The sequence below is a fragment of the Salmo salar genome, chromosome ssa18, assembly GCF_905237065.1.
Source record: "Salmo salar chromosome ssa18, Ssal_v3.1, whole genome shotgun sequence".
NCBI lineage: Eukaryota > Metazoa > Chordata > Actinopteri > Salmoniformes > Salmonidae > Salmo > Salmo salar.
The window spans coordinates 523,935-589,519 of record NC_059459.1 but is presented as its reverse complement, the minus strand read 5'-3'; the positions used below and the strand labels follow the sequence as shown (position 1 = coordinate 589,519).

Here is a 65,585-nt window from a genome sequence, read left to right as displayed (position 1 = left end):
CCCACCTCTATACACACCACCTCTATACACACCACCTCTATACACGCCACCTCTATACACACCACCTCTATACACACCACCTCTATATACACCACCTCTATATACACCACACCTCTATATACACCACACCTCTATATACACCACACCTCTATACACACCACCTCTATATACACCACCTCTATAACACCACCTCTATACACACCACCTCTATATACACCACCTCTATATACACACCACACCTCTATACACACCACACCTCTATATACACCACCTCTATATACACCACCTCTATACACACACACCTCTATATACACCACCTCTATATACACCAACTCTATATACACTACCTCTATATACACCACACCTCTATACACACCACACCTCTATACACACCATCTCTATATACACCACCTCTATATACACCACACCTCTATATACACCACCTCTATATACACCACCTCTATATACACACCACCTCTATATACACCACACCTCTATACACACACCACCTCTATATACACCACCTCTATATACACCACCTCTATATACACCACCTCTATATACACCACCTCTATATACACCACCTCTATATACACCACACCTCTATATACACCACCACCTCTATATACACCACCTCTATATACACCACACCTCTATATACACACCACCTCTATACACACTATACACACCACACCTCTATATACACACCACCTCTATATACACCACCTCTATACACACTATATACACCACACCTCTATATACACACCACCTCTATATACACCACCTCTATACACACCACACCTCTATATACACCACACCTCTATACACACACCACCTCTATATACACTATACACACCACACCTCTATACACACCACACCTCTATATACACCACCTCTATACACACCACCTCTATATACACCACACCTCTATATACACCACACCTCTATACACACCACCTCTATATACACCACCTCTATATACACCACACCTCTATATACACCACACCTCTATACACACCACACCTCTATACACACCACCTCTATATACACCACACCTCTATACACTCTATACACACCACACCTCTATACACACTATACACACACCACACCTCTATACACACCACACCTCTATACACACTATACACACACCACACCTCTATATACACCACCTCTATACACACCACACCTCTATACACACTATACACACACCACACCTCTATATACACCACCTCTATACACACTATACACACACCACACCTCTATATACACCACCTCTATACACACCACACCTCTATACACACTATACACACCACACCTCTATACACACTATACACACACCACACCTCTATATACACACCACACCTCTATACACACTATACACACACCACACCCCTCTATACACACACCACACCTCTATACACACCACACCTCTATACACACCACACCTCTATACACACCACACCTCTATACACACCACACCTCTCTATACACCACCTCTATACACCACCTCTATACACACACCACCTCTATACACCACCTCTATACACACACCACCTCTATACACCACCACCTCTATACACCACCTCTATACACACACCACCTCTATACACCACCTCTATACACACACCACCTCTATACACCACCTCTATACACACACCACCTCTATACACACTATACACACCACCTCTATACACACACCACCTCTATACACACACCACCTCTATACACACACCACCTCTCTATACACACACCACACCTCTATACACACTATACACACACCATACCTCTATATATACCACCTCTATACACACCATCTCTATACACACTATACACACACCACACCTCTATATACACACCACCTCTATACACCACCTCTATACACACACCACACATCTATATACACACCACCACTATACACACCACCTCTATACACACTATCTCTATACACACTATACACACACCACACCTCTATACACACTATACACACACCACACCTCTATATACACCACCTCTATACACACCACACCTCTATACACACCACCTCTATACAAACTATACACACCACCTCTATACACACCTATACACACCACCTCTATACACACTATACACACACCACACCTCTATATACACCACCTCTATACACCACCTCTATATACACCACCTCTATACACACTATACACACATCACACCTCTATACACACCACACCTCTATACACACTATACACACACCACACCTCTATACACACTATACACACCACCTCTATACACACATCACACCTCTATACACACCACACCTCTATACACACTATACACACCACACCTCTATACACACCACCTCTATACACCCACCTCTATACACACCACACCTCTATATACACCACACCTCTATACACACCACCTCTATACACACTATACACACCACACCTCTATACACACTATACACACCACACCTCTATATACACACCACCTCTATATACACCACCTCTATTCACACTATACACACCACACCTCTATATACACACGACCTCTATATACACCACCTCTATACACACCACACCTCTATATACACCACACCTCTATTCACACACCACCTCTATATACACTATACACACCACACCTCTATACACACCACACCTCTATATACACCACCTCTATACACACCACCTCTATATACACCACACCTCTATATACACCACACCTCTATACACACCACACCTCTATACACACCACCTCTATATACACCACACCTCTATACACTCTATACACACCACACCTCTATACACACCACACCTCTATATACACCACACCTCTATACACACCACACCTCTATACACACCACCTCTATACACACCACACCTCTATCAAATCAAATCAAATGTATTTATATAGCCCTTCGTACATCAGCTGATATCTCAAAGTGCTGTACAGAAACCCAGCCTAAAACCCCAAACAGCAAGCAATGCATGTGAAAGAAGCACGGTGGCTAGGAAAAACTCCCCTAGGAAAAACTCCCTAGAAAGGACAAAAACCTAGGAAGAAACCTAGAGAGGAACCAGGCTATGAGGGTGGCCAGTCCTCTTCTGGCTGTGCAGGGTGGATATTATAACAGAACATGGTCAAGATGTTAAAATGTTCATAAATGACCAGCATGGTCAAATAATAATAATCATAGTAGTTGTCGAGGGTGCAACAAGCACGTCTGGTGAACAGGTCAGGGTTCCATAGCCGCAGGCAGAACAGTTGAAACTGGAGCAGCAGCACGGCCAGGTGGACTGGGGACAGCAAGGAGCAATCCTGCCAGGTAGTCCTGAGGCATGGTCCTAGGGCTCAGGTCCTCCGAGAGAAAGACAGAAAGAGAGAATTAGAGAGAGCATATTTAAATTCACACAGGACATCGGATAAGACAAGAGAAATACTCCAGATGTAACAGACTGACCCTAGCCCCCCGACACATAAACTACTGCAGCATAAATACTGGAGGCTGAGACAGGAGGGACCACACCTCTATCTATATACACCACCTCTATACACACTATACACACACCACACCTCTATACACACCACCTCTATACACACCACACCTCTATAACACCACCTCTATACACCACCTCTATACACACACCACACCTCTATACACACCACACCTCTATACACACTATATACACACCGCACCTCTATATACACCACCTCTATACACCACCTCTATACACACCACACCCTCTATACACACCACACCTCTATACACACTATATACACACCGCACCTCTATATACACTATAACACCACACCTCTATATACACCACCTCTATACACACCACACCTCTATACACACCACACCTCTATACACACACTATATACACACGCACCTCTATATACACTATACACACCACACCTTTATATACACCACCTCTATACACACTATACACACCACACCCTCTATACACACCACCTCTATACACACCACACCTCTATACACCACACCTCTATATACACCACACACCTCTATACACACTATACACACCACACCTCTATATACACCACCTCTATACACACCACACCTCTATACACACCACACCTCTATACACACCCACCTCTATATACACCACACCACTATACACACCACACCTCTATATACACCACCTCTATACACACCACACCTCTATATACACCACACCTCTATACACACCACACCTCTATACACACTATACACACCACACCTCTATATACACCACCTCTATACACACCACACCTCTATATACACCACACCTCTATATACACCACACCTCTACACACCACACCTCTATATACACCACACCTCAATACACACTATACACACCACACCTCTATATACACCACCTCTATACACACCACACCTCTATATACACCACACCTCTATACACACTATACACACCACACCTCTATATACACCACCTCTATACACACCACACCTCTATACACACCACACCTCTATACACACTATACACACCACACCTCTATATACACCACCTCTATATACACCACACCTCTATACACACCACACCTCTATACACACTATACACACCACACCTCTATACACCACACCTCTATACACACCACACCTCTATACACACCTTAGACACCACACCTCTATATACACCACACCTCTATATACACCACACCTCTATACACACCACACCTCTATACAAACTATACACACCACACCCTCTATACACCACACCTCTATACACACCACACCTCTATACACACTATACACACCACACCTCTATATACACCACACCTCTATATACACCACACCTCTATACACACCACACCTCTATACACACTATACACACCACACCTCTATATACACCACCTCTATACACACCACACCTCTATATACACCACACCTCTACATACACCACACCTCTATACACACCACACCTCTATATACACCACCTCTATACACACCACACCTCTATACACACCTCTATATACACCACATCTCTATATACACCACACCTCTATACACACCACACCTCTATACACACTATACACACCACACCTCTATATACACCACCTCTATACACACCACACCTCTATATACACCACACCTCTACATACACCACACCTCTATACACACCACACCTCTATACACACTATACAGACCACACCTCTATATACACCACCTCTATACACACCACACCTCTATACACACCACCTCTATACACACACCACACCTCTATATACACACCACCTCTATACACACCACACCTCTGTACACACCTCTATATACACACTCACATTGGCTCTTTTAATTCATCTTAATTCCTTGCATCCTTTCTTGCCTGAGGGAAGGGACCTTGAACAGTTGATAAGGCGGCGAGGAAAGGATGGAAGGATTCAAGGAAAGATGCATTGAGATAAACCCATGATTAAAATATGTTCTAAAACTTGATAGACACATTGAAATGTCGCTGGTTTTGAATCCCGAGCCAACTAGGTGAACAATCTGTCTGCACCTTTGAGGAAGGCACTTAACCCTAATCGGCTCCTGTCGTCGTTCTGGATAAGAGCATCTGCTAAATGACAAATAGAAATTTGATGATCGACCAGACAGACCTTAGTTTGAAATGGAATACTTTATCTGCGATTGTTTGAGCTTGCCTGGCTTAATAAACCAATATAGGTCCCAAAAAACGTCAAACCATCGCAATAGCCTCGCTGTTATTCTGATGACAGACAGCGCCATCTTGTGGTAATACAACTGCAGTTATTCAGATTTTTATTTAACCTTTATTTAACTAGGCAAGTCAACTATGAACAAATTCTTATTCACAATGACGGCCTACCCCCGGCCAAACCCTAACCCGGATGACGCTGGGCCAATTGTGTGCCGCCCTATGGGGCTCCCAATCACGGCCGGTTGTGATACAGGCTGGAATCGAACCAGGGTTTGTGGTGCCGCCTTAGCACTAAGATGCAGTGCCTTAGGCGCCCCTTCAGATACTGTATGCGCATACCGTTCCGCAACATGTATTACATGATGCTGTTGATTATTCATGATCTAAAATACGAAAGCAGGCCATCCATCCATCTCAACAACAATCCATCAATACATTCCAGTAATGAACGGAGCTGGGGCATTCAAAGGGCGTTTCGCTTAGGACTTTGACTTCTTTCTGTTTGTCCCATCCACCGACCCGTCTGCTTGCCTTCACATGTAGAACTGTGCAGAGACGCAGCTAGCTATCTTGCTTGTTTTGAAATTAGTTGGCGAGGTAATTTAGCCGGCGTGGTAACTTAGCCAGCTAGCTAATAAACACGTTTAGCCAGCTAGCTAATAAACACGTTTAGCCAGCTAGCTAATAAACACGTTTACCCAGCTAGCTAATTAAAGCGATTATCTAGGAACTTTGAAACTACTTAACAAACCAGGTTGTCCTGAGGTTCGCTACTCTGAAGAAGACTGATCGAAGCTGAGATGAACCAATTTGAACAGTAAGTTGTCTGCCCGTCTGTGCTAGCCATGGTTCCCATTCTGTAATGTAGTTTATCATTAAGATGCTATGGTTGATTTAGTAAGCTAAGTGGTGAATGTGGGTAGTTATCAGCAACCCACAGTCACCACTTAGCTAACAGCTACCCACAGTCACCACTTAGCTAACGTTAGTTAGCAGCTACCCACAGTCACCACTTAGCTAACGTTAGCTAGCAGCTACCCACAGTCACCACTTAGCTAACGTTAACTAGCAGCTACCCACAGTCACCACTTAGCTAACGTTAGCTAGCAGCTACCCACAGTCACCACTTAGCTAACGTTAGCTAGCCAGCTACCCACAGTCACCACTTAGCTAACGTTAGCTAGCAGCTACCCACAGTCACCACTTAGCTAACGTTAACTAGCAGCTACCCACAGTCACCACTTAGCTAACGTTAGCTAGCAGCTACCCACAGTCACCACTTAGCTAACGTTAGCTAGCAGCTACCCACAGTCACCACTTCAGCTAACGTTAGCTAGCAGCTACCCACAGTCACCACTAGCTAACGTTAGCTAGCAGCTACCCACAGTCACCACTTAGCTAACGTTAGCTGGCAGCTACCCACAGTCACCACTAGCTAACGTTAGCTAGCAGCTACCCACAGTCACCACTTAGCTAACGTTAGCTAGCAGCTACCCACAGTCACCACTTAGCTAACGTTAGCTAGCAGCTACCCACAGTCACCACTTAGCTAACGTTAGCTGCTACCCACAGTCACCACTTAGCTAACGTTAGCTAGCAGCTACCCACAGTCACCACTTAGCTAACGTTCAAGCTCGCGCTACCTCACAGTCACCACTTAGCTAACGTTAGCTAGCAGCTACCCAGACACCACAGTCACCGAATGTTGGAACATTGCTGCTATAACAGCCTCCACTCTTCTGGGAAGGCTTTCCACTAGATGTAGGAACATTGCTGCTATAACAGCCTCCACTCTTCTGGGAAGGCTTTCCACTAGATGTTGGAACATTGCTGCTATAACAGCCTCCTCTCTTCTGGGAAGGCTTTCCACTAGATGTTGGAACATTGCTGCTATAACAGCCTCCTCTCTTCTGGGAAGGCTTTCCACTAGATGTTGGTACATTGCTGTGGGGACTTGCTTCCATTCAGCTCGCAATCAGCGTTCCAATTAATCCCAAAAGTATTCGATGGGTTTGAGGTCAGGTCTCTATCCAGCTAACTAGCTGTCCGTGTGTGTACACATACACACATTATAGATGACGACCCAGGGTATCAGCAGTGTTAGGGTGTATAATGGGTGTATATTCTCTCCCCCCAGTCTGAAAGGTGACGACCCAGGGGACCAGCAGTGTTAGGGTGTATAATGGGTGTATATTCTCTCCCCCCAGTCTGAAAGGTGACGACCCAGGGTATCAGCAGTGTTTGGGTGTATAATGGGTGTATATTCTCTCCCCCAGTCTGAAAGATGACGACCCAGGGTATCAGCAGTGTTAGGGTGTATAATGGGTGTATATTCTCTCCCCCAGTCTGAAAGATGACGACCCAGGGTATCAGCAGTGTTTGGGTGTATAATGGGTGTATATTCTCTCCCCCCAGTCTGAAAGATGACGACCCAGGGTATCAGCAGTGTTAGGGTGTATAATGGGTGTATATTCTCTCCCCCCAGTCTGAAAGATGACGACCCAGGGTATCAGCAGTGTTAGGGTGTATAATGGGTGTATATTCTCTCCCCCAGTCTGAAAGATGACGACCCAGGGTATCAGCAGTGTTAGGGTGTATAATGGGTGTATATTCTCTCCCCCAGTCTGAAAGATGACGACCCAGGGTATCAGCAGTGTTAGGGTGTATAATGGGTGTATATTCTCTCCCCCAGTCTGAAAGATGACGACCCAGGGTATCAGCAGTGTTTGGGTGTATAATGGGTGTATAATGGGTGTATATTCTCTCCCCAGTCTGAAAGATGACGACCCAGAGGACCAGGATGAGACGGTCTGTAATCGGGAGAAGACGGCTCCATCAACAACAACAGACGCAAGGTACGCAGAACCACCAGACACATACGCAGTGAACCCCCTCCCAAAACCCTGACCTCTGCACCTCCCAAAACCCTGACCTCTGCCCCTCCCAAAACCCTGACCTCTGACCCTCCAAAACCCCCCCCTGTACCACCCCAGACCCTGCTTTAATTAGCTTTAAAACTGCACATTTTCCTCTGCCCTATTGCAAAATGTGTATAATGGCTGAAAATGTGCTATAAAACAGCTGAATTCGCTCAGCCTCATGGCAAAATTGCAAAATGTGTACAATGGCATATTTTCTGTAGAATTGCAGGAAGTTATTTAAATATTTTGGCCTACCCAGCATTCTGCAGGTCCACCAACACATCTCTGGCTACGCTACTGCAGTGCTTGTTTTTGCAGGATATTGGGAGCCATTCTGAGTTTCAGCAGACAGCATAGCACTAGTCTCCTCGCTTCCATCTGTGTGTAGGATCGTCTCACCATTCACACTGACTTTTACTACAAAACTACAAATCAAAACTTTCAGAGAATACATTTTTCCAGGATAAATGAAGGGTTAGTCTCCAACTCATTGTATGTATTTTTGCTAATCCAACTTCCAAAATATGCTCATCGCCAACAGTAATATACCACATCCTTAAATACGGCCATATCCAGAACTAGACTGGCATCACTGACAGACTTGTTCTGTTGTTTACGAATTGTTGATCACGTGAACAGGAGATTAAAAACGCAAGTGACACACTACCGGACGCAAAACGTTGGGTACAAATCAAATCAAATCAAATGTATTTATAAAGCCCTTCTTACATCAGCTCATATCTCAAAGTGCTGTACAGAAACCCAGCCTAAAACCCCCAAACAGCAAGCAATGCAGGTGTAGAAGCACGGTGGCTAGGAAAAACTCCCCTAGGAAAAACTCCCCTAGGAAAAACTCCCTAGGAAAAACTCCCTAGAAAGGCCAGAACCTAGGAAGAAACCTAGAGAGGAACCAGGCTCTGAGGGGTGACCAGTCCTCTACTGGCTGTACTGGGTAGACCAGAGGAACCAGGCTCTGAGGGGTGACCAGTCCTCTACTGGCTGTACTGGGTAGACCAGAGGAACCAGGCTCTGAGGGGTGACCAGTCCTCTACTGGCTGTACTGGGTAGAGAGGAACCAGGCTATGAGGGGTGACCAGTCCTCTACTGGCTGTACTGGGTAGAGAGGAACCAGGCTCTGAGGGGTGACCAGTCCTCTTCTGGCTGTACTGGGTAGAGAGGAACCAGGCTATGAGGGGTGACCAGTCCTCTACTGGCTGTACTGGGTAGAGAGGAACCAGGCTATGAGGGGTGGCCAGTCCTCTACTGGCTGTACTGGGTAGACCAGAGGAACCAGGCTATGAGGGGTGACCAGTCCTCTACTGGCTGTACTGGGTAGAGAGGAACCAGGCTCTGAGGGGTGACCAGTCCTCTTCTGGCTGTACTGGGTAGAGAGGAACCAGGCTATGAGGGGTGACCAGTCCTCTTCTGGCTGCACTGGGTAGACCAGAGGAACCAGGCTCTGAGGGGTGACCAGTCCTCTACTGGCTGTACTGGGTAGACCAGAGGAACCAGGCTCTGAGGGGTGGCCAGTCCTCTTCTGGCTGTACTGGGTAGACCAGAGGAACCAGGCTCTGAGGGGTGACCAGTCCTCTACTGGCTGTACTGGGTAGAGAGGAACCAGGCTCTGAGGGGTGGCCAGTCCTCTTCTGGCTGTGCCGGGTAGAGAGGAACCAGGCTCTGAGGGGTGGCCAGTCCTCTACTGGCTGTACTGGGTAGACCAGAGGAACCAGGCTCTGAGGGGTGACCAGTCCTCTACTGGCTGTACTGGGTAGACCAGAGGAACCAGGCTCTGAGGGGTGACCAGTCCTCTTCTGGCTGTACTGGGTAGAGAGGAACCAGGCTCTGAGGGGTGACCAGTCCTCTACTGGCTGTACTGGGTAGAGAGGAACCAGGCTCTGAGGGGTGGCCAGTCCTCTACTGGCTGTACTGGGTAGAGAGGAACCAGGCTCTGAGGGGTGACCAGTCCTCTTCTGGCTGTACTGGGTAGACCAGAGGAACCAGGCTCTGAGGGGTGACCAGTCCTCTTCTGGCTGTACTGGGTAGAGAGGAACCAGGCTCTGAGGGGTGACCAGTCCTCTACTGGCTGTACTGGGTAGACCAGAGGAACCAGGCTCTGAGGGGTGACCAGTCCTCTACTGGCTGTACTGGGTAGACCAGAGGAACCAGGCTCTGAGGGGTGACCAGTCCTCTACTGGCTGTACTGCGTAGAGAGGAACCAGGCTATGAGGGGTGACCAGTCCTCTACTGGCTGTACTGGGTAGACCAGAGGAACCAGACTCTGAGGGGTGACCAGTCCTCTACTGGCTGTACTGGGTAGAGAGGAACCAGGCTCTGAGGGGTGACCAGTCCTCTACTGGCTGTACTGGGTAGAGAGGAACCAGGCTATGAGGGGTGACCAGTCCTCTACTGGCTGTACTGGGTAGAGAGGAACCAGGCTCTGAGGGGTGACCAGTCCTCTACTGGCTGTACTGGGTAGACCAGAGGAACCAGGCTATGAGGGGTGACCAGTCCTCTACTGGCTGTACTGGGTAGACCAGAGGAACCAGGCTCTGAGGGGTGACCAGTCCTCTTCTGGCTGTACTGGGTAGAGAGGTACCAGGCTCTGAGGGGTGACCAGTCCTCCTACTGGCTGTACTGGGTAGACCAGAGGAACCAGGCTCTGAGGGGTGACCAGTCCTCTACTGGCTGTACTGGGTAGAGAGGAACCAGGCTCTGAGGGGTGACCAGTCCTCTACTGGCTGTACTGGGTAGACCAGAGGAACCAGGCTCTGAGGGGTGACCAGTCCTCTACTGGCTGTACTGGGTAGAGAGGAACCAGGCTCTGAGGGGTGGCCAGTCCTCTACTGGCTGTACTGGGTAGACTAGAGGAACCAGGCTCTGAGGGGTGACCAGTCCTCTACTGGCTGTACTGGGTAGACCAGAGGATCCAGGCTATGAGGGGTGGCCAGTCCTCTACTGGCTGTACTGGGTGAGAGGAACCAGGCTATGAGGGTGACCAGTCCTCTACTGGCTGTACTGGGTAGAGAGGAACCAGGCTCTGAGGGGTGACCAGTCCTCTTCTGGCTGTACTGGGTAGAGAGGAACCAGGCTCTGAGGGGTGGCCAGTCCTCTACTGGCTGTACTGGGTAGAGAGGAACCAGGCTCTGAGGGGTGGCCAGTCCTCTACTGGCTGTACTGGGTAGAGAGGAACCAGGCTATGAGGGGTGACCAGTCCTCTACTGGCTGTACTGGGTAGACCAGAGGAACCAGGCTCTGAGGGGTGGCCAGTCCTCTACTGGCTGTACTGGGTAGAGAGGAACCAGGCTCTGAGGGGTGGCCAGTCCTCTTCTGGCTGTACTGGGTAGAGAGGAACCAGGCTATGAGGGGAGGCCAGTCCTCTACTGGCTGTACTGGGTAGACCAGAGGAACCAGGCTATGAGGGGAGGCCAGTCCTCTTCTGGCTGTGCCGGGTGGAGATTATAACAGCACATGGCCAAGATGTTCAAATGTTCATAAATGACCAGCAGGGTCAAATAATAATAATCACAGTGGTTGTAGAGGGTGCAACAGGTCAGCACCTCAGGAGTAAATGTCAGTTGGCTTTTCATAGCCGATCATTCAGAGGATCTCTACCGCTCCTCATATAATGTCTCTGTTGAATCTAATGCCTCATATACTGTGTGTGTGTGTGTGTGTGTGTGTGTGTGTGTGTGTGTGTGTGTGTGTGTGTGTGTGTGTGTGTGTGTGTGTGTCAGACGGTGAGTCCTGCAGCAGGGGAACATCCTCTCCAGTATAATTATACCTTGTGGTATTCCCGGAGGACTCCGTCCCGACCCGCCAACACACAGAGTTATGAACAGAACATCAGACAGATCGGCACGGTGGCCTCGGTCAGTACACACACACACCACTAACACACACACACACACACACCACTAACACACACACACACCACACACACACCACTAACACACACACACACACACACACCACTAACACACACACACACACACACACACACACACACACACACACACACACACACACACACACACACACACACCACTAACACACACACCACTAACACACACACACACACACACACACACACACACACACACACACACACACACACACACACACACACACTACAACACACACACACACACCACTAACACACACACACACACCACTAACACACACACACACACACCACTAACACACACACACACACCACTAACACACACACACACACACCACTAACACACACACACACACACCACTAACACACACACACACACACCACTAACACACACACACACACCACTAACACACACCACTAACACACACACACACACACACACACACACACCACTAACACACACACACACCACTAACACACACACACACACCACTAACACACACACACACACACACACCACTAACACACACACACACACACACACACACACACACACACACACACACACACACACACACACCACTAACACGCATCATGTAGTTGATGTTATCCTCTTGTCCTGTGATTGGTTGATATTGTAATCCTGTGATTGGTTGATATTGTAATCCTGTGATTGGTTGATATTGTAATCCTGTGATTGGTTGATATATTGTAATCCTGTGATTGGTTGGCAGGTGGAGCAGTTCTGGAAGTTCTACAGTCACCTGGTTCGACCGGGAGATCTGACTGGACACTCTGACTTCCACCTGTTTAAAGAGGGAATCAAGCCCATGTGGGAGGTAATTCAGTGCTTTCAGAAAGTATTCAGACCCCTGACTTTTTCCACATTTTGTTACAGCCTTATTCTAGAATGGATTCAATATTTATTTTTTTCTATCTACACACAGTACCCCATAATGACAAAGCGAAAACAGGTTTTTAACACCTACCCTTTGCTATGAGACTCGAAATTGAGCTCAGGTGCATCCTGTTTCCATTGATCATCCTTGAGATGTTTCTACAACCTGATTGGTGTCCACCTGTGGTAAATTCAATTGATTGGACATGATTTGGAAAGGCACACACCTGTCTATATAAGGTCCCACAGTTGACAATGTATGTCAGAGCAAAAAACAGGCAATGATGTCGAAGGAATTGTCCATAGAGCTCCGAGACAGGATTTTGTTGAGGCACAGACCTGGGGAAGTGAACCGAAAAGATTCTGTAGCATTGAAGGTCCCCAAGAACACAGTGGCCTCCATCATTCTTAAATGGAAGAAGTTTGGAACCAGCAAGACTCTTCCTAAGAGCTGGCCGCCCGGCCAAACTGAGCAATCGGGGAGAAGGGCCTTGGTCAGGGAGGTGACCAAGAACCCGATGGTCACTCTAACAGAGCTCCAGAGTTCCTCTGTGGAGATGGGAGAACCTTCCAGAAGGACAACCATCTCTGCAGCACTCCACCAATCAGGCCTTTATGGTAGAGTGGCCAGACGGAAGCCACTCCTCAGTAAAAGGAACATGACAGCCCGCTTGGAGTTTGCCAAAAGGCATCTAGAGGACTCTGACCATCAGAAACAAGATTCTCTGGTCTGATGAAACCAAGATTTAACTCTTTGGCCTGAATGCCAAGCGTCACGTCTGGAGGAAACCTGGCACCATCCCTACGGTGAAGCATGGTGGTGGCAGCATCATACTGTGGGAATGGTTTTCAGCGGCAGGGACTGGGAGACTTGTCAGGATCGAGGGGAAAGATGAACAGAGCAAAGTAAAGAGATACTTGATGAAAACCTGCTCCAGAGCCCTCAGGACCTCGGACTGGGGCGAGGTTCACCTTCCAACAGGACAACGACCCAAAGCACACAGCCAAGACAACTCAGGAGTGGCTTCGGGACAAGTCTTTGAATGTCCTTGAGTGGCCCGGCCAGAGCCCGGACTTGAACCCAATCAAACATCTCTGGAGAGACCTGAAAATAGCTGTGCAGCGACACTCCCCGTCCAACCTGACAGAGCTTGAGAGGATCTGCAGAGAAGAATGGGAGAAACTCCCCAAATACAGGTGTGCTTGTAGCTTTATACCAAAGACTCAAGGCCGTAATCGCTGCCAAAGGTGCTTCAAAGTGCTGAGTAAAGGGTCTGAATATTTATGTAAATGGAGTATTTCAGTTTAATAAATTAGGGGAAATGGCTTTGTTGTTGTTTTATATTCTGTGTAGATTTGAGGGGGAAACAATTTAATCCATTTTAGAATACAGCTGTAACCTACACACTACCCCATAATGACAAAGGGCAAAAACCAGGTTAGGGTTAGGGCAAAACCAGGTTAGGGTTAGGGCAAAAACCAGGTTAGGGTTGGGGCAAAAACCAGGTTAGGGTTGGGGCAAAAACCAGGTTAGGGTTGGGGCAAAAACCAGGTTAGGGTTGGGGCAAAAACCAGGTTAGGGTTGGGGCAAAAACCAGGTTAGGGTTGGGGCAAAACCAGGTTAGGGTTAGGGCAAAAACCAGGTTAGGGTTAGGGCAAAACCAGGTTAGGGTTGGGGCGAAAACCAGGTTAGGGTTGGGGCAAAAACCAGGTTAGGGGTTGGCAAAACCGGGTTGGGGCAAAAACCAGGTTAGGGGTTGGGGCAAAAAACAGGTTAGGGTTGGGGCAAAAACGGGTTGGGGAAAAAACCAGGTTAGGGTTGGGGCAAAAAACAGGTTAGGGTTGGGGCAAAAAACAGGTTAGGTTGGGGCAAAAAACAGGTTAGGGTTGGGGCAAAACCAGGTTAGGGTTGGGGCAAAAACCAGGTTTTTACACATTCTTGTAATGAATAAAAATAAAAACAAATGTAACATTTACATTAGTATTCAGACCCGTTACTCAGTACTTTGTTGAAGAACCTTTGGCAGCGATTACAGCCTCAAGTCTTCCTGGGTATGATCAGTGGTTTAAATTACCCCAAAAAACTACTTAAGTAGTACTTTAAAGTACTACTTATCAGACTACAAACCATTACAGACAACAAGGGAAGCACAGCCGAGATCCGCCCAGTGACACGAGCCTACCAAGCGAGCTAAACTACTTTTATGCTCGGCCGAGGCAAATAACACTGAAACATGCATGAGAGCACCAGCTGTACCGGAAGACTGTGTGATCACGCTCTCCGTAGCCGATGTGAATGACGACCTATTTACAAGGCCTCAGGGCCAGACAGATTACCAGGACGTGTACTCCGAGCGTGCGCTGACCTACTGGCAAGTGTCTTCACTGACATTTTCAACCTCTCCCTGTCTGAGTCTGTAATACCAACATGTTTCAAGCAGACCACCATAGTCCCTGTGTCCAGGAACACAAAGGCAACCTGCCTAAATGACTACAGACCCGTAGCACTCACGTCCGTAGCCATGAAGTGCTTTGAAAGCTGGTCATGGCTCACATCAACACCATTATCCTAGAAACCCTAGACCCACTCCAATTTGCATACCGCCCAAACAGATCCACAGATGAATCAATCTCTATTGCACTCCACACTGCCCTTTCCCACCTGGACAAAAGGAACACCTACGTGAGAATGCTGTTCATTGACTACAGCTCAGCGTTCAACACCATAGTGCCCTCAAAGCTCATCACTAAGCTAAGGACCCTGGGACTAAACACCTCCCTCTGCAACTGGATCCTGGACTTCCTGATGGGCCGCCCCAGGTGGTAAGATTAGGTAACAACACATCCGCCACGCTGAGCCTCAACACGGGGGTCCCTCAGGGGTGCGTGCTCAGTCCCCTCCTGTACTCCCTGTTCACCCATGACTGCACGGCCAGGCACGACTCCAACACCATTAAGTTTGCTGACGACACAACAGTGTTCAGCCTGATCACCGACAACGATGAGACGGCCTATAGGGAGGAGGTCAGAGACCTGGCCGTGTGGTGCCAGGACAACAACCTATCCTTCAACGTGATCAAGACAAAGGAGATGATTGTGGACTACAGGAAAAGGAGGACCGAGCACGCCCCCGTTCTAATCGACGGGGCTGTAGTGGAGCAGGTTGAGAGCTTCAAGTTCCTTGGTGTCCACATCACTAACAAACTAACATGGTCCAAGCACACCAAGACAGTCATGAAGAGGGCACGACAAAACCTATTCCCCTCAGGAGACTGAAAAGATTTGCCATGGGTCCTCAGATCCTCAAACGTTTCTACAGCTGCACCATCGAGAGCATCCTGACTGGTTGCATCACCGCCTGGTACGGCAACTGCTCGGCCTCCGACCGCAAGGCACTACAGAGGGTAGTGCGTACGGCCCAGTACATCACCGGGGCCAAGCTCCCTGCCATCCAGGACCTCTATACCAGGCGGTGTCAGAGGAAGGCCCTAAAAATTGTCAAAGACCCCAGCCAATTCATAGACTGTTCTCTCTGCTACCACACGGGACTGGAGAGCCAAGTCTAGGACCAAAAGGCTTCTGAACAGCTTCTACCCCCAAGCCATAAGACTTGCTTCACCGTAGGGTTGGTGTAAGTAAGCATTTCACTGTAAGGTCTACTACACCTGTTGTATTCAGCATTTCACGGTAAGGTCTACTACACCTGTTGTATTCAGCATTTCACGGTAAGGTCTACTACACCTGTTGTATTCAGCATTTCACTGTGAGGTCTACTACACCTGTTGTATTCAGCATTTCACTGTGAGGTCTACTACACCTGTTGTATTCAGCATTTCACTGTGAGGTCTACTACACCTGTTGTATTCAGCATCTCACTGTGAGGTCTACTACACCTGTTGTATTCAGCATTTCACTGTGAGGTCTACTACACCTGTTGTATTCAGCATTTCACTGTGAGGTCTACTACACCTGTTGTATTCAGCATTTCACTGTGAGGTCTACTACACCTGTTGTATTCAGCATATCACTGTGAGGTCTACTACACCTGTTGTATTCAGCATTTCACTGTGAGGTCTACTACACCTGTTGTATTCAGCATTTCACTGTGAGGTCTACTACACCTGTTGTATTCAGCATTTCACTGTGAGGTCTACTACACCTGTTGTATTCAGCATTTCACTGTGAGGTCTACTACACCTGTTGTATTCAGCATTTCACTGTAAGGTCTACTATGTGACTAATAAAATTAGATTTAAAATTAGATTTACTTTGCTGTTTATATTTTTGAAAACTTTTACTCCACTACATTCCTAAAGAAAATAATGTACTTTTTACTCCATACATGGATGCACCTGAGCTCAATTTCGAGTGTCATAGCAAAGGGTCTGAATTCATGTAAATCAGGTATTTCTGTTAGGTTTTTATTATTTAGCAAAAATGGCTCAACCTGTTTTTGCTTTGTCATTATGGGGCATTGTGGTGTCATTATGGGGGTATTGTGGTGTCATTATGGGGTATTGTGGTGTCATTATGGGGTATTGTGGTGTCATTATGGGGTATTGTGATGTCATTATGGGGTATTGTGTGTAGATTGAGGATTTCTTTATTTAATCAATTTTCGAATAAGGCTGTAACGTATCAAAATGTGGAGAAGGGGTCTGAATACTTTCCGAAGGCGCCATGTAAACTAAACAAGTACAGATATAAGATGGATTGTAATTACTGTTCTACAACACTCTCTCTCTAGACAAATGCCTTCTATTCAACCTTTATCGTTCTTGTCCTCAGAGACAGGCCCCCCTTCCCCTCTGCCCAAATACAATCCATCAGGGCCTTAGACCGCTGAACCAGGGTCCATCCAACCCATAACACAATAATTACTACCGCTAGGCTACTTATAAACATATTAAAACTGGCTAAGTATCTATATCCACAGTAAAACGCAGTCCTATATCGACATAACCTGAAAGACCGCTCAGCAAGGAAGAAGCCACTGCTCCAAAACCGCCATAAAAAAGCCAGACTATGGTTTGCAACTGCACATGGGGACAAGGAATGTACTTTTTGGAGAAATGTCCTCTGGTCTGATGAAACAAAAATAGAACTGTTTGGCCATAATGACCATCGTTATTTTCAGAGAAAAAGGGGGAGGCTTTCAAGCCGAAGAACACCATCCCAACCGTGAAGCACGGGGTGGCAGCATCATGTTGTGGGGGGTGCTTTGCTGCAGGAGGGACTGGTGCACTTCACAAAATAGATGGCATCATGAGGCAGGAAAATGATGTGGATAAATTGAAGCAACATCTCAAGACATCAGTCAGGAAGTTAAAGCTTGGTCGCAAATGGGTCTTCCAAATGGACAATGACCCCAAGCATACTTCTAAAGTTGTGGCAAAATGGCTTAAGGACAACAAAGTCAAGGTATTGGAGTGGCCATCACAAAGCCCTGACCTCAATCCCATAGAACATTAGTGGGCAGAACTGAAAAAGTGTGTGCGAGCAAGGAGGCCTACAAACCTGACTCCAGTTACACCAGCTCTGTCGGGAGGAATGGGCCAAAATTCACCCAACTTATTGTGAAAAGCTTGTGGAAGGCTACCAGAAACGTTTGACCCAAGTTAAACAATTTAAAGGCAATGACACTCAATTAGTATTTAGTATATCTAAACTTCTGACCCACTGGGAATGTGATGAAAGAAATAAAAGCTGAAAGAAATAATTCTCTACTATTATTCTGACATTTCACATTCTTAAAATAAAGTGGTGATCCTAACTGACCTAAGACAGAGAATTTTTACTAGGATTAAATGTCAGAATTGTGAAAAGTGAGTTTAAATGTATTGGCTAAGGTGTATGTAAACTTCCGACTTCAACTGTATCTTTGTGTGTAACCCTCCAGGATGAAGCTAACAAGAACGGGGGAAGTGGATCATCAGGCTGCGAAAAGGTCTGTAGTTTTTATTATTATTATTATTTATTATTATTAGGCTGAGGCTGCGCAACCTGTTTGTTTTTTTCCCTCTAAACCTCCCTTTTTAAATGTCGACTTTGGGCAAAAATGCCAAAATAACAACTTCTATGGGCTATGTGGGACGCTACCGTCCCACCTGCGGGACACACTATTCAACAGCCAGTGAAACAGCAGGGCGGCAAATACAAAACAGCAAAAATCTCATAATTTCATTTTCTCAAACAATCAACTATTTTACACCATTTTAAAGATAAACTTCTCGTTAATCTAACCACATTGTCCGATTTCAGAAAGGCTTTACTGGCAAAGCATAAAATTAGATTATGTTAGGACATAAACTTCACAAGAAAAACCACACAGCCATTTTCCAAGCAAGGACATGCATCACAACAACCAAAAATAGAGCTAAAATATTCACTAACCTTTGATGATCTTCATCAGATGACATTCATAGGACTCAATGTTACACAATACATGTATGTTTTGCTCGATAAAGTTCATATTTATATCCAAAAACCCCATTTTACATTGGCGCGTGATGTTCAGAAAATGTATTCCCACCAAAACTCCCGGTGAATGAGCGCATCAATTTACAAAAATAATCATCATAAACGTTGATAAAATTTACAACAGTTATTGAAAGAATTATAGATATACTTCTTAATGCAACCGCTGTGTCAGATTTTAAAATAGCTTTATGGAGAAAGCACATTGTTCAATATTCTGAGTACATAGCTCAGCCATCAAAGGAAGCTATACAGATACCCGCCAAGTTCTGGAGTCGACTAGTTCCATTACCGAAAATCCAGACACGAAAAGTCATAGTTCCATTACCGTTCTGTAAAAACATGTCAAACGTTGTTTACAATCAATCCTTAGGGTCTTTTTAGCATAAAACGTCGATAATATTCCAACCGGACAATAGCGTATTCATTGCAGAGGAAAAAGAAGGAACGGGCGCGACCAAACGTGCCCCGCGCAGTAAACAACTCACTGGTCCCAGGCAGTCCACTCATTGACTGAGCTCCTATTTTCTGCCCAGTAACAGGAGAAGGATGAAACACGTTTCTAAAGGCTGTTGACAGCCAATGGAAGCCTTAGGAAGTGCAACGTGACCCCACAGACACTGTAGTTTCGATAAGGATTCAAAAGAAGAACTACAATTTTTTGAATCCCTATCGGTCATCAATACAGTCAGAACAATATTAACAGGCAGGTTTAAATTAGAGCTCAGAACGCTAATAGGATGTTTGGGCTCCTGAGTGACGCAGCGGTCTAAGAACATTATTCTGGCCATGTTGTTAATATTGTTGTTGTTGACAGGTCTGGCCAGCAGGTTCTGGGAGAACATTATTCTGGCCATGTTGTTAATATTGTTGTTGTTGACAGGTCTGGCCATGTTGTTAATATTGTTGTTGTTGACAGGTCTGGCCAGCAGGTTCTGGGGAGAACATTATTCTGGCCATGTTGTTAATATTGTTGTTGTTGACAGGTCTGGCCAGCAGGTTCTGGGAGAACATTATTCTGGCCATGTTGTTAATATTGTTGTTGTTGACAGGTCTGGCCATGTTGTTAATATTGTTGTTGTTGACAGGTCTGGCCAGCAGGTTCTGGGAGAACATTATTCTGGCCATGTTGTTAATATTGTTGTTGTTGACAGGTCTGGCCATGTTGTTAATATTGTTGTTGATGACAGGTCTGGCCAGCAGGTTCTGGGAGAACATTATTCTGGCCATGTTGTTAATATTGTTGTTGTTGACAGGTCTGGCCAGCGGTTCTGGGAGAACATTATTCTGGCCATGTTGTTAATATTGTTGTTGTTGACAGGTCTGGCCAGCAGGTTCTGGGAGAACATTATTCTGGCCATGTTGGGAGAACAGTTCATGGTGGGAGAGGAGATCTGTGGGGTGGTAGTCTCTATACGCTTCCAGGTACACACACACACACACACACACACACACACACACACACACACACACACACACACACACACACACACACACACACACACACACACACACACTCGCACACACACACACACACTCGCACACACACACACACACTACACACTACACACTACACACACACACACACACACACACAGGCTGAATCTCTTGGGCCCTAAGTCCTTTATCGATTGGCCACTTGCTGATAGTGATCACTACGTTTTTTGGGACCAAAATGAGCATTGAGACGATGACCACTTGACGTCCCACTTGTCATTGTAAAAAAATTCTAAATTAATTTGCGAGCATTATCTCCTGTGACTCGTTATGAAACACGGACACTTGGGACCTGGGGCAAAGACGGAGGCATAGGCTCCTCCGATAGACAGTGAGCAAGTTGTACAAAATATGTGCAACTACAGTACCAGTCAAAAGTTTGGACACACCTTCTCATTCCAGGGTTTTTCTTTATTTTTACTATTTTCTACATTGTAGAATAATAGCGAAGACATCAACACTATGAAATAACACATATGGAATCATGTAGTAACCAAAGAAGTGTTAAACAAATCAAAATATATTTGAGATTCTTCAAAGTAGACACCCTTTGCCTTGATGACAGCTTTGCACACTCTTGGCATTCTCTCAACCAGCTTCATGAGGTAGTCACCTGGAATGCTTTTCAATTAACAGGTGTGCCTTGTTACTTTGTTGAATTTCTTTCCTTAATGTGTTTGAGCCAATCAGTTGTTTTGTGACAGAACATTGCCTTATTTGGTAAAAGACCAAGTCCATATTATGGCAAGAACAGCTCAAATAAGCAAAGAGAAATGACAGTCTATCATTACCTTAAGACATGAAGGTCAGTCAATACGGAAAATTTCAAGAACTTTGAAAGTTTCTTCAAGTGCAGTCGCAAAAACCATCAAGCTCTATGATGAAACTGGCTCTCATGAGGACCGCCACAGGAAAGGAAGACCCAGAGTTACCTCTGCTGCAGAGGATAAGTTCATTAGAGTTACCAGCCTCAGAAATTGCAGCCCAAATAAATGCTTCTCAGAGTTCAAGTAACAGACACATCTCAACATCAACTGTTCAGAGGAGACTGCGTGAATCAGGCCTTCATGGTCGAATTGCTGCAAAGAAACCACTGCTAAATCTGTTGACTTATTTTACTATTTTTGAGGGTAAAGTAGTTGTGACTAAATGAGGTGCTGAAATTGTTGGGATGAACTTGCTGCCAAGGGTACGATGTTGGCAAAGGATTCCCAGTCGATGAAGAGGCTTCCAAAGGATTCCCAGTCGATGAAGAGGCTTCCAAAGGATTCCCAGTCGATGAAGAGGCTTCCAAAGGATTCCCAGTCGATGAAGCGGCTTCCAAAGGATTCCCAGTCGATGAAGAGGCTTCCAAAGGATTCCCAGTCGATGAAGAGGCTTCCAAAGGATTCCCAGTCGATGAAGAGGCTTCCAAAGGATTCCCAGTCGATGAAGAGGCTTCCAAAGGATTCCCAGTCGATGAAGAGGCTTCCAAAGGATTCCCAGTCGATGAAGAGGCTTCCAAAGGATTCCCAGTCGATGAAGAGGCTTCCAAAGGATTCCCAGTCGATGAAGAGGCTTCAAAGGTTACAGTGGAGCCCTCGATGAGTCGACGACTAGCATTTCAGATTGACTGAACGCGCATATCGAGTGTTCGGTTAGAGATTCAGCCCCACTCACTCGTGTGTGTGTGTGTGTGTGTGTGTGTGTGTGTGTGTGTGTGTGTGTGTGTGTGTGTGTGTGTGTTAGGAAGACATCCTGTCTATATGGAATAAGACGGCCAGCGATCAGGTGACGACATCTAGAATCCGAGACACTCTTCGCCGCGTCCTGAACCTTCCTCCCAACACCATCATGGAGTACAAGACACACAACGACAGCCTCAAGTACGATTCACACTCCCACCATCGTGTACACACGACCACTCACTGTGTTATCTCTATAGACAATGAAACCTTTTTTTATATTGATCTGTGCGTTTTCTTTTCAGGGATAATTCCAGCTTCCGCAACACAAAGATCACCCTGTGAAGAGAGACGGAAGAGAGGCAAACCACCTGACCGTTTCTCCTGGAGTTATACTGTTTCCTCATGGACGATAACATGACTCTCTCTGTCACACTCTTTCTGCCTCCTCTCTCTCGGCATCTCTCTCGGCATCTCTCTCTCTCTCTCTCTTTCTGTCTCCTCTCTCTCGGCATCTCTCTCTCTCTCTTTTTGTCTCTCTCTCTTTCTGTCACACTCTTTCTGTCTCCTCTCTCTCGGCATTTCTCTCTCTCTCTTTCCCCCCTGGGCTCTTTCTCTCTCCAGGGTTCACAAGGTGCTTAAAATACTTGAGTTGACACTCTGAAATGGAACACCTTAAAAATCTGACATTTTCTCAAGTTGGTACTTGAATTAAAATTAAAGGAGAACAGAAAATGATGAAATATGTTTATGAAAAATGTATTGGTCCTGCGTTCTACCCGGTTTTATTTCCTCACGCTCTGGTTGTCCGGGCAAGATCGTTCATTCCACCCACTCAGCCAGGCAGGTCCAAAACTGACTGATTAGGTGCAGCCAAACGCCCCATGGATAGCTGAAAGACCGGGCATGTAGATTTAATCCTGCCTTAATCCTGATCTTTTATTTCAGCTCATGAAACATTCCCATGGGTGAATTGACCCTGAAGGAGCCACGTGAAGTGGGAAAGACAACTCTGCATCCTGCGACAGTTTTATATTGTTGACTTTTTCCTCTGCAATGACCTCCGGAGCTTTTCTACCAATCGCGACAGGCTCCTGGCGTTCAGACAGGCTCCTGGCGTTCAGACAGGCTCCTGGCGTTCAGACAGGCTCCTGGCGTTCAGACAGGCTCCTGGCGTTCAGACAGGCTCCTGGCGTTCAGACAGGCTCCTGGCGTTCAGACAGGCTCCTCAACAGGCTCCTGGCGTTCAGACAGGCTCCTGGCGTTCAGCCAACCCGAGCAGCGACACGAAACCTGCCAGTCGGAAGAGAGATGCTTTTTCGTAGATGTGCGATAAAAATACAATAGTCATTAATACTGAAATGACATCATCAGTACTGACTTATGATTCATGTATATAATAAAGCAATGTATTCAGTATAAGTTATAAGGTAGTGATGAATAATATACAGTCATTTTTTCCCATTAAGGTTGTGGCGATATACTGTCATCTGGTGGCAACTAGAAACAATTGCATAATCACATTTTATTGGTCACATGGTCCTTGACAATAAATATTAGTGCTTGAAAAAGTACTTAAGTCCTTGAATTTGACTTGCCACTGTCTGTACGAACCCTGTCTCTCTCTCTTGCTGCCTGTCTCTCTCTCTTGCTGCCTGTCTCTCTCTCTTGCTGCCTGTCTCTCTCTCTCTTGCTGCCTGTCTCTCTCTCTCTCGCTGCCTGTCTCTCTTGCTGCCTGTCTCTCTCTCTTGCTGCCTGTCTCTATCTCTTGCTGCCTGTCTCTCTCTCTGCTGCCTGTCTCTCTCTCTTGCTGCCTGTCTCTCTCTCGCTGCCTGTCTCTCTCTCTCGCTGCCTGTCTCTCTCTCTCGCTGCCTGTCTCTCTCTCTCGCTGCCTGTCTGTCTCTCTCGCTGCCTGTCTGTCTCTCTCGCTGCCTGTCTGTCTCTCTCGCTGCCTGTCTGTCTCTCTCGCTGCCTGTCTCTCTCTCTCGCTGCCTGTCTCTCTCTCTCGCTGCCTGTCTCTCTCTCTTGCTGCCTGTCTCTCTCTCTCGCTGCCTGTCTCTCTCTCTCTCGCTGCCTGTCTCTCTTGCTGTCTCTCTCTCTTGCTGCCTGTCTCTCTCTTGCTGCCTGTCTCTCTCTCGCTGCCTGTCTCTCTGCTGTCTCGCTGCCTGTCTGTCTCTCTCGCTGCCTGTCTCTCTCTTTCGCTGCCTGTCTCTCTCTCTCGCTGCCTGTCTCTCTCTCTCGCTGCCTGTCTCTCTCTCTTGCTGCCTGTCTCTCTCTCTCGCTGCCTGTCTCTCTCTCTCGCTGCCTGTCTCTCTCGCTGTCTGTCTCTCTTGCTGTCTGTCTCTCTCGCTGCCTGTCTCTCTCGCTGCCTGTCTCTCTCGCTGCCTGTCTCTCTTGTTCTCTCTCGCTGCCTGTCTCTTGCTGTCTCTCTCTCTTGCTGCCTGTCTCTCTCTCTCGCTGCCTGTCTCTCTTGCTGTCTGTCTCTCTTGCTGTCTGTCTCTCTCGCTGCCTGTCTCTCTCGCTGCCTGTCTCTCTCGCTGCCTGTCTCTCTTGTTCTCTCTCGCTGCCTGTCTCTCTCGCTGTCTGTCTCTCTCGCTGCCTGTCTCTCTCTCTCGCTGCCTGTCTCTCTCTCTCGCTGCCTGTCTCTCTCGCTGTCTCTCTCTCTTGCTGCCTGTCTCTCTTGCTGTCTCTCTCTCTCGCTGCCTGTCTCTCTCTCTCGCTGCCTGTCTCTCTCTCTCGCTGTCTCTCTCTCTTGCTGCCTGTCTCTCTCTCTTGCTGCCTGTCTCTCTCTCTTGCTGCCTGTCTCTCTCTCGCTGCCTGTCTCTCTTGTTCTCTCTTGCATTTCTGAGTGTTTCACTGTGGAGATGGAGAAGTGCATTGCTATGGAAACTAGTGTGATAATATGGAGACGTGAACTTCCTGTTTTTGCAACTTGTCCCTGAGTTGCCACAACAGGCCAGTCGGACCAACTCTCTGTGTGTGTGATGGTGTTAATGTTCCCATGACTATACAGAAATAAATGTTTTTTTTGGTATCCTGTCTGACTACTCCATTAACCCTAATCTTGATAAAACATGTTGGAGACCTGTGACCTATGGGAATGCTTATTGAATGTTGATATTAACGTGCTAAACTCTGAGCAGTTGTTTTGGTTCTTTACAAGTTACAAAGTGACGACATGCACGACATGCAGCCCTTGACTTTCTGGAAATTGAACTCCTCTTACTGCTGGCAGTATTATTAGAATCCCCTCGCCTGTGAGAACCATCAGCCAGCAGGGCGTGGACCTCGGGCCAGCAGGGCATGGACCTCAGAATTTTTGCTCCTTCAGTTTTGTTTCCTCATGAACATAACAAATGGTATACAGTGAGGGGAAAAAAGCTGATTTTGTACGTTTGCCCACTGACAAAGAAATGATCAGTCTATAATTTTAATGGTAGGTTTATTTGAACAGTGAGAGACAGAATAACAACAAAAACATCCAGAAAAACGCATGTCAAAAATGTTATAAATTGATTTGCATTTTAATGAGGCAAATAAGTATTTGACCCCTCTCAATCAGAAAGATTTCTGGATCCCAGGTGTCTTTTATACAGGTAACGAGCTGAGATTAGGAGCACACTCTTAAAGGAGTGCTCCTAATCTCAGTTTGTTACCTGTATAAAAGACACCTGTTCACAGAAGCAATCAATCAATCAGATTCCAAACTCTCCACCATGGCCAAGACCAAAGAGCTCTCCAAGGATGTCAGGGATAAGATTGTAGACCTACACAAGGCTGGAATGGGCTACAAGACCATCGCCAAGCAGCTTGGTGAGAAGGTGACAACAGTTGGTGCGATTATTCGCAAATGGAAGAAACACAAAATAACTGTCAATATCCCTCGGCCTGGGACTCCATGCAAGATCTCACCTCGTGGAGATGCAATGATCATGAGAACGGTGAGGATTCAGCCCAGAACTACACGGGAGGATCTTGTCAATGATCTCAAGGCAGCTGGGACCATAGTCACCAAGAAAACAATTGGTAACAGACTACGCCGTGAAGGACTGAAATCCTGCAGCGCCCGCAAGGTCCCCCTGCTCAAAAAGCACATATACATTCCCGTCTGAAGTTTGCCAATGAACATTGAATGATTCAGAGGACAACTGGTGAAAGTGTTGTGGTCAGATGAGACCAAAATGGAGGTCTTTGGCATCAACTCAACTCGCCGTTTTTGGAGGAGGAGGAATGCTGTCTATGACCCCAAGAACACCATCCCCACCGTCAAACATGGAGGTCGAAACATTATGCTTTGGGGGTGTTTTTCTGCTAAGGGGACAGGACAACTTCACCGCATCAAAGGGACGATGGACGGGGCCATGTACCGTCAAATCTTGGGTGAGAACCTCCTTCCCTCAGCCAGGGCATTGAAAATGGGTCGTGGATGGGTAATCCAGCATGACAATGACCCAAAACACACGGCCAAGGCAACAAAGGAGTGGCTCAAGAAGAAGCACATTAAGGTCCTGGAGTGGCCTAGCCAGTCTCCAGACCTTAATCCCATAGAAAATCTGTGGAGGGAGCTGAAGGTTCGAGTTGCCAAACGTCAGCCTCGAAACCTTAATGACTTGGAGAAGATCTGCAAAGAGGAGTGGGACAAAATCCCTCCTGAGATGTGTGCAAACCTGGTGGCCAACTACAAGAAACGTCTGACCTCTGTGATTGCCAACAAGGGTTTTGCCACCAAGTATTAAGTCACCAAGTATTAAATGCTAATCAATTTATAACATTTTTGACATGCGTTTTTCTGGATTTTTTGTTGTTATTCTGTCTCTCACTGTTTAAATAAACCTACCATTAAAATTATAGACTGATCATTTCTTTGTCAGTGGGCAAACGTACAAAATCAGCAGGGGATCAAATACGTTTTTTGCTCACTGTATGAATTACTATGCCTGGGTTTGCCAATCAAGAGCAAACAGGGAAAAGAGGTTATACACCAGACTGGCTTTGTTAAAAATTATGTTGTAAAGGCTGTACCCCCTTTTTGGGGGAAGGAAGCAACTCCCATGTAGCGACTCATCCAACTTCGCTAACTTTCAGTCTGTGTAAAGGGTGAAACAAATCATCCAACTTAAAGATAATCTAACGTTTTACCTAATGATATATAAGGAGGGCATTTGCACAACATGTTTCACAACAGCACACAACAAAATTCCAGAGACATATTGAGCGACCAACTGATACCAATCACGACCACACCCAGAGGACAGATGGCTGACTTAAGCCCTAGCCACACGAACTGACCACTGGTGTAAAGAACAACATTCCATGAATATCGCAAAGCACCCAGACACGAATTACCAGAAATACACACACACACACACACACACACACACACACTTAGGTGTGTTGGACTCCGAGGACAAAGGACACTGCCAAGGGCCAATGGGAAGTGGACACTGCACCTGGAGAGTGGACCGTCCCTCCACTCATCGACCAGTCAGGAGAGCGGACCTACTAGACTCAACGTCAACACACTGCACCTGGAGAGTGGACCGTCCCTCCACTCATCGACCAGTCAGGAGAGCGGACCTACTAGACTCAACGTCAACACACTGCACCTGGAGAGTGGACCGTCCCTCCACTCATCGACCAGTCAGGAGAGCGGACCTACTAGACTCAACGTCAACACACTGCACCTGGAGAGTGGACCGTCCCTCCACTCATCGACCAGTCAGGAGAGCGGACCTACTAGACTCAACGTCAACACACTGCACCTGGAGAGTGGACCGTCCCTCCACTCATCGACCAGTCAGGAGAGCGGACCTACTAGACTCAACGTCAACACACTGCACCTGGAGAGTGGACCGTCCCTCCACTCATCGACCAGTCAGGAGAGCGGACCTACTAGACTCAACGTCAACACACTGCACCTGGAGAGTGGACCGTCCCTCCACTCATCGACCAGTCAGGAGAGCGGACCTACTAGACTCAACGTCAACACACTGCACCTGGAGAGTGGACCGTCCCTCCACTCATCGACCAGTCAGGAGAGCGGACCTACTAGACTCAACGTCAACACACTGCACCTGGAGAGTGGACCGTCCCTCCACTCATCGACCAGTCAGGAGAGCGGACCTACTAGACTCAACGTCAACACACTGCACCTGGAGAGTGGACCGTCCCTCCACTCATCGACCAGTCAGGAGAGCGGACCTACTAGACTCAACGTCAACACACTGCACCTGGAGAGTGGACCGTCCCTCCACTCATCGACCAGTCAGGAGAGCGGACCTACTAGACTCAACGTCAACACACTGCACCTGGAGAGTGGACCGTCCCTCCACTCATCGACCAGTCAGGAGAGCGGACCTACTAGACTCAACGTCAACACACTGCACCTGGAGAGTGGACCGTCCCTCCACTCATCGACCAGTCAGGAGAGCGGACCTACTAGACTCAACGTCAACACACTGCACCTGGAGAGTGGACCGTCCCTCCACTCATCGACCAGTCAGGAGAGCGGACCTACTAGACTCAACGTCAACACACTGCACCTGGAGAGTGGACCGTCCCTCCACTCATCGACCAGTCAGGAGAGCGGACCTACTAGACTCAACGTCAACACACTGCACCTGGAGAGTGGACCGTCCCTCCACTCATCGACCAGTCAGGAGAGCGGACCTACTAGACTCAACGTCAACACACTGCACCTGGAGAGTGGACCGTCCCTCCACTCATCGACCAGTCAGGAGAGCGGACCTACTAGACTCAACGTCAACACACTGCACCTGGAGAGTGGACCGTCCCTCCACTCATCGACCAGTCAGGAGAGCGGACCTACTAGACTCAACGTCAACACACTGCACCTGGAGAGTGGACCGTCCCTCCACTCATCGACCAGTCAGGAGAGCGGACCTACTAGACTCAACGTCAACACACTGCACCTGGAGAGTGGACCGTCCCTCCACTCATCGACCAGTCAGGAGAGCGGACCTACTAGACTCAACGTCAACACACTGCACCTGGAGAGTGGACCGTCCCTCCACTCATCGACCAGTCAGGAGAGCGGACCTACTAGACTCAACGTCAACACACTGCACCTGGAGAGTGGACCGTCCCTCCACTCATCGACCAGTCAGGAGAGCGGACCTACTAGACTCAACGTCAACACACTGCACCTGGAGAGTGGACCGTCCCTCCACTCATCGACCAGTCAGGAGAGCGGACCCACTAGACTCAACGTCAACACACTGCACCTGGAGAGTGGACCGTCCCTCCACTCATCGACCAGTCAGGAGAGCGGACCCACTAGACTCAACGTCAACACACTGCACCTGGAGAGTGGACCGTCCCTCCACTCATCGACCAGTCAGGAGAGCGGACCCACTAGACTCAACGTCAACACACTGCACCTGGAGAGTGGACCGTCCCTCCACTCATCGACCAGTCAGGAGAGCGGACCCACTAGACTCAACGTCAACACACTGCACCTGGAGAGTGGACCGTCCCTCCACTCATCGACCAGTCAGGAGAGCGGACCTACTAGACTCAACGTCAACACACTGCACCTGGAGAGTGGACCGTCCCTCCACTCATCGACCAGTCAGGAGAGCGGACCTACTAGACTCAACGTCAACACACTGCACCTGGAGAGTGGACCGTCCCTCCACTCATCGACCAGTCAGGAGAGCGGACCTACTAGACTCAACGTCAACACACTGCACCTGGAGAGTGGACCGTCCCTCCACTCATCGACCAGTCAGGAGAGCGGACCTACTAGACTCAACGTCAACACACTGCACCTGGAGAGTGGACCGTCCCTCCACTCATCGACCAGTCAGGAGAGCGGACCTACTAGACTCAACGTCAACACACTGCACCTGGAGAGTGGACCGTCCCTCCACTCATCGACCAGTCAGGAGAGCGGACCTACTAGACTCAACGTCAACACACTGCACCTGGAGAGTGGACCGTCCCTCCACTCATCGACCAGTCAGGAGAGCGGACCTACTAGACTCAACGTCAACACACTGCACCTGGAGAGTGGACCGTCCCTCCACTCATCGACCAGTCAGGAGAGCGGACCTACTAGACTCAACGTCAACACACTGCACCTGGAGAGTGGACCGTCCCTCCACTCATCGACCAGTCAGGAGAGCGGACCTACTAGACTCAACGTCAACACACTGCACCTGGAGAGTGGACCGTCCCTCCACTCATCGACCAGTCAGGAGAGCGGACCTACTAGACTCAACGTCAACACACTGCACCTGGAGAGTGGACCGTCCCTCCACTCATCGACCAGTCAGGAGAGCGGACCTACTAGACTCAACGTCAACACACTGCACCTGGAGAGTGGACCGTCCCTCCACTCATCGACCAGTCAGGAGAGCGGACCTACTAGACTCAACGTCAACACACTGCACCTGGAGAGTGGACCGTCCCTCCACTCATCGACCAGTCAGGAGAGCGGACCTACTAGACTCAACGTCAACACACTGCACCTGGAGAGTGGACCGTCCCTCCACTCATCGACCAGTCAGGAGAGCGGACCTACTAGACTCAACGTCAACACACTGCACCTGGAGAGTGGACCGTCCCTCCACTCATCGACCAGTCAGGAGAGCGGACCTACTAGACTCAACGTCAACACACTGCACCTGGAGAGTGGACCGTCCCTCCACTCATCGACCAGTCAGGAGAGCGGACCTACTAGACTCAACGTCAACACACTGCACCTGGAGAGTGGACCGTCCCTCCACTCATCGACCAGTCAGGAGAGCGGACCTACTAGACTCAACGTCAACACACTGCACCTGGAGAGTGGACCGTCCCTCCACTCATCGACCAGTCAGGAGAGCGGACCTACTAGACTCAACGTCAACACACTGCACCTGGAGAGTGGACCGTCCCTCCACTCATCGACCAGTCAGGAGAGCGGACCTACTAGACTCAACGTCAACACACTGCACCTGGAGAGTGGACCGTCCCTCCACTCATCGACCAGTCAGGAGAGCGGACCTACTAGACTCAACGTCAACACACTGCACCTGGAGAGTGGACCGTCCCTCCACTCATCGACCAGTCAGGAGAGCGGACCTACTAGACTCAACGTCAACACACTGCACCTGGAGAGTGGACCGTCCCTCCACTCATCGACCAGTCAGGAGAGCGGACTTACTAGACTCAACGTCAACACACTGCACCTGGAGAGTGGACCGTCCCTCCACTCATCGACCAGTCAGGAGAGCGGACCTACTAGACTCAACGTCAACACACTGCACCTGGAGAGTGGACCGTCCCTCCACTCATCGACCAGTCAGGAGAGAGGACCTACTAGACTCAACGTCAACACACTGTTATTTCATTGTATAAATTGGATGTACACTATGTTTCGGGGCTCTCTTCTGCTAGTTCCCTAAGAGCTAAACGAAGGAGTCCGTGCACGCTTTGCCAAATATCTTTGTCTCATAATAAACTGCCTTACTATAAACTGAATCCACCTGGTACAGCGTCTTGACTTGTCTCCTTCTCAAATAACTAATCATCAACACTAACTTTCAGTCTGTGTGAAGGGTGAAACTAATCATCCAACTTCGCTAACTTTCAGTCTGTGTAAAGGGTCAAACAAATCGTGGATGTTATGCAGAAAAGCTGCTGTGTCACATTACACCACTAATAGGTCTCAAAAATAGTTTTAATGAATGACTTAAAATAGGTTTCAGAATATTGGTCAAGATGAGAGAATAATGGAAGTGAAAGAATTGATTGTTTACAGTTTAAGGGACCCCGTATTTATGTTTAATGGACAGAGGTCAGCGCGTGACCGACAAACACTGTGATATTTATCTTCGGCATGAAGAAAATTACAATTCTATAGCGTAGGAGGTGATTTACAGAAGAGCAGGGGAAATGGGAGAGGAGGTGATGGCAGAAATATAACTGATTGTGGTTGTTTCTATTGCCTTGATCCAGGCCATTGGAAAAATGACTGCACTCTTTTAAATGAGAAATTGGCAAAAGATTAACAATGACATTCAGACTAGGGAGGCCCCTCAGAGATTCAGACTAGGGAGGCTCCTCAGAGATTCAGACTGGGGAGGCCCCTCAGCGATTCAGACTAGGGAGGCCCCTCAGAGATTCAGACTAGGGAGGCCCCTCAGAGATTCAGACTGGGGAGGCCCCTCAGAGATTCAGACTAGGGAGGCCCCTCAGAGATTCAGACTAGGGAGGCCCCTCAGAGATTCAGACTAGGGAGGCCCCTCAGAGATTCAGACTGGGGAGGCCCCTCAGAGATTCAGACTGGGGAGGCCCCTCAGCGATTCATACTAGGGAGGCCCCGCAGACAACACCACATCCCAAATTAGACAGTTAAAGTAAACCAATCTGGATTTAATATTATGGTAAAACTTCAAGGGAATGAAATCCCGATGTTAGCGGACACAGGAACTATTCTGTCCACATTGGTAAACGTTCTGGATTAGAATGACCTCTTACTAGGAAAACTATTGATGTTTCCGGTATATCCGCCACTCAGGTAATATATTTTCAGAACAAGCCCATGCCTTGTGCAGTCGGCCCTATTAATGTTGAACATGATTTCCTGTACTCACCGTCTCAACAGTTTGATGTATTAGGAAGAGATTTGTTAACCAAATGAAATGCAACTATTTACAGGAATCCAGATGGTGTATTTGTAGATATTTTTTCACCCTGCATCCCACAACATCCTGTTAAAAAGGAGGAACCATACACATATTTACTCTCCCCTGCCCTGAAATGCCAGATCAACTGTTTAACAATGTCAATTTGGTGTTTTACAGAAGTTGGACGTCTCTGAGGAGGTGTTAAAAGATTTGTCCGCCGGATGTTATGCTCCAGTCTAAACTGACCCCATGCCACCACAGACACTAAAACAAAACCGGAAATGATGCAGAAAACAGTAAGGAGTAGTTCAATCGATAGGGTTTGTTTTAATCTGGTGAACATTTAGTATCTGGCTGGTGTGTTTTATTTTGGTGAACATTAGTATCTGACTGGTGTGTTTTATTTTGGTGAACATTAGTATCTGGCTGGTGTGTTTTATTTTGGTGAACATTAGTATCTGGCTGGTGTATTTTATTTTGGTGAACATTAGTATCTGGCTGGTATGTTTTATTTTGGTGAACATTTAGTATCTGGCTGGTGTATTTTATTTTGGTGGACATTAGTATCTGGCTGGTGTATTTTATTTTGGTGAACATTAGTATCTGGCTAGTGTATTTTATTTTGGTGAACATTAGTATCTGGCTGGTGTATTTTATTTTGGTGAACATTAGTATCTGGCTGGTGTATTTAATTTTGGTGAACATTTAGTATCTGGCTGGTGTATTTTATTTTGGTGAACATTAGTATCTGGCTGGTGTATTTTATTTTGGTGAACATTTAGTATCTGGCTGGTGTATTTTATTTTGGTGAACATTAGTATCTGGCTGGTGTGTTTTATTTTGGTGAACATTAGTATCTGGCTGGTGTATTTTATTTTGGTGAACATTAGTATCTGGCTGGTGTATTTTATTTTGGTGAACATTAGTATCTGGCTGGTGTATTTTATTTTGGTGAACATTAGTATCTGGCTGGTGTGTTTTATTTTGGTGAACATTAGTATCTGGCTGGTGTATTTTATTTTGGTGAACATTTAGTATCTGGCTGGTGTATTTTATTTTGGTGAACATTTAGTATCTGGCTGGTGTATTTTATTTTGGTGAACATTAGTATCTGGCTGGTGTATTTTATTTTGGTGAACATTAATATCTGGCTGGTGTATTTTATTTTGGTGAACATTAGTATCTGGCTGGTGTATTTTATTTTGGTGAACATTAGTATCTGGCTGGTGTATTTTATTTTGGTGAACATTAGTATCTGGCTGGTGTATTTTATTTTGGTGAACATTTAGTATCTGGCTGGTGTATTTTAATCTGGTGAACATTAGTATCTGGCTGGTGTGTTTTATTTTGGTGAACATTAGTATCTGGCTGGTGTATTTTATTTTGGTGAACATTAGTATCTGGCTGGTGTATTTTATTTTGGTGAACATTAGTATCTGGCTGGTGTATTTTAATATCTGGCTGGTGTATTTTATTTTGGTGAACATTTAGTATCTGGCTGGTGTATTTTATTTTGGTGAACATTTAGTATCTGGCTGGTGTATTTTAATCTGGTGAACATTTAGTATCTGGCTGGTGTGTTTTATTTTGGTGAACATTAGTATCTGGCTGGTGTGTTTTATTTTGGTGAACATTAGTATCTGGCTGGTGTATTTTATTTTGGTAAACATTAGTATCTGGCTGGTGTGTTTTATCATTTGGTGAACATTAGTATCTGGCTAGTGTATTTTAATCTGGTGAACATTAGTATCTGACTGGTGTATTTTATTTTGGTGAACATTAGTATCTGGCTGGTGTGTTTTATTTTGGTGACCATTAGTATCTGGCTGGTGTATTTTATTTTGGTGAACATTAGTATCTGGCTGGTGTATTTTAATATCTGGCTGGTGTATTTTATTTTGGTGAACATTTAGTATCTGGCTGGTGTATTTTATTTTGGTGAACATTTAGTATCTGGCTGGTGTATTTTAATCTGGTGAACATTTAGTATCTGGCTGGTGTGTTTTATTTTGGTGAACATTAGTATCTGGCTGGTGTATTTTATTTTGGTGAACATTAGTATCTGGCTGGTGTGTTTTATCATTTGGTGAACATTAGTATCTGGCTAGTGTATTTTAATCTGGTGAACATTAGTATCTGACTGGTGTATTTTATTTTGGTGAACATTAGTATCTGGCTGGTGTGTTTTAATCTGGTGAACATTAGTATCTGACTGGTGTATTTTATTTTGGTGAACATTAGTATCTGGCTGGTGTGTTTTATTTTGGTGAACATTAGTATCTGGCTGGTGTATTTTATTTTGGTGAACATTTAGTATCTGGCTGGTGTATTTTATTTTGGTGAACATTTAGTATCTGGCTGGTGTATTTTATTTTGGTGAACATTAGTATCTGGCTGGTGTATTTTATTTTGGTGAACATTAATATCTGGCTGGTGTATTTTATTTTGGTGAACATTAGTATCTGGCTGGTGTATTTTATTTTGGTGAACATTAGTATCTGGCTGGTGTATTTTATTTTGGTGAACATTAGTATCTGGCTGGTGTATTTTATTTTGGTGAACATTTAGTATCTGGTTGGTGTATTTTAATCTGGTGAACATTAGTATCTGGCTGGTGTGTTTTATTTTGGTGAACATTAGTATCTGGCTGGTGTATTTTATTTTGGTGAACATTAGTATCTGGCTGGTGTATTTTATTTTGGTGAACATTAGTATCTGGCTGGTGTATTTTAATATCTGGCTGGTGTATTTTATTTTGGTGAACATTTAGTATCTGGCTGGTGTATTTTATTTTGGTGAACATTTAGTATCTGGCTGGTGTATTTTAATCTGGTGAACATTTAGTATCTGGCTGGTGTGTTTTATTTTGGTGAACATTAGTATCTGGCTGGTGTATTTTATTTTGGTGAACATTAGTATCTGGCTGGTGTGTTTTATCATTTGGTGAACATTAGTATCTGGCTAGTGTATTTTAATCTGGTGAACATTAGTATCTGACTGGTGTATTTTATTTTGGTGAACATTAGTATCTGGCTGGTGTGTTTTAATCTGGTGAACATTAGTATCTGACTGGTGTATTTTATTTTGGTGAACATTAGTATCTGGCTGGTGTGTTTTATTTTGGTGAACATTAGTATCTGGCTGGTGTATTTTATTTTGGTGAACATTTAGTATCTGGCTGGTGTATTTTATTTTGGTGAACATTTAGTATCTGGCTGGTGTATTTTATTTTGGTGAACATTAGTATCTGGCTGGTGTATTTTATTTTGGTGAACATTAATATCTGGCTGGTGTATTTTATTTTGGTGAACATTAGTATCTGGCTGGTGTATTTTATTTTGGTGAACATTAGTATCTGGCTGGTGTATTTTATTTTGGTGAACATTAGTATCTGGCTGGTGTATTTTATTTTGGTGAACATTTAGTATCTGGCTGGTGTATTTTAATCTGGTGAACATTAGTATCTGGCTGGTGTGTTTTATTTTGGTGAACATTAGTATCTGGCTGGTGTATTTTATTTTGGTGAACATTAGTATCTGGCTGGTGTATTTTATTTTGGTGAACATTAGTATCTGGCTGGTGTATTTTAATATCTGGCTGGTGTATTTTATTTTGGTGAACATTTAGTATCTGGCTGGTGTATTTTATTTTGGTGAACATTTAGTATCTGGCTGGTGTATTTTAATCTGGTGAACATTTAGTATCTGGCTGGTGTGTTTTATTTTGGTGAACATTAGTATCTGGCTGGTGTGTTTTATTTTGGTGAACATTAGTATCTGGCTGGTGTATTTTATTTTGGTGAACATTAGTATCTGGCTGGTGTATTTTAATATCTGGCTGGTGTATTTTATTTTGGTGAACATTTAGTATCTGGCTGGTGTATTTTATTTTGGTGAACATATAGTATCTGGCTGGTGTATTTTAATCTGGTGAACATTTAGTATCTGGCTGGTGTGTTTTATTTTGGTGAACATTAGTATCTGGCTGGTGTGTTTTATTTTGGTGAACATTAGTATCTGGCTGGTGTATTTTATTTTGGTGAACATTACTATCTGGCTGGTGTGTTTTATCATTTGGTGAACATTAGTATCTGGCTGGTGTATTTTAATCTGGTGAACATTAGTATCTGACTGGTGTATTTTATTTTGGTGAACATTAGTATCTGGCTGGTGTGTTTTATTTTGGTGAACATTAGTATCTGGCTGGTGTGTTTTATTTTGGTGAACATTAGTATCTGGCTGGTGTATTTTATTTTGGTGAACATTAGTATTTGGCTGGTGTATTTTATTTTGGTGAACATTTAGTATCTGGCTGGTGTATTTTAATCTGGTGAACATTAGTATCTGGCTGGTGTGTTTTATTTTGGTGAACATTTAGTATCTGGCTGGTGTATTTTATTTTGGTGAACATTAGTATCTGGCTGGTGTATTTTATTTTGGTGAACATTAATATCTGGCTGGTGTATTTTATTTTGGTGAACATTAGTATCTGGCTGGTGTATTTTATTTTGGTGAACATTAGTATCTGGCTGGTGTATTTTATTTTGGTGAACATTAGTATCTGGCTGGTGTATTTTATTTTGGTGAACATTAGTATCTGGCTGGTGTATTTTATTTTGGTGAACATTAGTATCTGGCTGGTGTATTTTATTTTGGTGAACATTTAGTATCTGGCTGGTGTATTTTAATCTGGTGAACATTAGTATCTGGCTGGTGTGTTTTATTTTGGTGAACATTAGTATCTGGCTGGTGTATTTTATTTTGGTGAACATTAGTATCTGGCTGGTGTATTTTATTTTGGTGAACATTAGTATCTGGCTGGTGTATTTTAATATCTGGCTGGTGTATTTTATTTTGGTGAACATTTAGTATCTGGCTGGTGTATTTTATTTTGGTGAACATTTAGTATCTGGCTGGTGTATTTTAATCTAGTGAACATTTAGTATCTGGCTGGTGTGTTTTATTTTGGTGAACATTAGTATCTGGCTGGTGTGTTTTATTTTGGTGAACATTAGTATCTGGCTGGTGTATTTTATTTTGGTGAACATTAGTATCTGGCTGGTGTATTTTAAGGTGTTTTGGTGAACATTAGTATCTGGCTGGTGTATTTTATTTTGGTGAACATTAGTATCTGGCTGGTGTATTTTATTTTGGTGAACATTTAGTATCTGGCTGGTGTATTTTAATCTGGTGAACATTAGTATCTGGCTGGTGTGTTTTATTTTGGTGAACATTAGTATCTGGCTGGTGTGTTTTATTTTGGTGAACATTAGTATCTGGCTGGTGTATTTTATTTTGGTGAACATTAGTATCTGGCTGGTGTATTTTATTAGTATCTGGCTGGTGTATTTTATTTTGGTGAACATTAGTATCTGGCTGGTGTATTTTATTTTGGTGAACATTAGTATCTGGCTGGTGTATTTTAATCTGGTGAACATTTAGTATCTGGCTGGTGTATTTTATTTTGGTGAACATTAGTATCTGGCTGGTGTGTTTTATTTTGGTGAACATTAGTACCTGGCTGGTGTATTTTATTTTGGTGAACATTACTATCTGGCTGGTGTGTTTTATCATTTGGTGAACATTAGTATCTGGCTGGTGTATTTTAATCTGGTGAACATTTAGTATCTGGCTGGTGTATTTTATTTTGGTGAACATTAGTATCTGGCTGGTGTGTTTTATTTTGGTGAACATTAGTATCTGGCTGGTGTGTTTTATTTTGGTGAACATTACTATCTGGCTGGTGTGTTTTATCATTTGGTGAACATTAGTATCTGGCTGGTGTATTTTAATCTGGTGAACATTAGTATCTGACTGGTGTATTTTATTTTGGTGAACATTAGTATCTGGCTGGTGTGTTTTATTTTGGTGAACATTAGTATCTGGCTGGTGTGTTTTATTTTGGTGAACATTAGTATCTGGCTGGTGTATTTTATTTTGGTGAACATTAGTATTTGGCTGGTGTATTTTATTTTGGTGAACATTTAGTATCTGGCTGGTGTATTTTAATCTGGTGAACATTAGTATCTGGCTGGTGTGTTTTATTTTGGTGAACATTTAGTATCTGGCTGGTGTATTTTATTTTGGTGAACATTAGTATCTGGCTGGTGTATTTTATTTTGGTGAACATTAATATCTGGCTGGTGTATTTTATTTTGGTGAACATTAGTATCTGGCTGGTGTATTTTATTTTGGTGAACATTAGTATCTGGCTGGTGTATTTTATTTTGGTGAACATTAGTATCTGGCTGGTGTATTTTATTTTGGTGAACATTAGTATCTGGCTGGTGTATTTTATTTTGGTGAACATTAGTATCTGGCTGGTGTATTTTATTTTGGTGAACATTTAGTATCTGGCTGGTGTATTTTAATCTGGTGAACATTAGTATCTGGCTGGTGTGTTTTATTTTGGTGAACATTAGTATCTGGCTGGTGTATTTTATTTTGGTGAACATTAGTATCTGGCTGGTGTATTTTATTTTGGTGAACATTAGTATCTGGCTGGTGTATTTTAATATCTGGCTGGTGTATTTTATTTTGGTGAACATTTAGTATCTGGCTGGTGTATTTTATTTTGGTGAACATTTAGTATCTGGCTGGTGTATTTTAATCTGGTGAACATTTAGTATCTGGCTGGTGTGTTTTATTTTGGTGAACATTAGTATCTGGCTGGTGTGTTTTATTTTGGTGAACATTAGTATCTGGCTGGTGTATTTTATTTTGGTGAACATTAGTATCTGGCTGGTGTATTTTAATATCTGGCTGGTGTATTTTATTTTGGTGAACATTTAGTATCTGGCTGGTGTATTTTAATTTGGTGAACATTACTATCTGGCTGGTGTATTTTATTTTGGTGAACATTTAGTATCTGGCTGGTGTATTTTAATTTGGTGAACATTACTATCTGGCTGGTGTATTTTATTTTGGTGAACATTTAGTATCTGGCTGGTGTATTTTAATCTGGTGAACATTTAGTATCTGGCTGGTGTGTTTTATTTTGGTGAACATTAGTATCTGGCTGGTGTGTTTTATTTTGGTGAACATTAGTATCTGGCTGGTGTATTTTATTTTGGTGAACATTACTATCTGGCTGGTGTGTTTTATCATTTGGTGAACATTAGTATCTGGCTGGTGTATTTTAATCTGGTGAACATTAGTATCTGACTGGTGTATTTTATTTTGGTGAACATTAGTATCTGGCTGGTGTGTTTTATTTTGGTGAACATTAGTACCTGGCTGGTGTGTTTTATTTTGGTGAACATTAGTATCTGGCTGGTGTATTTTATTTTGGTGAACATTAGTATCTGGCTGGTGTATTTTATTTTGGTGAACATTTAGTATCTGGCTGGTGTATTTTAATCTGGTGAACATTAGTATCTGGCTGGTGTGTTTTATTTTGGTGAACATTAGTATCTGGCTGGTGTATTTTATTTTGGTGACCATTAGTATCTGGCTGGTGTATTTTATTTTGGTGAACATTAGTATCTGGCTGGTGTATTTTAATATCTGGCTGGTGTATTTTATTTTGGTGAACATTTAGTATCTGGCTGGTGTATTTTATTTTGGTGAACATTTAGTATCTGGCTGGTGTATTTTAATCTGGTGAACATTTAGTATCTGGCTGGTGTGTTTTATTTTGGTGAACATTAGTATCTGGCTGGTGTATTTTATTTTGGTGAACATTAGTATCTGGCTGGTGTGTTTTATCATTTGGTGAACATTAGTATCTGGCTAGTGTATTTTAATCTGGTGAACATTAGTATCTGACTGGTGTATTTTATTTTGGTGAACATTAGTATCTGGCTGGTGTGTTTTAATCTGGTGAACATTAGTATCTGACTGGTGTATTTTATTTTGGTGAACATTAGTATCTGGCTGGTGTGTTTTATTTTGGTGAACATTTAGTATCTGGCTGGTGTATTTTATTTTGGTGAACATTAGTATCTGGCTGGTGTATTTTATTTTGGTGAACATTAGTATCTGGCTGGTGTATTTTATTTTGGTGAACATTTAGTATCTGGCTGGTGTATTTTAATCTGGTGAACATTAGTATCTGGCTGGTGTGTTTTATTTTGGTGAACATTAGTATCTGGCTGGTGTATTTTATTTTGGTGAACATTAGTATCTGGCTGGTGTATTTTATTTTGGTGAACATTAGTATCGGGCTGGTGTATTTTAATATCTGGCTGGTGTATTTTATTTTGGTGAACATTTAGTATCTGGCTGGTGTATTTTATTTTGGTGAACATTTAGTATCTGGCTGGTGTATTTTAATCTGGTGAACATTTAGTATCTGGCTGGTGTGTTTTATTTTGGTGAACATTAGTATCTGGCTGGTGTGTTTTATTTTGGTGAACATTAGTATCTGGCTGGTGTATTTTATTTTGGTGAACATTTAGTATCTGGCTGGTGTATTTTATTTTGGTGAACATTTAGTATCTGGCTGGTGTATTTTAATCTGGTGAACATTTAGTATCTGGCTGGTGTGTTTTATTTTGGTGAACATTAGTATCTGGCTGGTGTGTTTTATTTTGGTGAACATTAGTATCTGGCTGGTGTATTTAATTTTGGTGAACATTACTATCTGGCTGGTGTGTTTTATCATTTGGTGAACATTAGTATCTGGCTGGTGTATTTTAATCTGGTGAACATTAGTATCTGACTGGTGTATTTTATTTTGGTGAACATTAGTATCTGGCTGGTGTGTTTTATTTTGGTGAACATTAGTATCTGGCTGGTGTATTTTATTTTGGTGAACATTTAGTATCTGGCTGGTGTATTTTATTTTGGTGAACATTTAGTATCTGGCTGGTGTATTTTAATCTGGTGAACATTAGTATCTGGCTGGTGTGTTTTATTTTGGTGAACATTAGTATCTGGCTGGTGTATTTTATTTTGGTGAACATTAGTATCTGGCTGGTGTATTTTATTTTGGTGAACATTAGTATCGGGCTGGTGTATTTTAATATCTGGCTGGTGTATTTTATTTTGGTGAATATTTAGTATCTGGCTGGTGTATTTTATTTTGGTGAACATTAGTATCTGGCTGGTGTGTTTTATTTTGGTGAACATTAGTATCTGGCTGGTGTGTTTTATTTTGGTGAACATTATTATCTGGCTGGTGTATTTTATTTTGGTGAACATTTAGTATCTGGCTGGTGTATTTTATTTTGGTGAACATTTAGTATCTGGCTGGTGTATTTTAATCTGGTGAACATTTAGTATCTGGCTGGTGTGTTTTATTTTGGTGAACATTAGTATCTGGCTGGTGTATTTTATTTTGGTGAACATTTAGTATCTGGCTGGTGTGTTTTATTTTGGTGAACATTAGTATCTGGCTGGTGTGTTTTATTTTGGTGAACATTAGTATCTGGCTGGTGTGTTTTATTTTGGTGAACATTAGTATCTGGCTGGTGTATTTTATTTTGGTGAACATTTAGTATCTGGCTGGTGTATTTTATTTTGGTGAACATTTAGTATCTGGCTGGTGTATTTTAATCTGGTGAACATTTAGTATCTGGCTGGTGTGTTTTATTTTGGTGAACATTAGTATCTGGCTGGTGTGTTTTATTTTGGTGAACATTAGTATCTGGCTGGTGTATTTTATTTTGGTGAACATTACTATCTGGCTGGTGTGTTTTATCATTTGGTGAACATTAGTATCTGGCTGGTGTATTTTAATCTGGTGAACATTAGTATCTGACTGGTGTATTTTATTTTGGTGAACATTAGTATCTGGCTGGTGTGTTTTATTTTGGTGAACATTAGTATCTGGCTGGTGTATTTTATTTTGGTGAACATTTAGTATCTGGCTGGTGTATTTTATTTTGGTGAACATTTAGTATCTGGCTGGTGTATTTTATTTTGGTGAACATTAGTATCTGGCTGGTGTGTTTTATTTTGGTGAACATTTAGTATCTGGCTGGTGTATTTTATTTTGGTGAACATTAGTATCTGGCTGGTGTATTTTAATTTGGTGAACATTTAGTATCTGGCTGGTGTATTTTATCATTTGGGTGCATTACATATTAATCTCAAAATAGTTGCCAATGTGTGTGAAGCATAGTGAATATCCGACAGACACTGGTAATTAATATATACAGTAGCATCGTTAGGGTAGAGATACTTTCCAATAAGGAGGAAGTAAAGAGGGGAAATTGTCCTCCCGATGAACAGAAGTTATAATGTTTTGTCTGTAATTAAAACCTTTTTGTTAACCTTCTAAAGTTACAGTAGAGGGAAAGAGAGAGAGAGTATAGAGGGGAAGTCTGAGTGGAAAGAAACTAGTGAAAGTGAGACATTTTTAGGACTGCTTTAAGATTTAGCATAGTGATAAGTTTCACAATGATTCTGTGTCTCTCCCTTTGATATGCTTCCTGAGGCAGGTGCCTTGGGAGATCAGTTAGTGAAATTCTGCAGTTCTGTAAAGTATAAAGGTATCTGGATCCAGCTGTTAAAGAAGCTCCTAATGAAGTAAGGCCTGGCCATTTTGTTTTTGCTCCTACATTTTACCACATACACCAGCATACACATGCATCCCAGCTGTTAGGAATATTTGTTAGTGGTGTTCATACGGTGTCTGATTAATTGTTTTGTTTTAGTGGGTTAGAATGGTGGTTGCGCATGTCAGTTCTCCTGATGAATGTACTGAATACCAATGTCAACCTGGGACAGAGAATGTTTGACATATTTTACAACAATACGTCTGAAGACAAGGGAAAGACCAGGGAAAGACCAGGGAAAGACCAGGGAAAGACCAGGGAAAGACCAGGGAAGACCAGGGAAGTACAGGGAAAGACCAGGGAAGTACAGGGAAGTACAGGGAAAGACCAGGGAAAGACCAGGGAAAGACCAGGGAAGTACAGGGAAAGACCAGGGAAGTACAGGGAAAGACCAGGGAAGTACAGGGAAGTACAGGGAAAGACCAGGGAAGTACAGGGAAGTACAGGGAAAGACCAGTGAAAGACCAGGGAAAGACCAGGGAAGTACAGGGAAAGACCAGGGAAGTACAGGGAAAGACCAGGGAAGTACAGGGAAGTACAGGGAAAGACCAGGGAAAGACCAGGGAAAGACCAAGGAAGACCAGGGAAAGACCAGGGAAGTACAGGGAAAGACCAGGGAAGTACAGGGAAAGACCAAGGAAAGACCAGGGAAAGACCAGGGAAGTACAGGGAAAGACCAGGGAAGTACAGGGAAAGACCAAGGAAGACCAGGGAAGTACAGGGGAAGACCAGGGAAGACCAGGGAAGGACCAGGGAAAGACCAGGGAAGTACAGGGAAGGACAAGGGAAAGACCAGGGAAAGACCAGGGAAAGACCAGGGAAAGACAAGGGAAAGACCAGGGAAGTACAGGGAAAGACCAGGGAAGTACAGGGAAAGACCAAGGAAGACCAGGGAAAGACCAGGGAAAGACCAGGGAAAGACCAGGGGAAGTACAGGGGAAGACCAGGGAAGACCAGGGAAGGACCAGGGAAGTACAGACTCACTTAAAGTTGTGGAATGACCGCCATTCTGATTATCTGGTGAGGCCTGATCACCCTCGCTAGAAACACCAGAGATTTTGGTTGAAATGTAAATATAATATGTAAACGCTGATCATTCTGAAGAAGTGTTTTGAATGTTTAATTTATCCATGAGCCTTGTTACCCTTTATAAACTTTCAGAAGTTCTGATTCTGGAAGGGGTGAGAAGGAGTGACAGAGCGCTGCTCCTGAACTGTGAAGTTCTGATTCTGGAAGGGGTGAGAAGGAGTGACAGAGCTCTACTCCTGAAGTTCTGATTCTGGAAGGGGTGAGAAGGAGTGACAGAGCTCTACTCCTGAAGTTCTGATTCTGGAAGGGGTGAGAAGGAGTGACAGAGCGCTGCTCCTGAACTGTGAAGTTCTGATTCTGGAAGGGGTGAGAAGGAGTGACAGAGCTCTACTCCTGAAGTTCTGATTCTGGAAGGGGTGAGAAGGAGTGACAGAGCTCTACTCCTGAAGTTCTGATTCTGGAAGGGGTGAGAAGGAGTGACAGAGCTCTACTCCTGAAGTTCTGATTCTGGAAGGGGTGAGAAGGAGTGACAGAGCTCTACTCCTGAAGTTCTGATTCTGGAAGGGGTGAGAAGGAGTGACAGAGCTCTACTCCTGAAGTTCTGATTCTGGAAGGGGTGAGAAGGAGTGACAGAGCTCTACTCCTGAAGTTCTGATTCTGGAAGGGGTGAGAAGGAGTGACAGAGCTCTACTCCTGAAGTTCTGATTCTGGAAGGGGTGAGAAGGAGTGACAGAGCTCTACTCCTGAAGTTCTGATTCTGGAAGGGGTGAGAAGGAGTGACAGAGCTCTACTCCTGAAGTTCTGATTCTGGAAGGGGTGAGAAGGAGTGACAGAGCTCTACTCCTGAAGTTCTGATTCTGGAAGGGGTGAGAAGGAGTGACAGAGCTCTACTCCTGAAGTTCTGATTCTGGAAGGGATGAGAAGGAGTGACAGAGCTCTACTCCTGAAGTTCTGATTCTGGAAGGGGTGAGAAGGAGTGACAGAGCTCTGCTCCTGAAGTTCTGATTCTGGAAGGGGTGAGAAGGAGTGACAGAGCTCTACTCCTGAAGTTCTGATTCTGGAAGGGGTGAGAAGGAGTGACAGAGCTCTACTCCTGAAGTTCTGATTCTGGAAGGGTGAGAAGGAGTGACAGAGCTCTACTCCTGAAGTTCTGATTCTGGAAGGGGTGAGAAGGAGTGACAGAGCTCTACTCCTGAAGTTCTGATTCTGGAAGGGGTGAGAAGGAGTGACAGAGCTCTACTCCTGAAGTTCTGATTCTGGAAGGGGTGAGAAGGAGTGACAGAGCTCTACTCCTGAAGTTCTGATTCTGGAAGGGATGAGAAGGAGTGACAGAGCTCTACTCCTGAAGTTCTGATTCTGGAAGGGGTGAGAAGGAGTGACAGAGCTCTACTCCTGAAGTTCTGATTCTGGAAGGGGTGAGAAGGAGTGACAGAGCTCTACTCCTGAAGTTCTGATTCTGGAAGGGATGAGAAGGAGTGACAGAGCTCTACTCCTGAAGTTCTGATTCTGGAAGGGGTGAGGAGTGACAGAGCTCTACTCCTGAACTGTGATGAAAGCACAAAGGGAAGGTGGACCACTCACACACAACAAGAGCATGCGTGGTGTAAATTAAACTTTCATTTCCTTATGAATTTATCAAGGGTTTTAATTATTTGATTTGTTATTCTGATTATTATTAAGAAATACTACACTGCCGATGGGGGAGATTTAGGGGAGGGGTTAAGACAAGCCTCTACACGTTCCTGTGGTATACTTCAGCCAATGACAAGCTACTACACATTCCTGTGGTATACTTCAGCCAATGACAAGCTACTACACATTCCTGTGGTATACTTCAGCCAATGACAAGCTACTACACATTCCTGTGGTATACTTCAGCCAATGACAAGCTACTAAACATTCCTGTGGTATACTTCAGCCAATGACAAGCTACTACACATTCCTGTGGTATACTTCAGCCAATGACAAGCTACTAAACATTCCTGTGGTATACTTCAGCCAATGACAAGCTACTACACATTCCTGTGGTATACTTCAGCCAATGACAAGCTACTACACATTCCTGTGGTATACTTCAGCCAATGACAAGCTACTACACATTCCTGTGGTATACTTCAGCCAATGACAAGCTACTCCACATTCCTGTGGTATACTTCAGCCAATGACAAGCTACTAAACATTCCTGTGGTATACTTCAGCCAATGACAAGCTACTACACATTCCTGTGGTATACTTCCGCCGATGACAAGCTACTCTGTATCAGTGGCTATTGGTCGATTACTGTAACCATTTATTGCAATTTCCTTATCTTGTTGGCTACGTATTGGGAGGGTTTAACTGAGGATTGTTAGCCACCGACACTGTTGGGATGCCTGGGACACATGCATCACGTCTGAGTCCTGTCCAAAGGGGGAATGGTCAGTGCAGAAAAGATTGGTAATGCACTATCGCAGCACATATCTGTGCACAATGTTTCATTGTTTAATGTTTAAGATGTTGGGGTGCTGAGCTGACATTGGGAATTGTTTTCAGATGGTCATACCATGGATCATTTAGCTATTTGATTTTGAATTTTAGGACCCCTGTAGGTATACCCTTTAGTTATGAAACAAAAGTATAAAAAAGGATTTGGTAAAATATTGATGTTGGCCTTTACTACTAAAGCCCATTGAAACGCATAGAATAAAACATTAAAAAGGAAAGACAAACATTTTTATCATAAGAAACAAGGTTTTGAAGTATCTGTCTGGTATACAGTACCAGTCAACAGTTTGGACACACCTACTCATTCCAGGGTTTTTCTTAATTTTTTTACTATTTTCTACATTGTAGAATAATAGTGAAGACATCAACACTATGAAATAACACATATGGAATCATGTAGTAACCAAAAAAGTGTTAAACAAATCCAAAAATATTTTATATTTGAGATTCTTTAAAGTAGCTACCCTTTGCCTTGATGACAGCTTTGCACACTCTTGGTATTCTCTCAACCAGCTTCATGAGGTAGTCACCTGGAATGCATGTCAATTAACAGGTTTGCCTTGTTAAGTTAATTTGTTGAATTTCTTTCCTTCTTAATGCGTTTGAGCCAATCAGTTGTGTTGTGACAAGGTAGGGGTGGTATAGAGAAGATAGCCCTATTTGGTAAAAGATCAAGTCCATATTATGGCAAGAACAGCTCAAATAAGCAAAGAGAAATGACAGTCCATCATCACTTTAAGACATGAAGGTCAGTCAATCTGGAACATTTCAAGAACTTTGAAAGTTTCTTCAAGTGCAGTCGCAAAAACCATGAAATCCTCCTGCAGAGGATAAGTTCATTGGAGTTACCATCCTCAGAAATCGGCAATTAACTGCACCTCAGATTGCACCTCATGGAGTTCAAGTAACAGACACATCAACTGTTCAGAGGAGACTGCGTGAATCAGGCCTTCATGGTCGAATTTCTGCAAAGAAACCACTACTAAAGGACACCAATAATAAGAAGAGACTTGGTGGGGCCAAGTAACACGAGAAATGGACATTAGACCGGTGGAAATCTGTCCTTTGGTCTGATAAATCCAAATTTGAGATGTCTTTGTGAGACTAGTTGAACGGATGATCTCTGCATGTGTGGTTCCCACCGTGAAGCATGGAGGAGGAGGTGTGGGGGTGCTTTGCTGGTGACACTGTCAGTGATTTATTTAGAATTCAAGGCACGCTTAACCAGCATGGCTACCACAGCATTCTGCAGAGATACGCCATCCGATCTGGTTTGGGCTCAGTGGGACTCTCTGTGTGTCTCTCTGTGTGTCATTCTACACTGTCTGTAGACTCTACCTTACTGTTCTCCACCCTACACTGTCTGTAGACTCCACCTTACTGTTCTCCACCCAACACTGTCTGTAGACTCCACCTTACTGTTGGGGACAGTGTGTTGTGGTTGGGGACAGTGTGTTGTGGTTGGGGACAGTGTGTTGTGGTTGGGGACAGCGTGTTGTGGTTGGGGACAGTGTGTTGTGGTTGGGGACAGCGTGTTGTGGTTGGGGACAGTGTGTTGTGGTTGGGGACAGTGTGTTGTGGTTGGGGACAGTGTGTTGTGGTTGGGGACAGTGTGTTGTGGTTGGGGACAGTGTGTTGTGGTTGGGGACAGTGTGTTGTGGTTGGGGACAGTGTGTTAGGGACAGTGTGTTATGGACAGTGTGTTGTGGTTGGGGACAGTGTGTTGTGGTTGGGGACAGTGTGTTGTGGTTGGGGACAGTGTGTTGTGGTTGGGGACAGTGTGTTGTGGTTGGAGACAGTGTGTTGTGGTTGGGGACAGTGTGTCGTGGTTGGGGACAGTGTGTCGTGGTTGGGGACAGTGTGTTGTGGTTGGGGACAGTGTGTTAGGGACAGTGTGTTATGGACAGTGTGTTGTGGTTGGGGACAGTGTGTTGTGGTTATGGACAGTGTGTTGTGGTTGGGGACAGTGTGTTGTGGTTGGGGACAGCGTGTTGTGGTTGGGGACAGTGTGTTGTGGTTGGGGACAGCGTGTTGTGGTTGGGGACAGCGTGTTGTGGTTGGGGACAGTGTGTTGTGGTTGGGGACAGTGTGTTGTGGTTGGGGACAGTGTGTTGTGGTTGGGGACAGTGTGTTGTGGTTGGGGACAGTGTGTTGTGGTTGGGGACAGTGTGTTATGGACAGTGTGTTATGGTTGGGGACAGTGTGTTGTGGTTGGGGACAGTGTGTTGTGGTTGGGGACAGTGTGTTGTGGTTGGGGACAGCGTGTTGTGGTTGGGGACAGCGTGTTGTGGTTGGGGACAGTGTGTTGTGGTTGGGGACAGTGTGTTGTGGTTGGGGACAGTGTGTTGTGGTTGGGGACAGTGTGTTGTGGTTGGGGACAGTGTGTTGTGGTTTGGGGACAGTGTGTTATGTTTGGGGACAGTGTGTTGTGGTTAGGGACAGTGTGTTGTGGTTGGGGACAGTGTGTTGTGGTTGGGGACAGTGTGTTATGGACAGTGTGTTGTGGTTGGGGACAGTGTGTTGTGATTGGGGACAGTGTGTTGTGGTTGGGGACAGTGTGTTATGGACAGTGTTTTGTGGTTGGGGACAGTGTGTTGTGGTTGGGGACAGTGTGTTGTGGTTGGGGACAGTGTGTTATGGTTGGGGACAGTGCGTTATGGTTGGGGACAGTGTGTTGTGGTTAGGGACAGTGTGTTGTGGTTGGGGACAGTGTGTTGTGGTTGGGGACAGTGTGTTGTGGTTGGGGACAGTGTGTTAGGGACAGTGTGTTATGGACAGTGTGTTGTGGTTGGGGACAGTGTGTTGTGGTTGGGGACAGTGTGTTGTGGTTGGGGACAGTGTGTTGTGGTTGGGGACAGTGTGTTGTGGTTGGGGACAGTGTGTTGTGGTTGGAGACAGTGTGTTGTGGTTGGGGACAGTGTGTCGTGGTTGGGGACAGTGTGTTGTGGTTGGGGACAGTGTGTTAGGGACAGTGTGTTATGGACAGTGTGTTGTGGTTGGGGACAGTGTGTTGTGGTTATGGACAGTATGTTGTGGTTGGGGACAGTGTGTTGTGGTTGGGGACAGTGTGTTGGTGGTTTGGGGACAGTGTGTTGTGGTTGGGGACAGTGTGTTGTGGTTGGGGACAGTGTGTTGTGGTTGGGGACAGTGTGTTGTGGTTGGGGACAGTGTGTTATGGACAGTGTGTTATGGTTGGGGACAGTGTGTTGTGGTTGGGGACAGTGTGTTGTGGTTGGGGACAGTGTGTTGTGGTTGGGGACAGCGTGTTGTGGTTGGGGACAGCGTGTTGTGGTTGGGGACAGTGTGTTGTGGTTGGGGACAGTGTGTTGTGGTTGGGGACAGTGTGTTGTGGTTGGGGACAGTGTGTTGTGGTTGGGGACAGTGTGTTGTGGTTGGGGACAGTGTGTTATGTTTGGGGACAGTGTGTTGTGGTTAGGGACAGTGTGTTGTGGTTGGGGACAGTGTGTTGTGGTTGGGGACAGTGTGTTATGGACAGTGTGTTGTGGTTGGGGACAGTGTGTTGTGATTGGGGACAGTGTGTTGTGGTTGGGGACAGTGTGTTATGGACAGTGTTTTGTGGTTGGGGACAGTGTGTTGTGGTTGGGGACAGTGTGTTGTGGTTGGGGACAGTGTGTTGTGGTTGGGGACAGTGTGTTATGGTTGGGGACAGTGTGTTGTGGTTAGGGACAGTGTGTTGTGATTGGGGACAGTGTGTTGTGGTTGGGGACAGTGTGTTATGGACAGTGTGTTGTGGTTGGGGACAGTGTGTTGTGGTTGGGGACAGTGTGTTGTGGTTGGGGACAGTGTGTTGTGGTTGGGGACAGTGTGTTGTGGTTGGGGACAGTGTGTGGGCACATAATTAAACGTGTGTGTGTGGTGTGGGTGGGGTCTCCGGCAGCCTCTGGAACTGCCGGTCTGCGGCCAACAAGGCAGAGTTCATCTCAGCCTATGCTGCCCTCCAGCACCTCGACTTCTTGGCGCTGACGGAAACATGGATTACCACAGATAACACTGCTACTCCTACTGCTCTCTCCTCATCTGACCACGTGTTCTCGCACACCCCGAGAGCTTCTGGTCAGCGGGGTGGTGGCACTGGAATCCTCATCTCTCCCAAGTGGACATTCTCTCTTTCTCCCCTGACCCATCTGTCTATCTCCTCATTTGAATTCCATGCTGTCACAGTTACCAGCCCTTTCAAGCTTAACATCTTTATCATTTATCGCCATCCAGGTTCCCTTGGAGAGTTCATCAATGAGCTTGACGTCTTGATAAGTTCCTTTCCTGAGGATGGCTCACCTCTCACAGTTCTGGGTGACTTTAACCTCCCCACGTCTACCTTTGACTCATTCCTCTCTGCCTCCTTCTTTCCACTCCTCTCCTCTTTTGACCTCACCCTCTCACCTTCCCCCCTACTCACAAGGCAGGCAATACGCTTGACCTCATCTTTACTAGATGCTGTTCGTCCACTAATCTCATTGCAACTCCCCTCCAAGTCTCCAACCACTACCTTGTATCCTTTTCCCTCTCGCTCTCATCCAACACTTCTCACTCTGCCCCTACTCGGATGGTATTGCGCCGTCCCAACCTTCGCTCTCTCTCTCCCGCTACTCTCTCCTCTTCCATCCTATCATCTCTTCCCTCTGCTCAAACCTTCTCCAACCTATCCCCTGATTCTGCCTCCTCAACCCTCCTCTCCTCCCTTTCTACATCCTTTGATTCTCTATGTCCCCTATCCTCCCGGCCGGCTCGGTCCTCCCCTCCTGCTCCGTGGCTCGACGACTCATTGTGAGCTCACAGAACAGGGCTCCGGGCAGCCGAGCGGAAATGGAGGAAAACTCGCCTCCCTGCGGACCTGGCATCCTTTCACTCCCTCCTCTCTACATTTTCCTCTTCTGTCTCTGCTGCTAAAGCCACTTTCTACCACTCTAAACTCCAAGCATCTGCCTCTAACCCTAGGAAGCTCTTTGCCACCTTCTCCTCCCTCCTGAATCCTCCTCCCCCTCCCCCCCTCCTCCCTCTCTGCGGATGACTTCGTCAACCATTTTGAAAAGAAGGTCGACGACATCCGATCCTCGTTTGCTAAGTCAAACGACACCGCTGGTCCTGCTCACACTGCCCTACCCTGTGCTTTGACCTCTTTCTCCCCTCTCTCTCCAGATGAAATCTCGCGTCTTGTGACGGCCGGCCGCCCAACAACCTGTCCGCTTGACCCTATCCCCTCCTCTCTTCTCCAGACCATTTCCGGAGACCTTCTCCCTTACCTCACCTCGCTCATCAACTCATCCTTGACCGCTGGCTACGTCCCTCCCGTCTTCAAGAGAGCGAGAGTTGCACCCATTCTGAAAAAACCTACACTCGATCCCTCCGATGTCAACAACTACAGACCAGTATCCCTTCTTTCTTTTCTCTCCAAAACTCTTGAACGTGCCGTCCTTGGCCAGCTCTCCTGCTATCTCTCTCAGAATGACCTTCTTGATCCAAATCATTCAGGTTTCAAGACTGGTCATTCAACTGAGACTGCTCTTCTCTGTGTCATGGAGGCTCTCCGCACTGCTAAAGCTAACTCTCTCTCCTCTGCTCTCATCCTCCTAGACCTATCTGCTGCCTTTGATACGGTGAACCATCAGATCCTCCTCTCCACCCTCTCCGAGCTGGGCATCTCCGGCGCGGCCCACGCTTGGATTGCGTCCTACCTGACAGGTCGCTCCTACCAGGTGGCGTGGCGAGAATCTGTCTCCGCACCACGTGCTCTCACCACTGGTGTCCCCCAGGGCTCTGTTCTAGGCCCTCTCCTATTCTCGCTATACACCAAGTCACTTGGCTCTGTCATATCCTCACATGGTCTCTCCTACCATTGCTATGCAGACGACACACAATTAATCTTCTCCTTTCCCCCTTCTGATAACCAGGTGGCGAATCGCATCTCTGCATGTCTGGCAGACATATCAGTGTGGATGACGGATCACCACCTCAAGCTGAACCCCGGCAAGACGGAGCTGCTCTTCCTCCCGGGGAAGGACTGCCCGTTCCATGATCTCGCCATCACGGTTGACAACTCCATTGTGTCCTCCTCCCAGAGTGCTAAGAGCCTCGGCGTGACCCTGGACAACACCCTGTCGTTCTCCACTAACATCAAGGCGGTGACCCGATCCTGTAGGTTCATGCTCTACAACATTCGCAGAGTACGACCCTGCCTCACACAGGAAGCGGCGCAGGTCCTAATCCAGGCACTTGTCATCTCCCGTCTGGATTACTGCAACTCGCTGTTGGCTGGGCTCCCTGCCTGTGCCATTAAACCCCTACAACTCATCCAGAACGCCGCAGCCCGTCTGGTGTTCAACCTTCCCAAGTTCTCTCACGTCACCCCGCTCCTCCGCTCTCTCCACTGGCTTCCTGTTGAAGCTCGCATCCGCTACAAGACCATGGTGCTTGCCTACGGAGCTGTGAAGGGAACGGCACCTCCGTACCTTCAGGCTCTGATCAGGCCCTACACCCAAACAAGGGCACTGCGTTCATCAACCTCTGGCCTGCTCGCCTCCCTACCTCTGAGGAAGCACAGTTCCCGCTCAGCCCAGTCAAAACTGTTCGCTGCTCTGGCACCCCAATGGTGGAACAAGCCCTCTCACGACGCCAGGACAGCGGAGTCAATCACCACCTTCCGGAGACACCTGAAACCCCACCTCTTTAAGGAATACCTGGGATAGGATAAAGTAATCCCTTCTAACCCCCCCCTAAAAGATTTAGATGCACTATTGTAAAGTGGTTGTTCCACTGGATATCATAAGGTGAATCCACCAATTTGTAAGTCGCTCTGGATAAGAGCGTCTGCTAAATGACTTAAATGTAAATGTTAAATGTAAATGTGGGTGTGTGTGGGGTGTGGTGTGGGTGTGGTGTGTGTGTGTGTTTGGTGTGTGTGTGTGTGGTGTGGTGTGTGTGTGTGTGTGTGTGTTGTGATTGTGTGATTGTGTGTGTGGTGTATGTGTGGTGTGTGGTGTGTGTGTATGGTGTGTGTGTGTGTGTGTGTGGTGTGTGTGTGGTGTATGTGTGGTGTGTGTGTGTGTGTGTGTGTGTGTGTGTGTGTGTGTGTGTGTGTGTGTGTGTGTGTGTGTGTGTGTGTGTGTGTGTGTGTGTGTGTGTGTGTGTGTGTGTGTGTAGTCGTTTAGCTCAGTTAACTTACATTTCTTGGTAACAGGAACAATGGTGGCCCTCTTGAAGCATGTGGGAACAGCAGACTGGGATAGGGAGTGATTGAATATGTCCGTAAACACACCAGCCAGCTGGTCTGCGCATGCTCTGAGGACGCAGCCGGGGATGCCATCTGGGCCGGCTGCCTTGCGAGGGTTAACGCGTTTAAATGTTTTACTCATGTTGGCTGCGGTGAAGGAGAGCTGGTTTTGGTAGCGGGCCGTGTCGGTGGCACTGTGTTGACCTCAAAGCGAGCAAAGAAGTTGCTTAGTTTGTCTGGGAGCAGGACATCATGGTCCGCGATGGGGCTGGTTTTCTTTTTGTAGTCCATGATTGACTGTAGACCCTGCCACATACCTCTCATGTCTGAGCCGTTGAATTGCGACTCTACTTTGTCTCTATACTGACGCTTTGCTTGTTTGATTGCCTTGCGGAGGGAATAGCTACGCGGTCATGTTTCCGGTCGCCTTGCCCTGATTAAAAGCAGTGGTTCGCGCTTTCAGTTTTGCGCGAATGCTGCCATCAATCCACGGTTTCTGGTTGGGGAAGGTTTTAATAGTCGCCGTGGGTACAACATCATCGATGCACTTGCTAATAAACTCGCTCACCGAATCAGTATATACATCAATGTTGTTGTTCGATGCTATGCGGAACATATCCCAGTCCACGTGATCGAAACAATCTTGAAGCGTGGAATCTGATTGGTCGGACCAGCGTTGAACAGACCTGAGCACGGGCGTTTCCTGTTTTAGTTTCTGTCTGTAGGCTGGGAGCAACAAAATGGAGTCGTGGTCCGATTTGCCGAAAGGAGGGCGATGTGGTGTGGTGTGTGTGTGTGTGTGGTGTGGTGTGTGTTTGGTGTGTGTGTGTGTGGTGTGGTGTGTGTGTGTGTGTGTGTGTGTGTTTGTGTTTGTTGTGATTGTGTGTATGGTGTGTGTGTGGTGTGGTGTATGTGTGTGTGTGTGTGGTGTGTGTGTATGGTGTGTGTGTGTGTGTGGTGTGTGTGTGTGGTGTGTGTGTGGTGTATGTGTGGTGTGTGTGTGTGTGTGTGTGTGTGTGTGTGTGTGTGTGTGTGTGTGTGTGTGTGTGTGTGTGTGTGTGTGTGTGTGTGTGTGGTGTGTGTGTGTGTGTGTGTGTGTGTGTGTGTGTGTGTGTGTGTGTGTGTGTGTGTGTGTGTGTGTTGTGATTGTGTGTATGGTGTGTGGTGTGGTGTATGTGTGGTGTGTGTGTGTGTGTGGTGTGTGTGTGTGTGTGTGTTGTGTTTTTTGGTGTGTGTGTGGTGTGGTGTATGTGTGGTGTGTGTGTGTGTGTGTGTGTGTGTGGTGTGTGTGTGTGTGTGGTGTGTGTGTGTGGTGTGTGTGTGTGTGTGGTGTGTGTGTGTGTGTGTGTGTGTGTGTGTGTGTGTGTGTGTGTGTGTGTGTGTGTGTGTGTGTGTGTGTGTGTGTGTGTGTAGGTGTGTGTGTGTGTGTGTATGGTGTGTGTGTGTGTAGGTGTGTGTGTGTGTGTGTGTGTGTGTGTGTGTGTAATGATAGTGTGACAAGTTATATAACATAAGTTGTTTGTGTAAATATGATGTAGAGCGACATGAAGTCAATATCCAATCAGCTATCAGGCAGCTTTCCTCTCAGACATATCACTTCCTGTCTGTCAATCATTGAGAGGACACTGGTCTGCACACACACACACAGACATACACACACACACACACACACCACAACACACACCCACCCACCCACACACACACACACACACACACACACACACACACACACACACACACACACACACACACACACACACACACACACACACACACACACACACACACAGACATACACACCACACACACACACACAGTCATACACACCACACCACACACACACCACACACACACACCACACCACACACACCACACCACACACACACAGACATACACACACAACACACACACTACAGACACACACACACACAGGCATACACACACAACAGACACACACACACACACACACACACACACACACACACACACACACACACACACACACACACACACACACACACACACACAGCCAGCCAGCCAGCAGGGTATAACTCCAGACAGCTATAGTGTTTGTGTCAGACTCTTGGACCAGTTGGAGATTGAAGACTAAGCAGGAGCAACACGGTAATAATCTGTTATGTATAATCTGGTAATATTAACACATTAATCTGTTATGTATAATCTGTTAATATTAACACATTAATCTGTTATGTATAATCTGGTAATATTAACACATTAATCTGTTATATATAATCTGGTAATATTAACACATTAATCTGTTATGTATAATCTGGTAATATTAACACATTAATCTGTTATGTATAATCTGGTAATATTAACACATTAATCTGTTATGTATAATCTGGTAATATTAACACATTAATCTGTTATATATAACCTGGTAATATTAACACATTAATCTGTTATGTATAATCTGGTAATATTAACACATTAATCTGTCATATATAATCTGGTAATATTAACACATTAATCTGTTATATATAACCTGGTAATATTAACACATTAATCTGTCATATATAATCTGGTAATATTAACACATTAATCTGTTATATATAATCTGGTAATATTAACACATTAATCTGTTTTATATAACCTGGTAATATTAACACATTAATCTGTTATATATAACCTGGTAATATTAACACATTAATCTGTTATATATAACCTGGTAATATTAACACATTAATCTGTTATATATAACCTGGTAATATTAACACATTAATCTGTTATATATAACCTGGTAATATTAACACATTAATCTGTTATATATAACCTGGTAATATTAACACATTAATATGTTATATATAACCTGGTAATATTAACACATTAATCTGTTATATATAACCTGTTAATATTAACACATTAATCTGTTATATATAACCTGGTAATATTAACACATTAATCTGTTATATATAACCTGGTAATATTAACACATTAATCTGTTATATATAATCTGGTAATATTAACACATTAATCTGTTATATATAACCTGGTAATATGGTAGAAACACATTAATCTCTATTATAAATGCTGTATAACATGATAATACGGTAGAAACACAATCAACACAAAGTGTGTCCAAAATGAGCCCCTATTCCCTAGATATTGACTGTTTATATTATAGTGAATGTACTGTATATATAGCCACTATGGGCCCTGGTCAAATGTAGGGCACTTCATATGGGTGCCTTTATAATTCTCTCACCTGTTTCTCATCCAGGTGTTTCAGTCCGTCAGCATGACACTCGTCTTCCTCCTCCTCCTCTTCCTCCCCCTCTCTCACCGCTCCAATGCCATGACTGGTTGCCATAGTGACCGTGACAAGGACCACCGCCCCCGGGTGAACTGCACGGCAACCAACCTTAGTGATGTCCCCGCTAGCGTCAACACGACGACCAGGGTACTGCTATACGTCTCTATGACAACTAAACGAAAGTCACCTAAACTCACCAGTTGTTCTGGTTTTAATTAAGATTTCAGAAGTTGTCTGGACCGCTGAATAGGTTCTCTGTCCAATGATTGTAAAAAGAAAGTTCAAAGTTCACAATACTCTCCTCACCTCTTTCCTCTCTACAAGTGGAGTTGAATGGAAGCTAAGGTTTAAAGTTCGCTTTTTCTACTTGTAAGAGGTAGGAAATAGCTGTGTTTTTTTTTATAGGGTTTTTCTCAGATCAGTCACGAGAGGTTTGAGTAACAAGCAGAGCTGTGTCTCTGTTGCCCCAACACATTTAACCTTCTACTTAGTAGTAGTGGCACCTTTCCTAATAGTAGGGGGTGAAAAGTTCAGAATAACTCGCTGTATACAGCCTCTCAAAGTGTATGTTTAATAGCATAGATCATCCACCCGGATACACCCCTATACATAAGACAGGTTAGGCCCTCTAATGACAAGACAGTTCTGCTTGAAAATAATGAAAATACATTGTCAGTTTTAGGCAACAACACAACAAGCACAATTTCACACTTTCACAGAATAGCCTACTGTAACCTACCTCATGTGTAGCCTTGTCAAACGGTGGGTGTAGGCTGGTGGAAGTCAGGCGCAGGAGAGCAGAGATGAGTGGACAAAGCACTTTACTTAGGCAATCATATGAACAGAACGCAACCGCGTCACAATAAACAAATGCCCAAAGAACAAGGCAGCACAAAGTACACACAACCAAGTACAAAGTACTGGCTGCCTCAAGGCAGGAAAACAAGACAAAACAAATGGAAAATGAAAGGTGGATCGGCGATGGCTAGAAGACCGGTGACGTCGACCGCCGAACGGCGCCCGAACAAGGAGAGGAACCGACTTCGCCGGAAGTCGTGACAAGCCTAGCTTGAAGACAACGAAAGGAAAAACATAGTAACCCAACCTAGCGGTCTTACAGAAATATATCTCAGATATCCCAATAACAAACAAAAAGAATGAGACCTGTTACTGTGTTCATGGAGTCTGTATGAGAGCTGTCAAATAAAACAAGTAGTCTGCAACATTGTCACAATCATTTTCTTCTCCTTTGAACGGTCCCGTGTGGCTCAGTTGGTAGAGCATGGTGTTTGCAACGCCAGGGTTGTGGGTTCGATTCCCACGGGGGACCAGTACGGAGAAAAAAATGTATGAAATGTATGCATTCACTACTGTAAGTCGCTCTGGATAAGAGCGTCTGCTAAATGACTAAAATGGAAATGGAATGGCTAATTAGGCCTAAATGTTCCTTATTAACAGTGTCCCTTCTTACCCGTGCCCTGCTATGTAACGTGAAACAACTGGAAAAGTCAACAACTTCAGATGTCTTCTTTCAGGAAGTAATCAGGAAGTCAAATTACTTCACTGGAAACGTTTATAACTAAAACACTTAAATTCACGGCTCTCTTTTGATGTTGGTAACAATTCTTTGATGTCCATCACTCTGACAGAAGACAGCAAGCATTACTCCAGCTGGTAGCTAAATCAAATCAAATTGTATTGGTCCATACACATGGTTAGCAGGTGTTAATGCGAGTGTAGTGAAATGCTTGTGCTTCTAGTTCCAACCGTGCAGTAATATCTAACAAGTAATCTAACAATTCCCACAACAACTACCTCATACACACAGTGTAAAGGAATGAATAAGAATATGTACATATAAATATATGGATGAGCGATGGCCGAACGGCATAGGCAAGATGCAGCAGATGGTATAAAATACACTATATACATGTGAGATGAGTAATGTAGGGTATGTAAACATTATATAAAGTGGCATTGTTTAAAGTGACTAGTGATACATTTTTACATCCAATTTTTAATTATTAAAGTGGCTAGAGATTTGAGTCAGTATGTTGGCAGCAGCCACTCAATGTTAGTGATGACTGTTTAACAGTCTGATGGCGTTGAGATAGAAGCTGTTTTTCAGTCTCTCAGTCTCAGCTTTGATGCACCTGTACTGACCTCGCCTTCTGGATGATAGCGGGGTGAACAGGCAGTGGCTCGGGTGGTGTAGGTGTCCTGGAGGGCAGGTAGTTTGCACCAGGTGATGCGTTGTGCAGACCTCACTACCCTCTGGAGAGCCTTGCGGTTATGGGCGGAGCAGTTGCCGTACCAGGCGGTGATACAGCCCGACAGGATGCTCTTGATTGTGCATCTGTAAAAGTTTGTGAGTGTTTTTGGTGACAAGCCAAATTTCTTCAGCCTCCTGAGGTTGAAGAGGCGCTGTTGCGCCTTCTTCACCACGCTGTCTGTGTGGGTGGACCATTTCAGTTTGTCCGTGATGTGTACGCCGAGGAACTTAAAACTTTTCACCTTCTCCACTACTGTCCCATCGATGTGGATAGGGGCTGCTCCCTCTGCTGTTTCCTGAAGTCCACAAACATCTCCTTTGTTTTGTTGACGTTGACTGTGAGGTTATTTTTCTGACACCACACTCCGGGGGCCCTCACCTCCTCCCTGTAGGCCGTCTCGTCATTGTTGGTAATCAAGCCTACACCTGTAGTGTCGTCTGCAAACTTGATGATTGAGTTGGAGGCGTGCATGGCCACGCAGTCATGGGTGAACAGGGAGTACAGGAGGGGGCTGAGAACGCACCCTTGTTGGGCCCCAATGTTGAGGATCAGCGGGGTGGAGATGTTGTTTCCTACCTTCACCACCTGGGGGCGGCCCGTCAGAAAGTCCAGGACCCAGTTGCACAGAGCAGGGTCGAGACCCAGGATCTCGAGCTTAATGATGAGTTTGGGAGGTACTGTGGTGTTAAATGCTGAGCTGTAATTGATCAACAGCATTCTTACATAGGTATTCCTCTTTTCCAGATGGGTTAGGGCAGTGTGCAGTGTGATTGCGTCGTCTGTGGACCTATTGGGGCGGTAAGCGAATTGGAGTGGGTCTAGGGTGTCAGGTAGGGTGGAGGTGATATGATCCCTGACTAGTCTCTCAAAGCACTTCATGATGACGGAAGTGAGTAGTCGTTTAGCTCAGTTAACTTAGCTTTCTTGGGAACAGGAACAATGGTGGCCCTCTTGAAGCATGTGGGAACAGCAGACTGGGATAGGGATTGATTGAATATGTCCGTAAACACACCAGCCAGCTGGTCTGCGCATGCTCTGAGGACGCAGCCGGGGATGCCATCTGGGCCGGCTGCCTTGCGAGGGTTAACGCGTTTAAATGTTTTACTCATGTTGGCTGCGGTGAAGGAGAGCTGGTTTTGGTAGCGGGCCGTGTCGGTGGCACTGTGTTGACCTCAAAGCGAGCAAAGAAGTTGCTTAGTTTGTCTGGGAGCAGGACATCATGGTCCGCGACGGGGCTGGTTTTCTTTTTGTAGTCCATGATTGACTGTAGACCCTGCCACATACCTCTCATGTCTGAGCCGTTGAATTGCGACTCTATTTTGTCTCTATACTGACGCTTTGCTTGTTTGATTGCCTTGCGGAGGGAATGGCTACGCGGTCATGTTTCCGGTCGCCTTGCCCTGATTAAAAGCAGTGGTTCGCGCTTTCAGTTTTGCGCGAATGCTGCCATCAATCCACGGTTTCTGGTTGGGGAAGGTTTTAATAGTTGCCGTGGGTACAACATCATCGATGCACTTGCTAATAAACTCGCTCACTGAATCAGTATATACATCAATGTTGTTGTTCGATGCTATGCGGAACATATCCCAGTCCACGTGATCGAAGCAATCTTGAAGCGTGGAATCTGATTGGTCGGACCAGCGTTGAACAGACCTGAGCGCGGGGCGTTTCCTGTTTTAGTTTCTGTCTGTAGGCTGGGAGCAACAAAATGGAGTCGTGGTCCGATTTGCCGAAAGGAGGGCGAGGGAGGGATTTATATGCGTCGCAGAAGTTAGAGTAACAAATGATCCAGAATTTTGCCAGACAGGTTGCGCATTCGATATGCTGATAAAATTTAGGGAGCCTTGTTTTCAGATTAGCCTTGTTAAAATCCCCAGCTACAATAAATGCAGCCTCAGGATATGTGGTTTCCAGTTTACATAGAGTCCAATGAAATTCTTTCAGGGCCGTCGATGTGTCTGCTTGGGGAGGATATATACACGGCTGTGATTATAATCGAAGAGAATTCTCTTGGTAGATAATGGCGTCAGCATTTGATTGTAAGGAATTCTAGTTCAGGTGAACAAAAGGACTTGAGTTCCTGTATGTTCTTATGATCACACCATGAGTCGTTAATCATAAGGTATACACCCCCGCCCTTCTTCTTACCAGAGAGATGTTTGTTTCTGTCGGCGCGATGCGTGAAGAAACCAGGTGGCTGTACCGACTCTGATAACATATCCTGAGTGAGCCATATTTCTGTGAAACAGAGAATGTTACAATCTCTGATGTCTCTCTGGAAAGCAACCCTTGCTCGGATTTCGTCTACCTTGTTGTCAAGAGACTGGACATTGGCGAGTAGTATACTTGGAAGCAGTGGGCGATGTGCACGCCTACGGAGCCTGACCAGAAAACCGCTCCGTCTGCCCCTTCTGCGGCGCCGTTGTTTTGGGTCGCCGGCTGGGATCCGATCCATTGTCCTGGGTGGTGGACCAAACAGAGGATCCGCTTCGGGAAATGTTGATAAGTTGACGTTGCTCTTATATCCAATAGTTCCTCCCGACTGTATGTAATAAAACCTAAGATTTCCTGGGGTAACAGTGTAAGAAATAATAAATAAAAAAACAAAAATGCTGCATAGTTTCCTAAGAACGCGAAGCGAGGCGGCCATCTCTGTCGGCGCCAAATGTTTATTTTTGCTAGCTGGCATCACTCTGACTGGTAGCTAGCTAGCATCATCGATTGAACTCATGGCAATCCCAAGGACCAAATGACAGTCAGTCGGTGGTATGGAACAAATCTCTTCCAGAACTAGCACGTGCTCTTTCTCCAATGATACTCCGACATAAATTACTTTCTGAATTTGGCTCCTCTACTTGTCATCTTTCTTTAACTCTCTCCTCCTTTTGCATCACATTCACTTGCGCCTCCTCTTTCCAGAACCTCTCCTTCCTCTTTCCAGAACCTCTCCTTCCTCTTTCCAGAACCTCTCCTTCCTCTTTCCAGAACCTCTCCTTCCTCTTTCCAGAACCTCTCCCTCCTCTTTCCAGAACCTCTCCTTCCTCTTTCCAGAACCTCTCCTTCCTCTTTCCAGAACCTCTCCTTCCTCTTTCCAGAACCTCTCCTCCTCTTTCCAGAACCTCTCCTTCCTCTTTCCAGAACCTCTCCTTCCTCTTTCCAGAACCTCTCCTTCCTCTTTCCAGAACCTCTCCTTCCTCTTTCCATAATCTCTCCTCCTCTTTCCAGAACCTCTCCTTCCTCTTTCCAGAACCTCTCCTTCCTCTTTCCAGGCTGTGACATCACCTGGCTCATAAAAACTCAGCAAAAAAAGAAACCCTTTTTCAGGACCCTGTCTTTCAAAGATAATTCGTAAAAATCGAAATAACTTCACAATCTTCATTGTAAACAGTTTAAACACTGTTTCCCATGCTTGTTCAATGAACCATAAACAATTAATGAAGATGCACCTGTGGAATGGTCGTTAACCTCTTACATCTAGACGTTCCGCTAGCGGAACACCTGCTCCAATATCCAATGATAGGCGTGGCGCGAATTACAAATTCCTCAAAAATACAAAAACTTAAATTTTTCAAACATATGACTATTTCACAGCATTTTAAAGATAAGACTCTCCTTTATCTAACCACACTGTCCGATTTCAAAAAGGCTTTACAACGAAAGCAAAACATTAGATTATGTCAGCAGAGTACCAAGCCAGAAATAATCAGACACACATTTTTCAAGCTAGCATATAATGTCACAAAAACCCAGAAGACAGCTAAATGCAGCACTAACCTTTGATGATCTTCATCAGATGACAACCCTAGGACATTATGTTATACAATACATGCATGTTTTGTTCAATCAAGTTCATATTTATATCAAAAAACAGCTTTTTACATTAGCATGTGACGTTCAGAACTAGCATACCCCCCGCAAACTTCCGGCGAATTCACTAAGAATTTACTAAATTACTCACGATAAACGTTCACAAAAAGCATAACAATTATTTTAAGAATTATAGATACAGAACTCCTCTATGCACTTGATATGTCCGAATTTAATATAGCTTTTTGGTGAAAGCACATTTTGCAATATTCTAAGTACATAGCCCAGGCATCACGGGCTAGCTATTTAGACACCTGGCAAGTTTAGCACTCACCAATATCAGGTTTACTATTATAAAAGTTTGATTACCTTTTGTTGTCTTCATCAGAAAGCACTCCCAGGACTGCTACTTCAATAACAAATGTTGGTTTGGTCCAAAATAATCCATCGTTATATCCGAATAGCGGCGTTTTGTTCGTGCGTCCCAGACACTATCTGAAATGGTTAATCAGGGTGTCGCGCATGGCGCAATTCGTGACAAAAAAAATCTAAATATTCCATTACCGTACTTCGAAGCATGTCAACCGCTGTTTAAAATCCATTTTTATGCCATTTTTCTCGTAAAAAAGCGATAATATTCCGACCGGGAATCTCCTTTTAGCTAAACAGAGGAAAGTAAACAAAGCTTTCGGTCGACGCGGGCACGAGCCTGAGTCTCACAGTACTGTAACCAGCCACTACCCAAACGCGCTACTTTTTTTTCAGCCAGAGCCTGCAAAGCCACGATTCAGCTTTTTACCGCCTTCTGAGACCCTATGGCAGCCGTAGGAAGTGTCACGGGACAGCTAAGATCCTCACTCTTCAATAAACAGAGACAAGAAGAACGACACCTTGTCAGACAGGCCACTTCCTGCCTGAAACCTTGTCAGGTTTTTGCCTGCCAAATGAGTTCTGTTATACTCACAGACACCATTCAAACAGTTTTAGAAACTTTAGGGTGTTTTCTATCCATATGTAATAAGTATATGCATATTCTAGTTACTGGGTAGGAGTGGTAACCAGATTAAATCGGGTACGTTTTTTATCCAGCCGTGAAAATACTGCCCCCTAGCCATAACAGGTTAAGACACTAACAGCTTACAGACGGTAGGCAATTAAGATCACAGTTATGAAAACTTAGGACACGAAAGAGGCCTTTCTACTGACTCTGAAAAACACCAAAAGAAAGATGCCCAGAGTCCCTGCTCATCTGCGTGAACATGCCTTAGGCATGCTGCAAGGAGGCATGAGGACTGCAGATGTGGCCAGGGCAATAAATTGCAATGTCCGTACTGTGA

The 65,585-nt window shown here is 45.2% G+C and overlaps 1 protein-coding gene across 1 annotated transcript; it reads left to right on the top strand.

Moving 5' to 3' along the window:
* The first annotated feature begins 6,108 nt into the window (after nucleotides 1–6,108).
* LOC106608398 (eukaryotic translation initiation factor 4E type 2) lies at nucleotides 6,109–23,531 on the top strand. Its single transcript, XM_045700631.1, is given in 10 exon segments — nucleotides 6,109–6,477; nucleotides 8,432–8,478; nucleotides 8,481–8,515; nucleotides 12,316–12,450; nucleotides 13,217–13,321; nucleotides 19,280–19,301; nucleotides 19,304–19,327; nucleotides 21,179–21,282; nucleotides 23,083–23,219; nucleotides 23,324–23,531. Coding segments are annotated over 10 exon segments (666 nt in total). The 5' UTR covers nucleotides 6,109–6,460; the 3' UTR covers nucleotides 23,364–23,531.
* The last annotated feature ends 42,054 nt before the right edge of the window (nucleotides 23,532–65,585 follow it).